This window comes from Hyla sarda, unplaced genomic scaffold (genome assembly GCF_029499605.1).
Source record: "Hyla sarda isolate aHylSar1 unplaced genomic scaffold, aHylSar1.hap1 scaffold_896, whole genome shotgun sequence".
Lineage (NCBI taxonomy): Eukaryota > Metazoa > Chordata > Amphibia > Anura > Hylidae > Hyla > Hyla sarda.
The window spans coordinates 51,445-123,533 of NW_026610925.1; the positions used below are offsets into that span (position 1 = coordinate 51,445).

The following is a 72,089-nucleotide window of genomic DNA, read 5'->3' on the forward strand; positions in this document are numbered from 1 at the left end:
TTTCTGCAGATGCCAAAATTAGAATTTCTGTGCCAGATATTTCCTGTGCGGAAATTCTGCTGTGTGCACAGTGCGCCAGAACCCCACTGAAATTAATGGGACTCTGCTGCAGCGGAATTTCCATACGGTATATTCCTGTGTAAATCTGCATGGAAAACCTAAAGTGTGAACATAGTCTAACAGTCATTAAAAAGGGGGGCAGTGCAAACAAGGGTGAGACCAAAGGGCAGGGGCAAAGGGCCATAGACAAAGGGGAGGGAAAATTAGGTTTTGCCTAAGGTGACAAAAATTCTTGCACCAGCCCTGGCAGCCATGGCCCGAGCTGCCAAACAGGCAGGGTCCCTGTGCCATTTCAATGCCCTGCATATGAATTGTATCTCTTCTATCACTTCCTGTGATGTCACGCATACATCAAATAATTATGCAAATTAGCATGGCCAATATTTTTTTTTTGCAAGAAAGGTGGCAACCCTAGCAGGCATCCCATTGCATTCTGTCAGTGAACGACACCTTCTGTAGGACACAGGTAAACAAAGTGCCCGTTGCTTTCAATGGACATGAGGGTTGTCACAGAAAGAATGCCAGGGCTCGAATCCTGCAGGAACTCATAGGAACGGCGTCCCTGCACTTTTATCACAGCAGGAATGGAGGGGCAAGCTGTGCATAACTAGCTTGCCCCCTGACTGGTGAGCAGTTAAGGGGTTAAGAAATATACAGGCAAGGTTTTTAGCCCCCTCCCCCGCCTGTAAAACTTGTCAGTGGTATAGTGGTATGTCCCATGGGTGGGGGGGAAGGAGTGCACCAATCAGGGGTTTAATAGTTTCCCGGGCTTTCAGGGGCCCTCCCCTGGGTATTTATAGCTGTGGTGCCTCCCTTCCCCCCTCAATCTGCCCAGGACCCGGAGTTTTCACTGCTGGTTGGTATGTGTCTTCCTTTTATTTGTGGCCTGGATGGAGCAGGAGGGTGAGGGCTGGCATGCTCCCTTGTGGCTGAGCTGGCCTCCCCTCCTGTTGCACCCGAAGCGGGTTCGGGAGGCTGGCGGACCTCTCACAGTCCCGCTCTCCTACCCACTATGGCCCCTGTGAGCCCTGTCCCGCCCGTTCCTTTTGCCCTCTTCCCTGCCCGTGGCCAAAGCCCTCTCCCCTGCCTGTGCCTGTATCCCTCCCTCAGGGCATGCTCCTTATGAGCATGCTCTGCTGTTTTCCTTGTCCCCCCCCCCCCCGTCTCCCTCCTTGTCCCCTCCCCCCCCATCTCCCTCCTTGTCCCCTCAGTCTCTTTTTCCTCTTTGCGGTCCCCTCCTTCCCCCCCCCCTGTTCCCCTCCGTCTCTTCCCCCCCCTGCCCCCCCCCCTGCCCCCCCCCCCCCCTGGCTTTGGAGGCAGCGGCCCCTGGGGGGCTGCTGCTGTTTTAACTCGCTATGCGCAAATGGACGCTTATTAACGTCCATTTGCGCTCCTTCAGATATAATTACCTTGTGAGCGCGCTTTATATCCGTGGGTCCCGGTGACCCATGCTACGCCGGACATCGCCGATCGGGCAGATACATCTTTAGACGCGGCGATCTAAGTTCATCATCGCGTCTGAAGGTGTACTTTCAAGCATCCCGACTGCTCAGTCGGGCTGACCGGGACAATCGCGATTTAATCGTGTTGTCCCGGTCAGCTGGGACGCAGCAGGAGGGTCACTTACCTGCCTCCTGCGCGTCCGCTCGTTGATTGATTGCTCCAAGCCTGAAATTCAGGCTTGAGCAATCAATCATTGATGGCACCGATCATTGCCATGTTAATACATGGCAAGTGATCGGTGTTAGGAGCAGTGTGTGCAAGGTTATGGCTCCTTTAACCCTTCAATATTAAAAGTTTGGTTTGCCCCCTTTTTTCCCCATCCAAAAAAAAAAAAAAATGAATAAATAAAAAATAAATTAATTAATTAATAAAAAAAAAAAAATATATATATATATATATATATATATATATATATGAATAAATGAATAAATAAAAAATAAATAAAGGTGTGTATATGGGTATGTATGTATCTATATGTATAACTAAAAAACGAAAAAAATTCTGTGTGTTGCAGACATGCACGTATGTGGCATCTCCGCATGCGTGCATGTCTGGGGTATAAGAATATGTCGTCGTTTGAAGTGTTCCGTCTATGGTGTGCACGCAAATATAAATAAATGAATAAATCTAATAAAATAATTTTTAATTAAAAGAAATAAATATTAAATTTCGCTATACACGTGAAATACATAATAAATAATATTGATAATTTAATACACATATGACATTTCTGTTTCGCATATTCGATCAATTTTTCTACCGTATGTATTAATAAACGGCGTTCATAAAAAAATAAAAATAAAAATAAAACAATCCGAGAAAATGGCAAGGGTACTGCGGGTTCTTTCGGATTACGGCGCAAACTATTTGAGCTCTCATATCGTCCCCTCTCATTTACCCAGCTTCTCACCCCGCCTACGCCGGCACCTCTCCCCTTACCCCACCCCCCCTGCCCACTGCGCCTGCCCCCCCCCATCACCTCTCCGCCCTGTGTTCCCAAACCCCCCCCCCCCTGCTGCCGCTGCTGTCCTTCTTCCTCCTGCCTCTCCAATGCCCCCCGTGGAGGGGTAGTGAGTGTGGTGGCGGAGTGCCCGCGACCCGGCGGTCTCCGGCGTGCCTTGTCCCACGCCTGTGGCGGTGGTGAAGTGATTCTTCCAGCTGTTGGCTTCTCCATCTTCTGGAATTGGTGAGTGTTCTGATGCGGGGCTTGGCCCCTTCCCCGGTTAGTGTGCTTATGGCTGCGTTCTGTGCAGTGTTCGTCCTTTTGTTTCTGTGTGTATGTTGAGTTTGGTCTCTGGTTGGGAGTTGGGTACGTCTCTTCTTGGCAGGGTGCTTTGGTAGGGTATCGTTTTCTGCGGTGCGCGCTTGGGTGAGTGCTCTTTTGGCCTTACGCTCTGGGTGGCCGGGGTTTGGCGGACTTGGCTCCTGAGGCTTGTTCCTTATCCTGATTCGGTGGGTGCCGCCCAGTTACGGTTTTGTTTCTTTTGGTTTTCTCCCCCTTTGTTTGGTTTATCTCTCCGTATTTTCCCAATCTCTGGTAGGCATGGGACTTCTGTATGTCGTTTTGGGTGCTTTAGCTGATGAATTCGGTGGGTAGGTTTCGCTTGAGTCTCCGGGGGTAGGTTCGCTTGAGTCTCTGTTTGCCTTGCCTTGTGAGTTCTTCTGTTCGTGGTGGTATTCCGAAGGGTGATTCTCCTGTGCTCTGCGCTTGTGGGGGTGTGGTTTGTTGTTGCAAGGCTGACACGCAAATTGTGAAGCGTTCCATATTTGGTGCTCGCTTCGGCAGCACATATGTTAAAATTGGAACAATACTGAGTAGATTAGCATGGGTTCCGTGTTGGCGTTGGTCTGCTGCTTTCCTGTGGTCAGGGTGTGATTGCGTTTTCTCTGTTTTGGTTTCTTCGGGGCCATGCGCATCGCAGGAAAGACAGCGGGAGCTTAGGGAGTTAAATGCATGGCTTAAGTCGTGGTGTGAGGGGGAAGGGTTTGGGTTTTTAGAGCACTGGGCTGACTTTTCATTGGGGTACAAACTCTATTCTACGGATAATTTGCACCTGAATGGAAGGGGGTCCGCTGTGCTGGGGGAGAGAATCCTGGAAGGGGTGGCTGAGTATTTAAACTAGGTGAGTGGGGGGAGGATAATAAAGCAAAGAAAGCAGACAGTGGGATGGATAGGTTAGAGAGGGGTCAGGACATAATGATGGGTGGAGAGGAGTCCTGTGGGGGGAGGTTAAGAGCAGTGGATAAGGAGATTCATGCGTTACAAACCAGCTGTAAAAATTTATGTAGCCCGAAAAATTGTAATTCTAATAATTCAAAAAATTCCATTAGCCCCAATAACTCAATAACTACAATAAGCCCCATTAACTCAAAAAATCCCATTAGCCCCAATAACTTAAATAATAACATTAGACCCAATAACTCAAAAAATCCCATTAGCCCCAATAACTTAAATAGTACAATTAGCCCTTATAACTCAAATAATAACATTAACCCAAATAACTCTGAAAATCCCATTAGTGAGACTATATGTGTTAAACTTAATGGAAATGTAAAGTGTATGTTCACAAATGCCAGAAGCCTAGCAAATAAAATGGGGGAGCTTGAGGCCTTGAAACTGGAGGAACATATTGATATTAGAGGTGCACCGAAATGGAAATTTCAGAACCGAAACGAAACCGAAATAAAAAAAAAATGTCCGGCCGAAACCGATACCGATACCGAAAATGACTTCTCCCCGTCTTCTGGTAAAATGCAGCGCTCCGCTCATTAGATTAGATTAGATTCCCCCACATTAGATTGCGTGCTCCCCCACATTAGGTCGGGAGTTCCCCCACATTAGTAGGCAGCTCCCCCACAATAGTAGGCAGCTCCCCCACAATAGTAGGCAGCTCCCCCACAATAGTAGGCAGCTCCCCCGCAATAGTAGGCAGCTCCCCCGCAATAGTAGGCAGCTCCCCCGCAATTGTAGGCAGCTCCCCCACAATAGTAGGCAGCTCACCCACAATAGTAGGCAGCTCCCCCACAATAGTAGGCAGCTCCCCCACAACAGTAGGCAGGTTCCCAAATTAGGTCAGCATTTCCCCCACAATAGTAGGCAGGTTCCCCACAATAGTAGGCAGCTCCCCCCAACAATAGTAGGCAGTTCCCACACAATATTAGGCAGCTCCCCCCAACAATATTAGGCAGCTCCCCCCACATTAGGTCAGCAGTTCCCCCACAATAGTAGGCAGGTTCCTCACATTAGGTCAGCATTTCCCCCACAATAGTAGGCAGCTCCCCCCAACAATAGTAGGCAGTTCCCACACAATATTAGGCAGCTCCCCCCAACAATATTAGGCAGCTCCCCCCACATTTGTAGGCAGCTCCCCCCCCCCCACAATATCAGGCAGCTCCCCCCCCCCCACAATATCAGGCAGCTCCCCCCCACAATATCAGGCAGCTCCCCCCACATTTGTAGGCAGCTCCCCCCCACAATATCAGGCAGCTCCCCCCAACAATATTAGGCAGCTCCCCCCAACAATATTAGGCAGCTCCCCCCAACAATATTAGACAGCTCCCCCCCCCCCACAATATCAGGCAGCTTTCCCCCCCCCCCACAATATCAGGCAGCTTCCCCCCCCCCCACAATATTAGGCAGCTCCCCCCCCCACACAATATTAGGCAGCTCCCCCCAACAATATTAGGCAGCTCCCCCCCCCACAATATTAGGCAGCTCCCTCTCCCCCCCCCCCCACAATATTAGGCAGCTCCCCCCCCCCCACACACACACACATTTGTAGGCAGCTCCCCCCACATTAGGTCAGCAGTTCCCCCACCCCACAGACATACAGCTTCCAGCCATATACAGTGTATGGCTGGAGGCTGTATGTCTGTACTGCTGCCCCCACAGTGATCCGGTCACCGCTCCTCCGGCCCGGGGTCACCATCTACTGCTATGGCCTATGGACCATAGCAGTAGGTGCCGGGACCGAAGGAGCGGTGACCGGAACACTGAAGAAGATGACGCGCCGCCGATCACTTACCAGGCTCCGGCCGGCGTGCGTTCTCCTGCGACGATCCTGCGGTCCTCCTGCGTCTCTATGGTTGTACGCACGGGACGTCAGTGACGTCCCGTGCGTACGACCATAGAGGCGGAGAAGCGAGGGACCGAAGGAGGATCGCGGGAGGATCGCAGGAGGACGCCGGGGAATGGTGAGTGACCGCCGGACATCCTTATGTCCCGAAAAGATTTTTCGGGACACAGGGATGTCCGGGATAGGATCAGGAATACTTCTTTTTATGTGCCTGGGCCGGCTCCTGTGTGTGGCTGCAGGCGGGGGCCGACCAGAGCATATAAAAACTAATACTGTATGCTAAAAACCAGGGGGCCTCCAGCTGTTGTGAAACTACAACTCCCAGCATGCCCGGACAGACTTATCGGTCCGGGCATGCTGGGAGTTGTAGTTTCACAACAGCTGGAGGCCCCCTGGTTTTTAGTATAAAAAGAAGTATTCCTAATCCTATCCCGGAGAGCGCAACCCCCCCCCAGATGTTGCGCCCGCCCCCCCCCCCCTGCACCGCCCACGAGTGCCTCTGCCACTGGCAGTGTTTGTAACTTGTGCTGTGGGCGGGCAGGGGAGGTGGTCATTATCGGCAGATTTTTAGTTGTTTCGGCATTTTGCCGAAATAGCTATCGGCCGCCGATATATCGGTGCATCCCTAATTGATATAGTTGGGGTCACTGAGACATGGCTGGACTCCTCGCATGACTGGGCTGTTAATCTGCAGGGGTTTACATAGTTTCGCAAGGATAGAATGAACAGAAAAGGTGGTGGAGTCTGTCTGTATGTAAGAAGTGTTATGAAAGTCAGTGTGAACGATGCCTTAGTGTGTGATGATTCTGAGGATGTGGAATCACTGTGGGTAGAATTACAAAAGGAGGGAAATACTGAAAAAATATTTGGTGTAATCTACAGACCCCCTATTATCACTGAAGAGATAGAAGGTCGACTGTATAAACAAATAGAGAGGGACGCACGGGCAGGTACAGTGGTAATAATGGGAGATTTTAACTATCCAGATATAGATTGGGGTCGGGGGCTGGCTAAAACTACAAAGGGGAGAAAATTCCTAAATTTATTGCAGGATAATTTTATGGGCCAGTTTGTGGAGGACCCAACAAGAAGTGATGCCTTGTTGGATCTGATCATTTCCAACAACGCAGAGCTGATTGGTAATGTAACTGTGCGGGAAAACCTTGGTAATAGCGACCACAATATAGTTACTTTTGACTTAAAATGTAGAAAACAAAGACAGACGGGGAAAGCAAAAACATATAACTTTAAAAATGCAAATTTCCCTGGGCTGAGAGATGCACTACAGGACATAGACTGGGGGAGGTGTTCTCAAATACGGATACAGAAGGTAAATGGGACATCTTTAAATCAACTCTAAATAACTATACAGCTAAATATATACCAAAGGGAGACAAATATAAACGATTAAAACTAAATCCTACATGGCTGAAAAATGAGGTTAAAAGAGCAATAAACAACAAAAAAATTGCCTTCAAAAAATTAAAATCTGATGGGTCAGCGATAACATTTAAACAGTACAAGAAGCTTAATAAAATCTGTAAAAATGTAATAAAAACAGCAAAAATTCAAAATGAGAGACAGGTGGCCAAAGAAAGCAAAACTAATCCTAAATATTTTTTTAGATATATAAATACAAAAAAAACAAGGACAGAGCATGTAGGACCCCTTAATAATGATAATGGGGAGGTTGTCACGGGCGATTAAGAGAAGGCGGAGTTACTGAATGGGTTCTTTAGTTCTGTATACACCATGGAAAAAGGAGCTGACATTGGCCAGGTCAGTGCTGGTAACACATCATGTAATGTACTGAACTGGCTTAATGTAGAGATGGTACAAGGTAAGTTAAGTAAAGTAAATGTAAGCAAATCTTCAGGGCCGGATGGACTACACCCAAGAGTTCTTAGAGAGGTAAGTTCAGTAATATCTGTACCCTTGTTCATGATATTTAGAGATTCTCTGGTGTCTGGTATTGTGCCAGGGGACTGGCGCAGGGCGAATGTGGTGCCAATCTTCAAAAAGGGCTCTAGGTCTTCGCCAGGCAATTATAGACCGGTAAGTCTAACGTGCATTGTGGGTAAATTGTTTGAAGGACTTATAAGGGATTACATACAGGAATACATAGGGGATAATAGTATTATAAGTGATAGCCAGCATGGGTTTACTAAGGATAGAAGTTGTCAAACCAATCTAATTTGCTTTTATGAAGAGGTGAGTAGAAGCCTTGACAGAGGAATGGCTGTGTATATAGTGTTTCTGGATTTTGCTAAAGCGTTTGATACTGTCCCTCATAGATGTCTGAAAGGTAAGTTAAGGTCCTTGGGCTTGGAAACTTTAGTTTGTAACTGGATTGAACACTGGCTCATGGATCGTACCCAGAGAGTGGTGGTCAATGATTCGTACTCTGATTGGTCCCCGATTATTAGTGGTGTACCCCAAGGTTCAGTACTGGGCCCGCTGCTGTTTAATTTATTTATCAATGATATAGAGGATGGTATTAACAGCTCTGTTTCTATCTTTGCAGATGACACCAAGCTTTGTAGCACGGTACAGTCTATAGAGGATGTGCATAAGTTACAAGATGACTTGGATAGACTAAGTGTCTGGGCATCCACTTGGCAAATGAGGTTCAATGTGGATAAATGTAAAGTTATGCATCTGGGTACTAAGAACATGCATGCATCGTATGTCTTAGGGGGGATTAAACTGGCAGAATCACTGGTAGAGAAGGATCTGGGTGTACTTGTAGATCACAGACTACAGAATAGCATGCAATGTCAGGCTGCTGCTTCCAAAGCCGGCAGGATATTGTCATGTATAAAAAGAGGCATGGACTCGAGGGACAGGGACATAATACTCCCCCTTTATAAAGCATTGGTACGGCCTCACCTGGAATATGCTGTTCAGTTTTGGTCGCCTGTTCATAAAAGGGACACTGCGGAGTTGGAAAGGGTGCAGAGACGCCCGACTAAACTAATATGGGGCATGGAACATCTTAGCTATGAGGAGCGATTAAAGGAGTTACAATTGTTTAGTCTTGAGAAGAGACGTTTAAGGGGGGATATGATAAACGTATATAAGTATATAAATGGCCCATACAAAAAATATGGAGAAAAACTGTTCCAGGTTAAACCCCCCCAAAGGACGAGGGGGCACTCCCTCCGTCTGGAGAAGAAAAGGTTTAGTCTAAAGGGGCGACACGCCTTCTTTACCGTGAGGACTGTGAATTTATGGAACGGTCTACCTCAGGAACTGGTCACAGCAGGAACAATTAACAGCTTTAAAACAGGGTTAGATACATTCCTGGAACAAAATAACATTAATGCTTATGCAGAATTATAAAACGACATCCCTTTCCCTTATCCCCTTACACCCTTCCCTTCAATTCTCTGGTTGGACTTGATGGACGTATGTCTTTTTTCAACCATACTAACTATGTAACTATGCATTACATATATGCACACATCAAACATACACACATCTATTAGGCCCCTTTCACACTACCGTTGTCACACGGTAGTGTGACGGCCATCGGGGCAGCCAGGGAAAATAGCGGGAGGAAAAATACATCAAGCAATGTTTTTTCCACCCGCTACTGCTGCTGAAAAACAGCGGAGCCCGACAGACCCCATTGGCTATAGAAAAAAAGGGCAGAAAATGGCGGCAGACTCACCCATTCGGGAGGGGGGGGCGGTCCTTCGGTTGAATTAGGCGGTACAGGTCCTGGCACTGCAAGGCACTCCCCTGTGAGGGGGGGAGGGTCCAGGTGCCGGATCTTATTGGTTCAGGGGGTGGTTCCCTAGGTTATGCGGTCGGTACTGGTTCTGGTGCTGCGGGGCACTCCCCTGTGAATGGGGAGGTTCCCTGCATGTTAGCTGCAGTAGGTGGGGCTGAAGTGCATCCGAAGGGACAGCTCTCGACAAGATCTTTGACATTGTATAAGGGGGTGGGGCCACCTATGCTGGAGGAGGAGCCTGTATTTGAGCCCCAAGAGACTAGGCAGAAGAACCGGCAACTCTTATACCTAGAGCAATAGACCCAGCCAGCCAGCCCAGCCTGTAACACATCAAGGGAGAGAGAGAGAGTGTAGACAAGAGTCAAGGTAAGAGCAAAAATGTGAATAAAAATGGTAATGTGCAGAATGTGAGTTATGGTAGTGTGAATGGGAGGAGTTGTAGTAGCTGGGTGGATGAGTGGGGTGCAAGCAGAGTGTATGAGATGGGTGCAAGTGGAGAAAAAGAGAGGGGAGCAAGTGGGGTGCATGAGAAAAGTGCAGGTGGAGTGCAAGAAAGGGGTTCAAGTGGAGTGAAAAAGAGGGGGTGCAAGTGCGGTGCATAAGAGGGGTGCAAGTGGAGTGCAAGAGAGGGGTGCAAGTGGAGTGAAAAAGAGAGGGGTGCAAGTGGGGTGCATGAGAAGAGTGCAAGTGGAGTGAAACAAAGGGGTGCAAGTGGAGTGAAAGAGAGGGGTGCAAGTGGGGTGCATGAGAGGGGTGCAAGAGGAGTAAAAGAAAGGGGTGCAAGTGGAGTGAAAGAGAAGGGAGCAAGTGGGCTGCATGAGAGGGGAGCAAGTGGGGTGCATGAGAGGGGAGCAAGTGGGGTGCATGAGAGGGGTGCTTGTGAAATGTAGGTGAGGAGTGGTAGTGGTATGCAAAAGAGAGGTGTCATGGCTGTTGCTTATGTTAGAAACAAGGGTCCTGGTTTGAGGTCTGGGTCAGGTTTTGGTCTAGTGCCCCCCTGGTTCTACTAGATCCCTAGTTGCGGGACCCCAGCATTTAGACATCTTATCCCCTATCCTTTGGCTAGGGGATAAGATGTTTTGGGGCGGAGTTCCCCTTTAAGGACCAGGCCAATATTATTTTAGCATTTTAGTTTTTTCCTCCTCGCCTTCCATCCACAGACCAATATGAGGGCTTGTTTTTTGCGCAACCACTACTAGAACCAATTGTAATTGTAATGATGTCACTCATTTCGCCATAAAATGTACACCAAACCCCAAAATATTATTATTTGTGTGAGGAAATTTAAACGAAAACTGCAGTTATGCAAATTTTGGAAGGTTTCGTTTTCACGCTGTACACTTTAAGGAAAAAAGGGCTATTCCAGGAAAAAACTTTTTTTTATATATCAACTGGCTCCAGAAAGTTAAACAGATTTGTAAATTACTTCTATTAAAAAAATCTTAATCATTTCAGTACTTATGAGCTGCTGAAGTTGAGTTGTTCTTTTCTGTCTAAGTGCTCTCTGATGACATCTGTCTCGGGAACTGTCCAGAGTAGAAGCAAATCCCCATAGCAAACGTCTTCCACTGCAGTTCCTGAGACAAGCAGAGATGTCAGCAGAGAGCACAGTTGCCAGATAGAAAAGAACAACTCAACTTCAGCAGCTGATAAATATTGAAAGGATTAAGATTTTTTAATAAAAGTTTTTTTTTACACTTTTTTATGTCCCCATAGGGGACTATTCATAGCAATCATTTGATTGCTAATACTGTTCAGTGCTATGCATAGGCATCTTCTTCTCTGGTATGCTTGATGTCAGACCAGAGAAGACCCCAAGAGAGTGGCAGAGGCAGGTGAGGGGACCTCTGTCCGCAATTTTGGATGATCACTGGATAACCGCATTGCCACAGATGTCGTGATCTATATTGATCATGGTATCTGAGGAGTTATTGACCGACATCAGTGCGATCGTTGATTTCCACCATTACTAGCGGGTCAATGGCTGCTGATAGCAGCCGGGACCTGCCGTGCATGATACGAGCATCAGTCCGGTGCTCACATCATGTACAGGATGTAAATATACATCCTGGTGCGTTAAGTCCAATGGCTTCAAGACACACATTTGTATCCATTGTCCTTAAGGGGTTAACAGGCAGTCGCAGACAGTCCTTCTCTCCCTAAGTCTCCCACAGGCTCCAATAGCAGCAATCTTTTATCTGAGCTGCTGCTTGCTGAGTCAGCCTGTCTGTAGGGTGTAACTACTTAGGGGGACATGTATCATTGCCTTTAGACTACTTTTTATGTCTAGAGATTTTGCGTAATTGTACTTTTTTTGCATTTGAGCTGTGTTTTATTTGGTGAATGATTTTCTAAAGTTGTCACTTGCTTGGTGTACCGTAGAGAACTTAATCCAGTGGACTGGAATGTATCATTTGCGCAAAAAAACTTAGATGCAACAGTTTTGCAACAGCTGGAGGCGCACGGGTTGGAAAACACTGAGTTAAATAACAAACTCTCAGTGTTTTGCAACGAGTGTACCTACAGCTGTTTCTTAACTACAACCCCCCATGATGAGAGTTTTAGTTTAGCAATAATTGGAGGCTCACTGTTTAGGGACACGCTGCATTATATACGCTTTTCCCAGGGGAGAGCACAAAAAATTTACTAACCCATATTTCTTGCTTTACTTTTCTTCTCATTTCAGATACGTGAATGCAGAGGACTACGTCAGATTCGGTGGACTGCGATGATGACCAGCATTTTTTTTTATTTCATTAAAATGGTTAACAAGGGCTGTGGGGAGTGTTTTTTTTTTAAATACAATTTTTTTTCAATGTGTCCGTCTTTTTATATAATTGAATTTTCAGGGTTAGTAGTGGAGGCCGTCTTATAGACAGAATCCATTACTATGACAGGGCTTAGCGTCAGCCCCAAAATCAGCTAGCGCCAACCTCCAATAATTACCCCGGTACCCACCGCCACAGGGGTGCCGGGAAGAGCCAGTACAAACAGACCCGGAGCGTCAAAAATGGCTCTCCTGGGCCTAGGCGGTAACAGGCTGGCATTATTTAGGCTGGGGAGGGCCAGTAACAATGGTCCTCGCCCACCCTGGTAACGTCAAGCTGTTGCTGCTTGGTTCTTATCTGGCTGATACTGAAAATAAGGGGAACCCTATGCGTTTTTTTTTTATTTTTTATTTTTATAAATAAAAAAAAGTGTGTGGTTCCCAAATTTTTTCAGTATCAGCCAGATACCAACCAAGCAGAAACAGCCTGATGTTACCAGGGTGGGCAAGGACCATTGTTACTGGCCCTGCCCAGCCTAAATAACGCCAACCTGTTACCGCCTAGGCCTAGGAGCACCATTTTTGACGCTCCGGGCCTGTTGGTACCGTCTCTTCCCGGCACCCCTGTGGCGGTGGGTACCAGGGTAATAATTGGAGGTTAGTGCTAGCTGTTTTGGGGGCTAACGCTAAGCCCCGGCCTAGTAATAGATTCTGTCTACAAGACGCCTTCTACTACTAAGCCTGAAAATTCAATTATAAAAAACACAAAACATTGAAAAAAAATATGTTATTAAAAAAAACACTCCCCCACAGCCCTCGTTAACCCTTTTATTGAGATTTAAAAAAAAAAAAAACGCTGTTCATCGTCGCAATCCACCAAATCTGACATAGTCCTCCGCATTCTAAATTTCGAAGAAAAAAACAACAAAAAGTTTTGTAAATTTTTTTGTTTCCACACAATAGCAAAAACACAAGAAAAAAAATGCAAAAAAAACTGACAAAACGCAGGAGAAAGCTGGGACAGTTTTTCTGGCGTTTTTGCTGTTGGACAAAAAAACATCAATGGAATCCGACCTCAAAGCAATAGAACAAAATCCCTGTGTCCACTTTTCCTGTGAGGTGTAGATCAAGTGTACAAATAGAACTGTGTGTAAACGTAGAACTTTGCACGAAATTTATCATGTGCCTTGCACAAGTATGGTAGATTTGGTGCAATTGCACCACATTTAGACCAACCAAAGTGATCTAAAAAAGACGTCTACCTACACCAACATTGATACATGTCCCCCTTGGTGATGATTGTAAGGCTATGTTCATACAGCCGAATGTCCACAAAGAAAATAAATGTGCGGATGTTCTGCAGGTAGTGAAGCAGTGGCAGAACATGCCATCAATAGGACTGCTCAAAAATTCACCATCTCATAGACGGCTATGTATTTCTGAGCAGAATGCACAGGAGAAACAGACATGTCTATTCTTTAGCCAGAAGGCTGGGATGCAAAGGGTGAGTGCCAAAGGTGAAGAGTGTGTGGTGCAGTGTTCACTCTTTTTTTTTTTTTTTTTTCTAAAGCCGAGGTACGCGCTCTCAAATCACCCAAGTGCAAGTAAAAAGTGCAAGTGTTCACACAAAAAAACGTGCATGAGGATGCGGTCTATCGCAAGCCCTTCTGCGAAAGGAGAGGCCCCCAAACAAACCAAACCCTTCGCCTCCAGGCCAAAAGGCACCTGCAAAGTTCCAGGTTCAATGTCCCCTTTCGCCGAAGCTACTCAGGGACCGAAAGTGTTTCCGGCAGACAACTAGGCGTTAACCAGGTTGTCTCCAAGGAACCAGTAAAACCGGTTTGGCATCCTGCCGAAACAGGGTTGCCACGGGGTATAGCAGGGAGGTGAGGAACCTCATGGCCACACACACCTCCACTAAACCGGCAGGAGGGACACCCAGAAGGGCTACCGCACCCTACCAAATCCTAGTGGACAAACAGAACACAAAAAGTGGACACAGTGACAAAAAGAATAAATAAATAAGTGGATGTGCGCAGTGTATAATACTGCCCGGACATCCGATCGGATCTATAAAAATTCCCCGATCCTAGCCGGAAAGCCGAGATACTAAGGGCGAGTGCCCAGAAGAGTGAGAGAAAAAGTGCATGCTACGTGCTTTCCTTCAAGTGGGGTTGCGAATCCCAAGTGAATTCCGGCACCCTGGGGTCACCACTCCTAGGGCACTTGTGCACCTCGGCCTTCACTCTACACGGACCTTAAGACCAGATCCAGCAGGAACAGTTCTCATCAGAGATGACTGATGCCCTCCACAGCCATTCCTGGTACACCTGTCTACTGTGTGGTTCCCCATCCTGCCTTGGTAGTCTTCAACACCACCAACTAACAGGAAATTTACTACACTTGATCTTAGCCAAAAACTCAGCGAGCTTTAACTACCAGTGAATTCCGTCACCTTAGGATTACCTCTCCCCGAGGCACAAAAGTACCTCGGCTCTAAACCCTCAATCAGCCTAGTCCCAGCCAGAGTGATTGTTGTGCAAAACTGAGCTACTTTTGCTAAAGTGTCATGTTATAAATCAGTGCATAAACTGTGCAGCTAGAAAACCACACCTAGTTTTTCAGTAGCCGCGGAACCTGCTTTCTAATACCTAAGCGCAAGAAAAAGTGCAAACGTGTCACAATCAAAAAAACGTGCACAAGGATGCGGTCCATCGCAAAGCCCTTCTCTGAAATGAGAGAGCCCCCCCCCCCCAATGAAACCGCCCTTCCCCTCTGGGCCAGAAGGCACCTGCAAGGGTCCAGGCTCATTGTCCCTTTAAATCAAAGGTACTAGGGGACAATAAGTGCTCCCGACATCAGCCGAAGAATCCACCCGCAAAGCTATATACTATGGCATCCTGCCTATGCAGGGATGCCCAAGGTTTGCCAGGAGGTGCGGAATCTGATGGCCACACACACCTCCCCTGGACCGCCAGGAGGGACACCCAGAAGGGCTTACTGCATCCTGACAAATCCTGTGACAAACAAAAACATGTTCAAGTAGCACAGTGAAAAACCAGACATAAATAAATAAATTAATATGCGCTGTGAAGTATGGCCCGGACATCAAGCAGGATCTATAAAAATGTCCCCGATCCTAGTCAGAAGGCCGGGAATCAAAGGGGTGATTGCCAAAGGTGAAGAGTACGTGGTGCAGAGCTTCCACCCAGTAAGTTATTACATCCAGTGAGTTTCAGCACCTCAGGGTCACCACTCCCCGAGGCGCAGAAGTACCTCGGCCTTCAACCTCCTCAGCCTCATGGTGAGACCTGGAGGGAACAGGTCACATCAGAGCAGCCGTCGAATGCCCCGAGGCACCTGCCCCCTCCATGCAGCATCCATCCTACATCAATGGCAGAGACTAGACCACTGATAAGAACAGATACTACACTTGATCTTAGCCAAAAGGCCAAGAGCCATATATTCCATCAGAACGCAGCCGCATAAATGTGGCACTTGCTGTATGCCGCAACTATGCAAATATATAGCACAGCCTGCAGCCTGTCCCAACTTATTGTGAAAACATTAATTTCGGCTGGGATTACACTTGGCGTGTTTGTCAGAAAAAAACACCATGCTCGCTGCGGGCACATGTTATGTTGGAATCAATAGGGTAATATGAAATGCCAGACACTAATGGGGTTTTCTTCATCCTTTTATGGCCTTTTTAGACTATCAAATCTGTGGGATGCCGAGAGCATGTTTTTTTTTTGTTTTTTTTATGAAGTTTTGGTGGTTTTTCTTCTTGAGTCACATGATGAAAGAATCTAGGAAAAGCCAGGGGGGAAATAATAATAATACACATTGGGGGAGATGTATGAAAACCTGTCCAGAGATAAAGTTGACCAGTTGCCCATAGCAACCAATCAGATCGCTTCTTTCACGTTTCAGAGGACTTTTTAAAAATGAAAGAAGCGATCTGAATGGTTGCTATGGGCAACTGGTCCACTTTTTATCTTCACATGTTTTAATAAACTCCCCCCCCCCAGTGTTTTTATTAAAAATTCCGCAAAAGATGGCAGAAAAAAGAAATGAGGGGGTAGTTTTTGTTGCTTTTTTTTTTTGGCAAAAAAATAAATCATCAAACAAGAATTGCATCTGCTCCTAGGCTTAGGCTGGGATTAAACATGATTTATGTGTGGTGTTTTTCAAAGCCCACATTGCTTTATTTTGTGTGATTCCCCCCTTCGACAGACGTCTGTGCTGCTGTTGCAAAGCTACAATTTCAAGCATGCCCAGGGCATGCTGGGAGTTGTAGTTTTGCAACAGATGGACAGCCACAGGGGATCAGTGGTGATGTATGTCAATCTAGGACCATGGTGTCTGATCTTGAACTGGCTAAATCAGTGGCTGCCGGGATGTCTGACGAGTGACATCCTTCGCTCCAGACCACAACGTCAGGGATGTCACTCGTCAGACGTCCCGGCAGCCAACGCTGCTCATTGAGCCTGCCAGAGCCGCACTGATCTGTGTAAGAAACCTATGGGCCCAGGCTGTTGGGGCCACCTAATTATATTACAAATACTGAGTGTATGGTTAGGAGAAACAAGTAGATTGCACCCACAGGGAGTAGCGCCATTTTAATAAAAAATTGCCCAAAATCCCTTAGATAACAGTCATACAGAATATATTAGAAAGCTTTTTTGTTTTTCAGCCAATCAGAGAGCAGCACCCCTGAAATAGAACTCTCAGGAGGTAACAGCGTGTCACACATGTGATGTCATAACCATTGTCCACCAGAGAGCAGCACTGAGCAGATATAACACTGCTCCTGCTCATTCTTCATCAGTGAGGGGCTGATGCTGGACACTGTAGGGACCGAGAATGCAAAGTCACATACACTACTGTGACTGGTAAGTGTCACATTGTTGTGTCCAAAAGGTCTTTAGTGCAGTTCAATGTGCTTTTCTATATTAAACATGTAGATAATCCATCTTTTGTTTTCCTATCTTAGATGCACTATTTCCAGGATGTGGAGTAGCATTTCCGGACCTACAGCAAGACGTTGGATGAAGACGGAGATTTCCAGACCTATTCCAGAAGAATTTGGATGAAGGCACAGCCCCTCGAATCACGCACATACACAGACACATTTGCCCAAATTCTAGAGGTAACCTCCTTTAGTATGCCCAGAGGAAGGGCAATACAGTAGCCATGGATTCCCTACAGGTTTCCTCCCCTCTGGAGGTTTTTCCTGTCCTGAGTATTAGTTACTGTACGCTCTTTGTGAGTGATGGAGGTTACAAAAAATCCCTACACAAACATTTTTATATATAATAAATAAAGTTCCCCTTTTTAAACCATTCTGTAACTTGTTTGACTCATTTATTTTATTTGTGTGAGAAAAATAGTGTTAGCAAAACGTGGATGACATGAGGTTTTATTTTAAGTGTCCAAAGCTGCTCTCCTGCACGATCTGCATAATGTGGTGCGGAGAGAGACAACTGATGCTGGGGGGTACAGTTACCAAGGCAACCATAGGACACCCAGCAATTTCCATGCATGAGCAATTTCCATGCATGAACGGGACCCTAGGAGAGCGGAGGAGGCAGGTGAGAAGACCTCCATCCACCATTTTAATGATCACCTGATCACCACAGGTGATTCCATTCTTGAATATAATGCCTACATTGCCATAACCTGCTTTGATCAAGGCATCTGAGGGGTTAATGACAAACATTAGAGCGATTGTTGATGATGGCCACTACTGGCAGGTCCCTGGCTGCCAGGACCTGTCATATATGATGCGAGCACTGGTCCATTGTTCGCATCATGTACAGGGTGTAAATATACATCCAATCACATCAGGACATACTTTTACAGGGTCCACCTACTCAATTTTCATTGTAAAGCTTGAATGTCCACACAGAAAATGTATGTGCGGATATTCTGAAGATAGTGGAGCGGTGTCAGAACATGCTGGCGCTAAGATTGCTCAGAAATTCGCTTTATCATAGACGGCAATGTATTTCTGAGCAGAATACACAGAAAGAACAGACATGTTTATTTTTTCTGCGGATGCCAGAATTTGAATTTCTGTGCCAGATATTTCCTGTGCGGAAATTCTGCTGTGTGCACAGTGCGCCAGAACCCCATTAAAATTAATGGGACTCTGCTGCAGCGGAATTTCCGTACGGTATATTCCTGTGCAAATCTGCATGGAAAACCTAACATGTGAACATAGTCTAACAGTCATTAAAAAGGGTGGGGTGGTGCAAATAAGGGTGAGACCAAAGGGCAGGGGCAAAGGGCCATAGACAAAGGGGAGGCAAAATGAGGTTTTGCCTAAGGTGACAAAAATCCTTGCACCAGCCCTGGCGGCCATGGCCCGAGCTGCCAAACAGGCAGGGTCCCTGTGCCATTTCAATCCCCTGCATATGAATTGTATCTCTTCTATCACTTCCTGTGATGTCACGCATACATCAAATAATTATGCAAATTAGCATGGCCGGTATTTTTTTTGCAAGACAGGTGGCAACTAGTGTTGCTCACGAATATTCGCAATGCGAATTTTATTCACGAATATCGCATATTCGCGAATTCGCGAATATTCGTGAATATAGCACTATATATTCGTAATTACGAATATTCGTATATTTTTTTTTTTTCTTAATTTTTCAATTTTTTCACAGTACACATCACAGTGATCATCCCTCTCTGCTTCCAGCTTGTGTGGTGTAAAGAAGGCTCTAATACTACTGTGCGAATTTTCGCATATGCGAAAATTAGTATTTGCAAATTGTCGCATATGCGAATTTTCGCTTATGTTAATTTTGTATATGCTAATTTTCTCATATGTTAATTTTCGCATTTGCAAATTTTTCGCTTATGCGAAAATAGAACGCGAATATTACGAATATGCGAATGTTCGCGAATATATGATGAATATTCGTCCATATATTCGCGAATATTCGCGAATTCGAATATGGCCTATGCCGCTCAACACTAGTGGCAACCCTAGCAGGCATCCCATTGCATTCTGTCAGTGAACGGCACCTTCTGTAGGACACAGGCAAACAAAGTGCCCGTTGCTTTCAATGGACATAACGGGTGTCACAGAAAGAAAGCCAGGGCTCGAATCCTGCAGGAACTCATAGGAACGGTGTCCCTGCACTTTTATCACTACAGGAATGCCGTTCCCTTTAGCAGTCCACCTCCAGGACCAACCCTGTGCCCTAATGTTTTGGCTGCTGGACTGGACTGTGGCCGCTCTTCCTTGTCTTCCCCTGCACAGCCGGGTAGTACAGCCAGTGCACTGTGCAGGGGAAGAGGCCGCAGTTATATGGAGCAGTTTAGGAGGAAGATCACTCACCACCATTAGGTCCGTAGCTCCTGGAATGGCATCATGATAGGGGCGGGGCCTTTATCGGGAAGGGGTGGGGCCTCCTGGCCTGCATTATTATATAGTATTACAGCATACAGGAAGCAAGTGGTAAGTGTGTTAGGGGGCAGTGATATTATTTACATGGGACTGTGTGTTAGAGAGGAGGTGGTGTTATTTACATGGGACTGTTTGTTAGAGAAAGGTGAGTAGTCTAATTTATATGAGACTGTATGTTGAAGAGAGGGAAGTGTTATTTACATGGGACTGCATGTTGGAGATAGAGGGGTGGTGTTATTTACATGGGACTGTATGTTGGAGAGGGGAAAGTAGTGTAATTTACATAAGACTGTATGTTGAATGGGACTGTATGTTGGAGAGGGGAAAGTAGTGTAATTTAGATAAGACTGTATGTTGAAGAGAAGGGGTTGGTGTTATTTACATGGGGCTGTATGTAGGAGAGTGGAGTAGTGGTATTTACATGGGACATTATAGTGGAGGGGGTTGTGTTATTTATATAGGACTGTATGTAGGAGAGGGGAGTAGTGGTATTTACATGGAGCTTTATAGTGGAGGGGGTTGTGTTATTTACATGGGACTGTATGTAGGAGAGTGGAGTAATTTTATTTACATAGGAATGTGTTAGGTTTAACCCCTTCCCGCTATTGGACCTATGCATACGTCCAGGCGAACTACACGTTCGCGCAAATGGACGTATGCATACGTCCAAGCGATCTCCTGCTCTGCTGTGGGCAGCGCAGGAGATCGCTGGCGGGACTCAGCTGTCAATCACAGCCGGAGTCCCACCGCAGCTGCCGGGGCCACGATCGCGCCGGTCCCGGCAGCATTAACCCCATAGATGCCGTGATCAGTTCTGATCACGGCATCTATAGTGTATGCAGGGGGAGCGCTCTCCCCCTGCCCACCAACGACGGCACCGCAATAAAATAAGGGGGATCGAGGGTGTCCCAGACACCCTCGATCCCCCTTGAAGAGATAGGAGTGAGGTGGCAGGGGTGCCACCCCTCCTATCCCTGCTATTGATCGGCGGAGCGACTGACCGATAGCAGACTGGGGGCGGGGGGGGGGGGGTTAAAGTTCGGTTCCCCCCGCTATGTCCACCCATCGGTGTCCGGGCACAGCGGGGGGAACCGTGTAGTAGCGGCGGCGGCGGTCACTTACCCGGCGGCGGAGCTCCAGATGACGGCGGTCATGATCACAGCGTGTCCGGGAGTCTGTTGCTTAGCAACATCTGCAGGGCAACAGTTTGGAGAGTGGTCTCTAAACTGTGGCCCTCCAGATGTTGCAAAATTACAACTCCCACCATGCCTTGACAGCTGTTTGCTGTGTTGGCATGCTGGGAGTTGTAGTTTTGCAAGATTTAGAGGGGTTCAGGCTAGAAATCACTGACAGTGGTCTCTAAACTGTAGCCCTCCAGATGTTACAAAACTACAACTCCCAGCATGCCCAGACAGCAGTTTGCTGTCTTAGCATGCTGAGATTTGTAGTTTTGCAACATCTGGAGGGCCACAGTTTAGAGACCACTGTCAGTGATCTCCAGCCTGAACCCCTCTAAATCTTGCAAAACTACAACTCCCAGCATTCAGGAACAGCAAAAGGCTTGCTCGGCATGCTGGGAGTTGTACTTGCGTGCCTCCAGCTTTTGCATAACTACATCTCCCAGCATTCCCTTTGGCAATCAGTACATGCTGAGAGTTGTAGTTCTGCTACAGCTGGAGGCACACTGGTTGGGAAATACCGAGTTAGGTAATAGGTTCTATTACCTAACTCAGTATTTTCCAGCCAGTGTGCCTCCAGCTGTTGCAAAACTACAACTCCCAGCATGCACGTTCTGTCAGTGCATGCTGGGAGTTGTAGTTTTGCCCCCCCCCCCCTCCCATGTGAATGAACAGGTTACATTCACACTGGCGGCGGATTACAGTGAGTTCCCCGCTTCAAGTTTGAGCTGCGGCAAATTTTCCGCCGCAGCTCAAACTACTAGCGAGAGACTCAGTGTAAACCGCCGTCAGTGTGAATGTAACCTAAAAAACACTACACTAACATAAAATAAAGAGTAAAATACTACATATACACACGTACACTGCCCCCCCTTCCCCCCCAATAAAAATGAAAAACATATCCTACAGCAGTGTTTCCAAAACGGAGCCTCCAGCTGTTGCAAAACAAAAACTCTCAGCATTTCCGGACAGCCATTGACTGTCCAAGCTGGGAGTTTTGCAACAGCTGGAGGCACCCTATTTGGGAATCACTGGCTTAGAATACCCCTATGTCCACCCCTATGCAAATCCCTAATTTAGGCCTCAAATTTGCCCAGCGCTCTCACTTTGGAGCCCTGTCGTATTTCAAGGCAACAGTTTAGGGCCACATATGGGGTATCGTCGTACTCGGGAGAAATTGCATAGCAAATTGTGAGGGGCTTTTTCTCCTTTTACCCCTTATGAAAAGGTAAAGTTGGGGGTCTACACCAGCATGTTAGTGTAAAAAAAACCATTTTTGTTCACTAACATACTGGTGTTGCCCCATACTTTTAAATTTCACAAGCGGTAAAAGAAAAAAAGCCTCCAAAATTTGTAACGCAATTTCTCCTGAGCACGGAGATACCCCATATGTGGGCACAAAGTGTTCTGTGGGCGCACTACAAGGCTCAGAAGGTAGAGTGCACCATGTAAATTTGAGGTCTAAATTGGTGATTTGCACAGGGGTGGCTGATTTTACAGCGGTTCTGACATAAGCGCAAAACAATAAATACCAACATGTGACCCCATTTTGGAAACTACACCCCTCACGGAATGTAATAAGGGGTACAGTGAGCATTTACACCCCACAGGTGTCTGACAGATCTTTGAAACAGGAGTCTGGGAAAATGAAAAATAAAATGTTTAATTTGCACAGCCCACTGTTCCAAAGATCCGTCAAATGCCAGTGGGGTGTAAATTCTCACTGCACCCCTTATTACATTCCGTGAGGGGTGTAGTTTTAAAAATGGGGTCACATGTGAGGGGGTCCACTGTTTTGGCACCACGGGGGGCTTTGTAAATGCACATGGCCAAATTCTTTCTCCAAAAGCTCAATGATGCTCCTTCTCTTCTGAGCATTGTAGTTCGCCCCCAGTGCACTTCACGTCCACTTATGGGGTATTTCCATACTCAGAAGAGATGGGTTTACAAATGTTGGGGGGTATTTTCTGCTATTATCCCTTGTAAAAATGTAAAATTTGGGGGAAAACAAGCATTTTAGTGTAAAAAAAAATTTTTTTTTTCCATATGCAAAAGTCGTGAAACACCTGTGGGGTATTAAGGTTCACTTTATCCCTTGTTACGTTCATCAAGGGGACTAGTTTCCAAAATGGTATGCCAAGTGTTTTTTTTTTGCTGTCCTTAACCATAGGGGCTTCCTAAATGCGACATGCCCCCCCGAGGAAAATTTGCTCTCAAAAAGCCAAATATGACTCCTTCTCTTCTGAGCATTGTAGTTTGCCCGTAGTGCACTTCAGGTCAACTTATGGGGTACCTCCATACTCAGAAGAGATGGGGTTACACATTTTGGGGGGTATTTTCTGCTATTACCCCTTGCAAAAATGTGAAATTTGGGGGGAAACACATTTTAGTCGGAAAAAAAATAATTTCTTTTTTACATATGCAAAAGTCGTGAAATAACTGTGGGGTATTACGGCTCACTTAATTCCTTGTTACGTTCCTCAAGGGGTCTAGTTTCCAAAATGGTATGCCATGTGTTTTTTTTTTTTTTTTTTGCTGTTTTGGCACCATAGGGGCTTCCTAAATGCAACATGCCCCCCCAAAAACCATTTCAGAAAAACACTCTCCAAAATCCCCTTGTCGCTCCTTCGCTTCTGAGCCCTCTACTGCGCTCGCCGAACAATGTACATAGACATATGAGGTATGTGCTTACTTGAGAGAAATTGGGCTACAAATTCAAGTATAAATTGTATCCTTTTACCCCTTGTAAAAATTAAAAAATTGGGTCTACAAGAACATGCAAGTGTAAAAAATGAAGATTTTGAATTTTCTCGTTTACTTTTACATGCTGCTTTTCCTGTGAAACACCTAAAGGGTTAAAACACTTACGGAATGTCATTTTGAATACTTTGGGTGGTGCAGTTTTTATAATGGAGTCATTTATGGGGTATTTCTAATATGAAGACCCTTCAAATCTACTTCAAACCTGAATTGGTCCATGAAAAATAGCGAGTTTGAAAATTTTGTGAAAAATTGTAAAATTGCTGCTGAACTTTGAAGCCCTCTGATGTCTTCCAATAGTAAAAAAAAGTCAATTTTATGATGAAAATGTAAAGTAGACATATTGTATATGTGAATCCAAAAAAAAAAATATTTGGAATATCCATTTTCCTTACAAGCAGAGAGCTTCAAAGTTAGAAAAATGCAAAATTTTCAATTTTTTCATCAAATTTGGGGATTTTTCACCAAGAAAGGATGCAAGTTACCATAAAAATTTACCACTATGTTAAAGTAGAATATGTCACGAAAAAACATTCTCGGAATCAGATTGATAAGTAAAAGCATTCCAGAGTTATTAATGTTTAAAGTGACAGTGGTCAGATGTGCAAAACAGGGCTGCGTCCTAGAGGTGAAAATGGGCTGTGTCCTTAAGGGGTTAAGGTAGGGAAGTGATATTTTCATGGGACCGTATATTGGAGGGGACTGTAGCTGGATTGTCCCCCTGTGCACTGCAGTCTGCTGGGGGCGCTATTTGAAGTATCATTACAATTATTGGTAGGGTGAGGGATGCAGGCCTTCCATGGGGTCTGCGGCTGATTTTCCGCAGTGGAAATTCAGCTGGCTGAAATCTGCAATAGAGAGCCCGCCCCCATTCAAACTCGCAGCAGGACACACTTTGCTAATAAAATCCGCCCATGTGAACAAGCCCTTAGAGTCTGTAAACACAAGCTGATTTCTCACAGATTTTGCTACTATTTCACAGCGGATTTTGCTACTATTGACTTAAAAAGATCAGCAGAAAACCTGCAATAGTGTCAGATTTGCAGATTTTCTGCAGTCAATGGTAGCAAAATCCCCTGCAGATTTTCTGCAGAAAATGTGGTGCCTGAAATATGCTCAAAATCCCCTTGTGTAAATGGACCCTTAGGGGTCCCTATTTTTGCTGCAGATTTGCTGCAGCAGATTTTGCTGGTCATTGACTTCGATATGTAGCAATATCTGTTACAGCAAATCTATAGCAGAAAACATGCACGTGTGAACTGACCCTTAGGCTAAGTTTCCACTTTTTTTTTCTGGCAGTTTTTGGATATCTGCCACTCCAGTTTTTTAGCCAAAGTCAGAAGTGGATCCATAAGGGAGAAGTATAAGACCTTCCTTTATATGTCCTATTCCTTTTGAATACACTTCTGGCTTTTGCAGTGGCAGCATTCCAAAAACTGCCAGAAAAAAACCAAGTGGAAACTTAGCCTAAGGGCTTGTTCACCCGGGCGGATTTTCTAGCAAACTTGCAGTGAGTTTCCCGCTACGAGTATGAATTAGGGCGGGCTGTCCACAGCAGACTTTTTGACAGCAGAATTTCTACTGATGAAAATCCGCTGCAGACCCTATTGAAGTCAATTGGGTCTGTGCCATATTTCCTCCAGTGGAAATTCTGCTTCCAGTGCAGATAAAGCCTGGAAAATCAAATGCCAGCCCTCCATCTGTGCCCACCTCAGTGGTGCTGGATATATATATATATATTCTGGGGGTGTGGCAGAGGGTGTGGTTAGGGGTAGGGGTGTGGCTGGAAATCATGGATAATTTCCCACTCTTTTTTCCAGGCCTTGGCCCCTAAAGAAAGCCATTCACTGCGGCGTCTTGGTCATTAGCTCGGTCAGTCTGGTCACGGCCGGAGGGGTTGTTGTGCAAAAATGTGCTACTTCTGCAAAAGTTGCAAATCATAAATCAGTGCGTAAACTGTGCACCTAGGAAACCACACCTAGTAAGTGCCCACTGCATTCACCAGCACAGAAAGCCATATATGCCAGCTGAAAGACGCCACATAAATGCAGCACGTGCTGTACGCCGCGACTCAAATATATAGCACAGCCTGCAGCCTGTTCCAACCTATTGTGGAAACATTCATTTAGGATGGGATTATACTTGACGCGTTTGTAAAAAAAAAAAAAACAATGCTCGCTGTGGGCACATATAAACCCCAGACACCAATGGTGTTTTCTTCATCCTTTTATGGGGTTATTAGGCTATCAAATTTGTGGGAGGCCGCGAGTATAGTTTTTTCCCAATTTTTCAATAGAAATCACATGACTTGTAACAAGAAAAAAAAAAACACCAAAGGAAAAAAAGCCTATTATAATAATAATGTTGGGTCAATAAATCGTATTCACCTTACTGGAGTGCTGCGGCTTCTTGTTTTTTTGGAGTGGATGTCTATGGGACCCTGGACCTGGGACCTTTGCTGCCTGCACCCGTCGCTCTCTTTGTAGGTTGTGCTGCTCTACCCCTTTTGCTCGTCTATTATAATAATAGTAATACATATTGGGGAGATGTGAAAACCTCTGCAGAGGAAAAGTGACCAGTTGTCCATAGCAACCAATCAGATCGCTTCTTTCACTTTACAGAGTCCTTTTTAAAGATTAAAGAAACTGGGGGCGTGGCCCAGCTGCCGAGATGGATAGACGTGCGCTAGCTGAGCTCCGTCCTTAAGCCTACACTATTATATAGAGACTATATTCAGCATCCCCGCCGGTTCATTCACCTGCCTGACTCACCGGGAAGCTGCACAGAACATCCCCGCCATGCCTAACAGGAGAAGGAAGCCAGTCCAGCACTCCACGCTGACAAAAGTCCCCTTCACCCCCCCCCCCCCCACGGCCTGCTCCCAAGATGGCGGCGGCAACATTGGGCGCATGCTTTCGGCGAAGGACCAGCGAGATGCAGCGATCTTCTCCATACTCCGCTGCACCGCTGCTCTACCTCAGACCCGGTGGTCCACCTGACCCAGGCATCTGAAAATGATCTTACCGCGCCAAAGGACATTCCACCTTCACACGGCCGTGATACAGTAAGCCCTAACGGCGCCCAAAACAGTTGCTCTTCCCCTGGTGCTGCGGCCCGTTCACCTGCAAGCTCTCCCTCCCTGCACTAGTTTATGTCTTGTTCATTATGTGTGGCCTAATTTGATATGCTATTGTGGTGTCCCGGTACCGTATGGTATACCGCATATCTTGTATGGTGGTCCCCAAAGTCAGAGTTACTTTGCTCCAGTAGCATCCTCCCTGTGGGATATCCCCTAGTCACCTCTTCCTTCTTTAACCTCCTGAGCGGTAATCCCGAGCGTGACTCGGGGTTAATTTTCCCTGTCAGGATCGGTAACCCCGAGTCACGCTCGGGGTAGAATTGCAGAGTTGCCGGCCGGGCTGCACGATATATCGCAAAAGCAATGCGATATAGCGATGCGGCCCCCAGGAAAACATGCGAGTATCTGCTCTGGTCGGCTCCTGTTGCGGGGGCCGGCCAGAGCAGGTAAAGAAAAATACTAAAAGTCAGTGTTTCCCTACCAGGGGGCCTCCAGCTGTTGCAAAACTACAACTCTCAGCATGCCCGAACAGCCAAAGGCTGTCCGGGCATGCTGGGAGTAGTAGTTTCACAACAGCTGGAGGCCCCCTGGTAGAAAAACACTGAGCTAAGTGTAAAAGGAAGAAGTAGTAAAATAAAAAAAAACTTTTGCTCACCTAGTCCCGGTCCCTGCAGATGCCGTTCCCCTCCGTGCAGCCCGGGGTGTCTTCTCTTCACTATTCATCTTCTAGGACCTTTCACTTTTCAGCCAATCACAGGCCACAGTGGTGTAAAGCCAGTGATTGGCTGAAGGGGAAAGGGCTTGTTCTGCAGCAAATACACTAGGTTTGAAATCTGCCGGTGCATTGCCGTGGAATGAGATTTGCCATAGAATGAGATGGTCCGCCTCCATCACATCCTATTGGCTCTCTCTTGTCACGTGACATATTTAAACGTCACGCATCGATGCGCACAGCAGTGTCAATTTGGCTATCACAGGGAGAGGATCTCCTCACCCTGTGATAGCTGAAGCTGTACGGAGCTCTCATGGCCTCTGTGGCCCGACAGAAGTTCACACATGTACGCAGCTCATACGGCTGCCTCATATACATTTACTGTTGATCCACAGCGCTATGGGGATCCCGATGCCCGATGGCGCTGTCATCAGTGTGCGTCCCCGCGAGCGCCCCATGCCCGCAGCTCTACTCCCCGTCCTCCGCCCCCCGCAGCTCTACTCCCCGTCCCTCCGTAGCTCTACTCCCCGTCCCGTTAACGCTCAGGGAGCGGGGAACAGAAAGTAGAGCATCGGGCGCAGGTTAAGTTATTCGCGTAGTGCTGCGCATGCGCAGCACTACTTTACCTGCGCCCAATGCTCTACTTTCTGTTCCCCGCTCCCTGAGCGTTAACGGGACGGGGAGTAGAGCTACGGAGGGACGGGGAGTAGAGCTGCGGGGGGCGGAGGACGGGGAGTAGAGCTGCGGGCATGGGGCGCTCGGGGGGAGGCACACTGATGACAGCGCCATCGGGCATAGGGATCCCCATAGCGCTGTGGGTCGCTCCCTGAGCGTTCACAGGGGACGGGGAGTACAGCTGCGTGGGACGGGGAGTACAGCTGCGTGGGACAGGGAGTAGAGCTGCGGGGGACGGGGAGTAGAGCTGCGGGGGACGGGGAGTAGAGATGCGGGGGACGGGGAGTAGAGATGCGGGGGACGGGGAGTAGAGCTGCGGGCGTGGGGATCCTGATGACAGCGCCATCGGGCATAGGGATCCCGATAGCGCTGTGGATCAACAGTAAATGTATATGAGGCAGCCGTATGAGCTGCGTACATGTGTGAACTTCTGTCAGGCCACAGAGGCCATGAGAGCTCCGTACAGCTTCAGCTATCACAGGGTGAGGAGATCCTCTCCCTGTGATAGCCAAACTGACACTGCTGTGCGCATCGATGCGTGACGTTTAAATATGTCACGTGACAAGAGAGAGCCAATAGGATGTGATGGAGGCGGACCATCTCATTCTATGGCAAATCTCATTCCACGGCAATGCACCGGCAAACCTAGTGTATTCTGGGGGGGGGGAGAATGTGACAAAGGGGGGAATGTGACAAAGGGGGGAATGTGACAAAGGGGGGAATGTGACAGGGGGGGAATGTGACAAGGGGGGAATGTGACAAGGGGGGAATGTGACAAGGAGGAATGTGACAAGGGGGGATATGTGACTGGGGGGGGGGAATGTGACGGGGGGAATGTGACAGGGGGAGGGGAATGTGACATGAAGGGGGGATGTGACAGGGGGGGAGGGGAATGTGACATGAAGGGGGGATGTGACAAGGGGGGGTATGTGACAGGAGGAGGGGAATGTAACATGAAGGGGGAGAATGTGACAAGGGGGGGAATGTGACAAGGGGGGAAGAATGTGACAAGGAGGGGGGAGAATGTGACAAGGAGGGGGGAGAATGTGACAAGGAGGGGGGAGAATGTGACAAGGGGGGGGGAATGTGACAAGGGGGGAAGAATGTGACAAGGAGGGGGGAGAATGTGACAAGGAGGGGGGAGAATGTGACAAGGAGGGGGGAGAATGTGACGGGGGATGTGACAAGGGAGGGGGGGAATGTGACGGGGGATGTGACAAGGGAGGGAGGTGGAATGTGACGGGGGAGATGTGAAATGGGCGGAGGGAGATGTGAAATTCAGTTAAAAAAAATTGTACCGCTTTTGGTACACATTTCCAGACAGAATCATACCGCCAGGGAGGTTAATTTTATGATGTTTACATGTATAAGTAATTAAATATTTAATGTTGAATATAGTGTCGCAGGACCTTAGGTCACATGACTAATGTTAATTCTATGAAGGTATGCTGAAGGACCTTCCTAGGTCACGTGGGTGGTCACATGTCTAAACCATAATTCCTTGTAAAGTGATTGACAGATGGTATGGACCAATGAGCTCAAGGCCAGCCCCTGCCCATATAAGGGAGCTGCCAGCCAATCCTCGCTCTCTTGGGTTCCGGACTAGCAGAGAGAGAAGAGATCCGTGCAACTTTCAAAGACAAAACCAGACCGAAGCCTGATAATACTAAATCGTGAGTTACAATACAACTCCCCGCTAAAGTCCGCGTGACTGCTGGACCTAAACTCAATCCCCTAAATCCAGCGGAACAGCGCATATAAATCTCCTGAGCATAAAACTCACAAGGTCCCAACCAACTGTCAGGATCCTCATAGACTCTGATTGTACAAAGACTGTTCCTGTGCATAAAACCTGCAGTAAAAGTTCAGACAGTTTTCTAAAAACCTCCGGTTGTGGACAATCAATTATTATACCTCCCTATCGCTCTTGGGACGGGTGGCAATAGGACAAGCATATACAGAGGAGCCCCCACCCTGGCATCACGACAGTTAAGGGTTAAACCAGCATCCTTTCATCACTGCACAGCTACACCCCATATACCCTACACCCCCACAAGCTTATCACACTATTCTGTGCTCTATACATATGAATTTATTTGTCCATCCCTTTTGGTATTCAAACCTGTTTGTCCATCCCTTCCAGCATTATATGTTTATTAGACGGGCAATAATTATTTATTTAATTAGTATTATATTTACATATGGATGCACTTTTTACAATGCGTTTCTTTTAAATTTTGCCTCATATTTTCCGTGCTTTTTGTGAACTATTTAGCACCTTGATACAGCTTATACTTACGTGATTTTTACTAATTTATCTCACATTAATCTATGAAATGTTGTCATATTTATTCTGTACAGCCGACAACGTCTTTAATAATATTGGGGTTGCTAAGTAGCTACTGGGCATCAATTATTTGGCCGAAGTATCACTCTAAGAACTTTATCTATAGGTGTGTAGCCTCTTGAATCTAATGTGGCAATATAGCTATATATCTCTTTATTGCTGTAATCCACACTAAGCACAGCTTGAGGACCATTATTGACTAGCATTTCTGTATGGTTGTGTAGATATGTCATTCTATTATATTTATTATCGCATTATACCTCCTTTCTTTTTTGTCTCTTAAGCCTAAATCAGGTCTAGTGACTAGAGCTGGGCGGAATGACAAATAATGCGTATCACGGTATTTTTGAAAGTTATGGCGGTTCCACGGTATTTAACAGTATATTCCACCCCTCCAATCATGTGACCCATGGGCACTGCTTCTCTCCCGACCCCCACCCCAAATAAATTATCAGACCAGCACTGAGCTGTCCCCCATATTGGGGAACTAATCATATTACCCGCAAGTGCTCTCCTCCTCATCCGCTGGCGCTGGAACGCTGTACTGTACTACATATTACTGTGCCGGGCTGCAAATATAAACAAAAAAACTTTAACTCACCTTCCTACGTTCCCCCCGTTGGCTCGGTATTTTATTTTTAACAGTTTGTGCAAAAACGAGTGAAGTCATTACAAAATACAATTGGCAGTGGGAAAAACAAGCCCCATATGGGTAGGTGGGAAATTCAAAACATTAAAAGGCTAGGAGGAAAAACCGAAAGTGCAAAAATGAACAATCTCTGCCTCTTTAAAGGGGTACTCTGACGCACACATCTTAATACCGCCACAATATGACCACTACCATTACCACCATATAATGTTGGGATATTACCATACTGATACTGAATAAAACCACTGTACACACACTAATATCCCCCATACAGTAGTGACCATATAGTAGTGACCTTGGCTCTACAGACCATATAAGTAATTACATACAGTTACAGCAGGTGACGTCGTCTGTGATCGGAGTCATTAACTTTTCCTTTTTCTTCTTCATCCAGCCCAGACCGTCATGCCGATTCTTCCATCCACAGTTCGTCTACACAGAACCTGCCAGACAAACATTTTAGGTTCCTTCTGTATAGCGCTCCATACAGTAATAATAAACCCTCGGATTCTCACACAGTAGAGTAAGTAGATATGGCAATTGGGGAAAGAGTATGTAGGTACCTCCATTAAGTACATCCTTTGACATGGTTTACCCCATTACCGTAGTGTGCCGAGTAGGTAAGTGCCTGTAGGTAGGTCCCCATGTAGATACCTGTTAGTATTTACTCCCTGTAGGCAGTAGCAGCCTCCTATAAGTAGGGGTTACTCCCTGTAGGTAGGTCCCATTGTAGATGGTTGCCCCCCTTTATTAAGTTGAAGTCTACAGTATATAGTTGTAGCCCCCCCACACACATCTATCATACATACTCACATCTATCATACAGACACACACACATACATCTAGCTTACACACATCACTCATACATGCATTACATATATGCACACATCAAACATACACACATCTATTAGGCCCCTTTCCCACTACCGTTGTCACACGGTAGTGTGACGGCCATCGGGGCAGCCAGAGAAAATAGCGGGAGGAAAAATACATCAAGCAATGTTTTTTCCACCCGCTACTGCTGCTGAAAAACAGCGGAGCCCGACAGACCCCATTGGCTATAGAAAAAAAGGGCACCCTCCTGTGAGGGAGGAGGGTGTCCAGGCACCAGAAAATGGCGGCAGACTCACCCATTTGGGGTGGGGGGGGGCGGTCCTTCGGTTGAATTAGGCGGTACAGGTCCTGGCACTGCAAGGCACTCCCCTGTGAGGTGGGGAGGGTCCAGGTGCCGGATCTTGTTGGTTCAGGGGGTGGTTCCCAAGGTGATGCGGTTGGTACTGGTTCTGGTGCTGCGGGGCACTCCCCTGTGAAGGGGGAGGTTCCCTGCGTGTTAGCTGCAGTAGGTGGGGCTGAAGTGCGTCCGAAGGGACAGCTCCCGCCAAGATCATTGACATTGTATAAGGGGGTGGGGCCACCTATGCTGGAGGCAGAGCCTGTATTTGTGCCCCAAGAGACTGGACAGAAGAGCAGTGCAGCTCCAATCCTTAAACCGGCAACTGTTATACCTGGAGCAATAGACCCAGCCAGCCAGCCCAGCCTGTAACACATCAAGGGAGAGAGAGAGTGTAGACAAGAGTCAAGGTGAGAGCAAAAATGTGAATAAAAATGGTAATGTGCAGAATGTGAGTTATGGTAGCGTGCATGGGAGAAGTTGTAGTAGCTGTGTGGATGAGGGGGGTGCAAGCAGAGTGCATGAGATGGGTGCAAGTGGAGAAAAAGAGAGGGGAGCAAGTGGGTTGCATGAGAAAAGTGCAGGTGGAGTGCAAAAAAGGGGTTCAAGTGGAGTGAAAAAGAGGGGGTTGCAAGTGTGGTGCATAAGAGGGGTGCAAGTGGAGTGCAAGAGAGGGGTGCAAGTGGAGTGAAAAAGAGAGGGGTGCAAGTGGGGTGCATGCGAAGAGTGCAAGTGGAGTGAAAGAGAGGGGTGCAAGTGGAGTGAAAGAGAGGGGTGCAAGTGGGGTGCATGAGAGAGGTGCAAGTGGAGTGAAAGAGAAGGGAGCAAGTGGGGTGCATGAGAGGGGAGCAAGTGGGGTGCATGAGAGGGGTGCTTGTGAAATGTAGGTGAGGAGTGGTAGTGGTATGCAAAAGAGAGGTGTCATGGCTGTTGCTTATGTGAGAAACAAGGGTCCTGGTTTGAGGTCTGGGTCAGGTCTTGGTCTAGTGCCCCCCTGGTTCTACTAGAAGTAGCTAGTGGCTACTTCTCCCAGAAGTTATGCCAGCGTCACTGCCGGGGGATCAGGGGGATCCAACCCCTGTATCGTGAGTCATCAGACATGGAGCGATGACAGCTCCAAGCTGATGACAAGTGGGTGCTGCAGGAGAGATTGCGGGGGTCTCCAGTGGCGGGACCCCAGCATTTAGACATCTTATCCCCTATCCTTTGGCTAGGGGATAAGATGTTTTGGGGCGGAGTTCCCCATTAAGGACCAGGCCAATATTATTTTAGCATTTTTGTTTATTCCTCCGCGCCTTCCATCCACAGACCAATATGAGGGCTTGTTTTTTGCGCAACCACTACTAGAACCAATTGTAATTGTAATGATGTCACTCATTTCGCCATAAAATGTACACCAAACCCCAAAATATTCTTATTTGTGTGAGGAAATTTAAACGAAAACTGCAGTTATGCAAATTTTGGAAGGTTTTGTTTTCACGCTGTACACTTTACGGAAAAAAATTGTATGTTTTATTTATTCTGTGGGTCAATACGATTAAAATGATACCCATCTTTACTTACTTTTCTATTATTGTACTGCTTTTGAAAAATCTCAAACTGCAAAATCAGTATATTTAAAATTGCCCTATTTTGACCACCTATAACTTTTCCATGTTTCCGTATACAGGGCTGTATGAGAGACCATTTTTTGCACCATGACCTGTCATTTTTTTAGCACCACTTTTGCGTATATGTGACTTTTTAGTCACATAAATTTTTATGGGAATGTGATGTGACCAAAACGCAGCAATTTTGGAATTTTTTTTTACGTTTACGTAACGTTTACACTGTTCACCGTAAAGGATCATTAACATTATACTTTGTTTGGACTTTTATGCACACAGTGATATTAAAAATGTTTAGAACATTTTTTTTTCACTTTTTGGGGGTAAAATGGAAAAAAAGAGCTATTTACATTTTTATTGGGAGAGGGAGATTTTACACCTTTTGTTAAAGGGGTTATCCAGGAAAAAACTTTTTTTTAATATATCAACTGGCTCCAGAAAGTTAAACAGATTTGTAAATTACTTCTATTAAAAAAATCTTAATCATTTCAGTACTTATGAGCTGCTGAAGTTGAGTTGTTCTTTTCTGTCTAAGTGCTCTCTGATGACATCTGTCTCGGGAACTGTCCAGAGTAGAAGCAAATCTACTGTCCAGAGTAGAAGCAAATCCCCATAGCAAACTTCTTCTACTGCAGTTCCTGAGACAAGCAGAGATGTCAACAGAGAGCACAGTTGCCAGACAGAAAAGAACAACTCAACTTCAGCAGCTGATAAATATTGAAAGGATTAAGATTTTTTAATAAAAGTTTTTTTTACACTTTTTTATGTCCCCATAGGGGACTATTCATAGCAATCATTTGATTGCTAATACTGTTCAGTGCTATGCATAGGCATCTTCTTCTCTGGTATGCTTGATGTCAGACCAAAGAAGACCCCAAGAGAGTGGCATAGACAGGTGAGGGGACCTCCGTCCGCAATTTTGGATGATCACTGGATAACCGCATTGCCACAGATGCCGTGATCTATATTGATCATGGTATCTGAGGAGTTATTCACCGACATCAGTGCGATCGTTGATTTCCACCATTACTAGCGGGTCAATGGCTGCTGATAGCAGCCGGGACCTGTCGTGCATGATACGAGCATCAGTCCGGTGCTCACATCTTGGGGGAGATGTATCAATGTTGTTGTTGGTAGACGTTTTTTGTAGATCATTTTGTTTGGTCTAAATTTGGAGCAATTTCTCCAAATTTATCAAACTTGTGCAAGCCCCATGATAAATTTCGTGCAATGGTCTAAATCTCCACAAAGTTCTATTTGTAGACCTGTTCTACACCTCACAGGAATAGTGGTGTATCCTGGACGCTGGGCTTTTGTTCTATTATTTTTCAGGATTCCACTGAGGTTTTTTTTTTGTCCACCAGCAAAAACGCCTGAAAAACGGTCCCAGCTTTTCCTGCATTTTGGTAATTTTTCTTGGGGGAGATTTATCAAAAACTGTACAGAGGAAGAGTAGTGCAGTTGCCCATGGCAACCAATCAGATTGCTTCTTTACAAAAATGAAAGGAGCAATCTGATAGGTTGCTATGGGCAACTGCACCGCTCTTCCTCTACATAGGTTTTGATTAATCTCCCCCCTTGTGTTTTTTCTTGCATTTTTGCTGGTGTGCGGAAACAAACATTTTTGTACCATGTGTGCATTTTTTTCACTGCAGGTACTACTCCAGGGGTCAGATGCAGAGCGCCCGCCCCACGGAGTGTAAGGAGTGATGTATAGCATATACATATACAGGGTGCAGAGCATCACTACTTACCTCCGCCCACTGTATAGTATACAGGGGGCATAGTGTATCCATGTATACTATACAGGAGCCCAGCAAGGAAAGAGTTAACCCACACTGCAGTTCTGAGTTAAATCTTTGTGCGCTCTCCTGTATATACCGCCATCTATAGATGACTGTATATACAGGATACAGTAGGCAGACAAGAACAATTGGAGGCTCCCTGTTACACACTGCAGTATGGGCGCACTCCCCAGGTGAGATCGCAAATGATGTCCTAACCTTTTTTTTTTCTCATTTCAGATATGTGAATGGGGAGGACTACGTCAGATTCAGTGTATTGCGATGATGACCAGCTTTTTTTTTATGTCAATAAAAGGTTTAATGAGGGCTGTGTGGGGAGTGTTTTTTTTTTTTTAAATACATTTTTTTTTCAATGCCGGGCTTAGCGTTAGCCACAAAAACAGCTAGCGCTAACCCCCAATTATTACCCCGTTACCCACCGCCACAGGGTTGCCGGGAAGAGCCAGTACCAACAGGCCTGGAGTGTCAAAAATAGCGCTCCTGGCTGGGGTTATTTAGGTTGGGGAGAGCCAGTAACAATGGTCCTCGCCCACCCTGGTAACGTCAGGCTGTTGCTGATTGGTTGGTATCTGACTGACACTGAAAATATGGGGAACCACACACTTTTTTTTATTACAAAAAAAAACAACACATAGGCTTCCCCATATTTTCAGTGTCAATCAGACACCAACCAATCAGCAACAGCCTGACATTACCAGGATGGGCGAGGACCATTGTTACTGGCCCTCCCCAGCCTAAATAACCCCAGCCTGTTACCGCCTAGGCCAAGGAGCGCTATTTTTGATGCTCCGGGCCTGTTGGTAACGGCTCTTCCCGGCACCCCTGTGGCGGTTAGTACCGGGGTAATAATTGGGGGTTAGCGCTAGCTGTTTTCGGGGCTAACGCTAAGCCCAGCTTAGTAATAGATTCCGTCTACAAGACGGCTTCCACTACTAAGCCTGAAATTTCAATTATAAAAAACACAACACATGAAATAAAAAATGGATTTAAAAAAACACTCCCCCACAGCCCTCGTTAACCCTTTTATTGACATTAAAAAAATGCTAGTCATCGTCACACTCCACCGAATCTCAGGTAGTCCTCTGCATTCACTTATCTGAAATGACATTTTTGGCGCTCTCCCCTGGGTAGAGCGCACATAATGCAGTGTGTTCCTAAAGAGGGAGCCTCCAATTGTTGCTAAACTACAACTCCCATCATGGGGGCTGTAGGTAAACAACAGCTGGAGTCTCCCTGTTTGGGAACACACTGCCAAAAAGGCTCTGTTCCCATTATGCAAAACGCATAATGAGAACAGAGCCATACTTACCACCCTGGCTTCAGGCCTGGACTGTGAAGCTCCGCCCCCTAATGATGTCATCACTAGGGGGCAGGGGCGGAGAAATTGCAAGGGGTCTCAAGAGTGAGACCCCTGAGATCCGTCAGTCTGCCCTTGGACTACTACTCCCATCATGGGAAATTTTGTGTCCCATGATGGGAGTAGTTGTAGTACCGCAGTGCTGAGGGATGGCTCTTACACATCCCCCAGCTGCGAAACTGTATTGTGACTGTTAGGACTACTACTCCCATCATGGACAGACTCTGTCCATGATGGGAGTTGTAGTCCTCGGGCTGAAGGACAGATCGCAGCAGGTCATTCTCCAGAGACCCGCTGCGATCTGCATTTATTAACTTAAAAAGCCAGCGGCAACACTGCACTCCCCTCCCCCCTCCTCCTGTATACAGATGTCACGATTCATAATCCCCGCCACCGGGAGAGGGGAGCTCTGATTGGTGGAAAGCTATTCACCACTATACACCAATTACAGCTCATGTCTTCTGGTGGGGATTATGAATTGTGACAGGTCTATACAGGGGAGCGAGTGGAGCCGCTTCTACAGTATATAATTGTTATGTGTACTGTACCCCCCCCAGACTAATACTGACCCCTTCTATAGTGAGCGCTGGGACCGCTGTGTGATTGACAGGTCCCCAGCGCAAGTGTCCGGCCCCACTGACCTTTACATGTTGTAAATCTTTATGATACACACTGCCCATCCTCCTCTTCATTCTTTTGATACCGGAGACGCGCGGCTTCTGTTTCATAGTCTATAGACAGAGCGCCCCCTCCCTGCCTCCACACTGCACAGGGCTGGGGCCAGATAACAACAGGGGGCGCTCTGACTATAGTGAAAGCAGAAGCCGCGCGTCTCCGGTATCAGAAGAATGAAGAGGAGGACGGGCAGTGTGTATCATAAAGATTTACAACATGTAACAAGGTCAGTGGGGCCGGACACTTGCGCTGGGGACCTGTCAATCACACAGTGGTCCCAGCGCTCACTATAGAAGGGGTCAGTATTAGTCTGGGGGGGGGGGGGGGGGTACAGTACACATAATTATATACAGTACTGTAGAAGCGGCTCCACTCGCTCCCCTGTATAGACCTGTCACAATTCATAATCCCCGCCAGAAGACAGGAGCTCTGATTGGCTAATAGTGGTGAATAGCTTTCCACCAATCAGAGCTCCCCTCTCCCGGAGGCGGGGATTATGAATCGTGACATCTGTATACGGGAGCCGGCGGCAGCGCAGTGGTGCCGCATGTACCGCCAGCTTTTTAAGTTAATAAATGCAGATCGCAGCGGGTCTCTGGAGAATGACCTGCTGCGATCTGTCCTTCAGTCCCAGGACTACAACTCCCATCATGGACAGAGTCTGTCCATGATGGGAGTAGTAGTCCTAACAGTCACAATAGAGTCCCGCAGACAGGGGATGTGCGTCTCTCAGCGCTCCGGTACTACAACTACTCCCATTATGGGACAGATTCTGTCCCATGATGGGAGTAGTTGTAGTACTGCAGTGCTGAGAGACGGCTCCTGCATCCCCCACCTGCATCTTCCACCGTCTGCCATTTTCTACGAGTTCTTGCTAGCACTCTTAGGTTTAGACTACTTTTCTTGCAAAAAAGCGCAATTGCGCAAAAAAAACCATCTACTTTTTTTTTGCGCAATTGATAAATGCCAGTCCACTGGATTAGTTGGTATACGGTAGACCAAACTGGTGACAACTTTAGAAAACTGTCCACCAAAAAAAACGCAGCTCTATGCAAAAAAAGCGCAATTGCGCAAAATTTGTAGACGTGAAAAATGGTCTAAATGCAATGATACATGTCCCCCCATGTACAGGATGTAAATATACATCCTGGTGCGTTAAGTCCAATGGCTTCAAGACACACATTTGTATCCATTGTCCTTAAGGGGTTAACAGGCAGTCGCAGACACTCCTTCTCTCCCTAAGTCTCCCACAGGCTCCAATAGCAGCAATCTTTTATCTGAGCTGCTGCTTGCTGAGTCAGCCTGTCTGTAGGGTGTAGCTACTTAGGGGGACATGTATCATTGCCTTTAGACTACTTTTTATGTCTACAGATTTTGCGTAATTGTACTTTTTTTGCATTTGAGCTGCGTTCTATTTGGTGAATGATTTTCTAAAGTTGTCACTTGCTTGGTGTAACGTAGACAACTTAATCCAGTGGACTGGAATGTATCATTTGCACAAAAAAAACTTAGATGCAACAGTTTTGCAACAGCTGGAGGCGCACGGGTTGGGAAACACCGAGTTAAGTAACAAACTCTCAGTGTTTTGCAACCAGTGTGCCTACAGCTGTTGCTTAACTACAACCCCCCATGATGAGAGTTTTATTTTAGCAATAATTGGAGGCTCACTGTTTAGGAACATGCTGCATTATATGCGCTTTTCCCAGGGGAGAGCACAAAAAATTTACTAACCCATATTTCTTGCTTTACTTTTCTTCTCATTTCAGATACGTGAATGCGGAGGACTACATCAGATTCGGTGGACTGCGATGATGACCAGCATTTTTTTTTTATTTCATTAAAATGGTTAACAAGGGCTGTGGGGGAGTGTTTTTTTTTTTTAAATACAATTTTTTTTCAATGTGTCCGTCTTTTTTTACAATTGAATTTTCAGGGTTAGTAGTGGAGGCCGTCTTATAGACAGAATCCATTACTATGACAGCGCTTAGCGTTAGCCCCAAAATCAGCTAGCGCCAACCTCCAATAATTACCCCGGTATCCACCGCCACAGGGGTGCCGGGAAGAGCCGGTACCAACAGACCCGGAGCGTCAAAAATGGCGCTCCTGGTCCTAGGCGGTAACAGGCTGGCATTATTTAGGCTGGGGAGGGCCAGTAACAATGGTCCTCGCCCACCCTGGTAACGTCAAGCTGTTGCTGCTTGGTTGGTATCTGGCTGATACTGAAAATAAGGGGAACCCTATGCGTTTTTTTTTTTTTAAATAAAAAAAACGTGTGTGGTTCCCAAATTTTTTCAGTATCAGCCAGATACCAACCAAGCAGAAACAGCCTGATGTTACCAGGGTGGGCGAGGACCATTGTTACTGCAGGGCGCCCAGCCTAAATAATGCCAACCTGTTACCGCCTAGGCCCAGGAGCACCATTTTTGACGCTCCGGGCCTGTTGGTACCGGCTCTTCCCGGAAACACTGTGGCGGTAGGTACCGGGGTAATAATTGGAGGTTAGTGCTAGCTTTTTTGGGGGCTAACGCTAAGCCCCGGCCTAGTAATAGATTCTGTCTACAAGACGCCTTCTACTACTAAGCCTGAAAATTCAATTATAAAAAACATTGAAAAAAAAATGTTATTTAAAAAAACACTCCCCCACAGCCCTCGTTAACCCTTTTATTGAGATTTGAAGAAAAAAAAATACGCTGTTCATCGTCGCAATCCACCAAATCTGACATAGTCCTCTACATTCTAAATTTCGAAGAAAAAAAACACAAAAAGTTTTGTAAATTTTGTTGTTTCCACACACCAGCAAAAGCACAAGAAAAAAAATGCAAAAAAAACTGACAAAACGCTGGAGAAAGCTGGGACAGTTTTTCTGGCGTTTTTGCTGTTGGACAAAAAACATCAATGGAATCCGACCTCAAAGCAATAGAACAAAATCCCTGTGTCCACTTTTCCTGTGAGGTGTAGATCAGGTGTACAAATAGAACTGTGTGTAAATGTAGAACTTTGCACAAAATTTATCATGTGCCTTGCACAAGTATGGTAGATTTGGTGCAATTGCACCACATTTAGACCAACCAAAGTGATCTAAAAAAGACGTCTACCTACACCAACATTGAAACATGTCCCCCTTAGTGATGATTGTAAGGCTATGTTCACACAGCCGAATGTCCACAAAGAAAATAAATGTGCGGATGTTCTGCAGGTAGTGAAGCAGTGGCAGAACATGCTATCAATAGGACTGCTCGGAAATTCACCATCTGATAGACGGCTATGTATTTCTGAGCAGAATGCACAGGAGAAACAGACATGTCCATTCTTTAGCCAGAAGGCCGGGATGCAAAGGGTGAGTGCCAAAGGTGAAGAGTGTGTGGTGCAGTGGTGTTCACTCTTTTTTTTTTTAAAGCCGAGGTACGTGCTCTCAAATCACCCAAGTGCAAGTAAAAAGTGCAAGTGTTCACACAAAAAAACGTGGATGCGGTCTATCGCAAGCCCTTCTCCGAAAGGAGAGGCCCCCCCAACAAACCAAACCCTTCGCCTCCGGGCCAAAAGGCACCTGCAAGGTTCCAGGTTCAATGTCCCCTTTCGCCGAAGCTACTCAGGGACCGAAAGTGTTCCCGGCAGACAACTAGGCGTTAACCAGGTTGTCACCAAGGAACCAGTAAAACCGGTTTGGCATCCTGCCGAAACAGGGTTGCCATGGGGTATAGCAGGGAGGTGAGAAACCTCATGGCCACACACACCTCCACTAAACCGGCAGGAGGGACACCCAGAAGGGCTACCGCACCCTACCAAATCCTAGTGGACAAACAGAACACAAAAAGTGGACACAGTGACAAAAAGAATAAATAAATAAATATGTGGATGTGCGCAGTGTATAATACTGCCCGGACATCTGACCGGATCTATAAAAATTCTCCGATCCTAGCCGGAAAGCCGGGATACTAAGGGCAAGTGCCCAGAAGAGTGAGAGAAAAAGTGCATGCTACGTGCTTTCCTTCAAGTGGGGTTGCGAATCCCAAGTGAATTCCGGCACCCTGGGGTCACCACTCCTAGGGCACTTGTGCACCTCGGCCTTCACTCTACCCGGACCTTAAGACCAGATCCAGCAGGAACAGGTCTCATCAGAGATGACTGCTGCCCTCCACAGCCATCCCTGGTACACCTGTCTACTGTGTGGCTCCCCATCCTGCCTTGGTAGTCTTCAACACCGCCAACTAACAGGAAATTTACTACACTTGATCTTAGCCAAAAACTCAGTGAGCTTTAACTACCAGTGAGTTCCGTCACCTTAGGATCACCTCTCCCCAGTGGCATTGCGACCCGGGGTCCGCACCGGGTGACACCAACCTAATGGGGTGACACCAAGACGCTCAGCAGCACCCCCTCCCCAGCTACACCGACACCCCCCATCTTTGCCGACCGGCCTCCCATCCGTCAGCACCCCCCCCCCCCCGCGCTGTGTGTGCGGTGCGCCCGTCTGTCATCACACCACCCCACCCCCCCCCTCACCTTCACCAGCACTGTGCCCAGCCTCCGCTCCCACGTCTGCGCCGGCCTGACGTCACACCGCATGGCCGCGCAGGAGGACGTCAGTTACGTCACTCGCAGGGCGCCCGGTGAGAAGTGTGTGTGTCTGTCTCTCTGTCTGTCTCTATCTATGTTTGTGTGTGTGACTCTGTGTGTGTGTGTGTGTGTGTGTGTGTGTGTGACTGTGTGTGTGTGTGACTGTGTGTGTTTGTGTGACTCTGTGTGTGACTGTCTGTGAGTGTGTTTCTCTCTGACTGTGTGTGTTTGTGTGTGTGTCTCTCTGTGTTGTATGTGTTTTTTGTGTGTGTGTGTGGGGGGGGTTTAACCAGCGATCTATTGTGGGCAGACTTTGACCCATTTTGGGGAACCTGCAAGGGAACCTGCGGCCTAATGTGGGGAAACTACTACCAAATGTGGGGAGTCTATGCTACCTAATGTGGGGAGTCTATGCTACCTAATGTGGGGAATCTGTGCTACCAAATGTGTGGAATCTGTGCTACCAAATGTGTGGAATCTGTGCTACCTAATGTGGGGAATCTGTGCTACCTAATGTGGGGAAATTGCTACCTAATGTGGTGAATCTGTGCTACCTAATGTGGTGAATCTGTGCTACCTAATGTGGGGAATCTGTGCTACCTAATGTGGGGAAATTGCTACCTAATGTGGGGAATCTGTGCTTCCTAATGTGGGAAAATTGCTACCTAATGTGGGGTAACTGGTACCTACCTAATGTGGGGGAACTGGTACCAAATGTGGGGAATCTATGCTGCCTAATGTGGGGAAAAGATGCTACCTAATGTGGGGAAACTGCTACCTACCTAATGTGGGGGAGCTGCTGCCTACCTAATGCTCCCCCCCTGGCAGTAGCACCCTCATCATCCACCAGCAACACCCCCCCACCCAGCAGCACCTCCATCAACAGATCCTGATGGTGGATGATGGCGGTGCTCCTGCCAGGAGGATGATCCTGCCGATGGATGATGGGGGTGATACTGCCAGGGGGGATGGCCAGTAGCACCCTCATCATCCTCCAGCAACACCCCCCCAGTAGTAGCACCCCCAACATCCATTAGCAACATCACCAATACCCCCCTCCCGTAGTAATAGCATCAGTTAACGGATGTTGAGGGGTGTTACTGCGGTTGTGGTATTATATTAAGAGGGTGCACTGTATGGCAACGTTATATTCAGAGGGCGCAGTTTGTGGTAGTATTATATTCAGAGGGTGCAGTGGGTGGTAGTATTATATTCAGAGGGCGCAGTTTGTGGTAGTATTATATTCAGAGGGCGCAGTTTGTGGTAGTATTATATTCAGAGGGCGCAGTGGGTGGTAGTTTTATTTTCAGAGGGCGAAGTGGGTGGTAGTATTATACTCAGAGGGCGCAGTTTGTGGTAGTATCATATTCAGAGGGCGCAGTTTGTGGTAGTATTATTAGAGATGAGCGAACTTACAGTAAATTCGATTCGTCACAAACTTCTCGGCTCGGCAGTTGATGACTTATCCTGCGTAAATTAGTTCAGCCTTCAGGTGCTCCGGTGGGCTGGAAAAGGTGGATACAGTCCTAGGAAAGAGTCTCCTAGGACTGTATCCACCTTTTCCAGCCCACGGGAGCATCTGAAACCTGAACTAATTTATGCAGGAAAAGTAATCAACTGCCGAGCCGAGAAGTTTGTGACGAGTTGAATTTACTATAGTTTGCTCATCTCTAAGTATTCAGAGGGCGCATTTGGGTGGTAGTATTATATTCAGCGGGTACAGTATGTGGCGGTATTATATTCAGGGGTACAGTATGTGGCAGATTTATATTCAGGGGTACAATATGTGGCAGATTTATATTCAGAGGGTACAGTATGTGGCAGATTTATATTCAGAGGGCGCAGTTTGTGGTAGTATTATATTCAGAGGGCACAGTTTGTGGTAGTATTATATTCAGAGGGTACAGTATGTGGTAGTATTATATTCAGTGGGTACAGTGTGTGGCGGTATTATATTCAGGGGTACAGTATGTGGCAGATTTATATTCAGAGTGTACAGTATGTGTTGGTATTATATTCAGAATGTACAGTGTGTGGTAGTATTATATTCAGTGGGTATGGTGTATGGAAGGTTTATAATCAAAGAGTGTAGTGTATAGTATTATTATATTTAGGGGATACAGTGTCTGGCAGGTTTATAATAATAATTGTTTTCATATAGAGGATGAGAATGTGCTGACATAGTGAGGAGACATCTGGGCATCACATTCTACAGACAGAAGTTTTAGCTGGAACAAGTCCTGGCGGTATGTACCATCTGAATTAGATAAGGGAAGACTATAGAGAAGACGTCACCTGTAGTCACTGATATCATTGTGTATTCTCCTCACTATAGAGAAGACGTCACCTGTAATCACTGATATCATTGTACATTCTCCTCTCTATGTCCTATCAGAGCTGTAGTAGCTTGTCAGTTCTACAGTTATAGTGAGTGAAACTACAACTCCCAGCATAACCTTACCACTGCTTAACCCCTTCCCGACCTATGACATACCTGTACGTCATGGGTGGCAAGGTGTTCCCGACCCATGACATACAGGTACGTCATGAACATTTTTGCCGCTACTCGCGGCATCCCGCAGCGCCCGGAAAGATGGTGGCTATCACTGATAGCCAGCCATCTTACCATGCGACCACGGGGGGTTTCGTCCCCCACCCCCCCCAGCGATCGCTGCTATCAGCTGGTCAAATCTGACTAGCTGATAGCAGCGTTTCGCTATCAGAATACTTAGCAGCGCGGTGTGTGAGTCCCGATCACGGGGATCGGGACACACACCGCTCTGCTAAGTGTCCCTGACCCGTCCCCCGGCGTCACTTACCCGGCCATGCGGTGTCCCGACGGTCCCGGCGTCCTCCAGGCGGTCCCGGCGGCGCTGTGTCCCGGAGGTGAGTTTCCGGCAGCAGTGCGGCATCTTCATTGGCAGCAGTGAGATCGCCGTAAAGCGATCTCACTGCTGCCTCTGGGAGTTTCAAAACTGCAACTCCCAGCATACCCAGACAGCCTTTGGCTTTCTGGGCATGCTGGGAGTTGTAGTTTTGCAACATCTGGAGGTCCTCAGTTTGGAGACCACTGTATAATGGTCTCCAATCTGTGCTCTTCCAGATGTTGCAAAACTACAACTCCCAGCATGCTCAGTCTGTCCAGGCATGCTGGGAGTTGTAGTTCTCTAACATCTGGAAGAGCACAGATTGGAGACCATTATACAGTGGTCTCCAAACTGTGAACCTCCAGATGTTGCAAAACTACAACTCCCAGCATGCCCAGACTGCCCAAGCATGCTGGAAGTTGTAGTTCGGCAACATCTGATCCTTCAGATATTGCCGAACTACAACTTCCAGCATGCCTGGGCAGTCTGGGCATGCTGGGAGTTGTAGTTTTGCAACAACTGGAGGCACACTAGTTGGGAAACATTGTCCGTTTCCTACCTCAGTGCCTCCAGCTGTTGCAATTGTTGCAAAACTATAACTCCCAGCATGCACTGACAGACCATGCATGCTGGGAGTTGTAGTTTTGCAACAGCTGGAGGCACACTGGTTTGGAAACACTAAGTTTGTTTGCAAAACACTTGAAAGTTTATTACTTAACTTAGTGTTTCCAAACCAGTGTGCCTCCAGCTGTTGCAAAACTACAACTCCCAGCATGCACGGACAGCCAAAGGGCATGCTCGGAGTTTGCAACAGCTGGATGTTTGCCCCTCCCCCCAATGTGAATGTACAGGGTACACTCACATGGGCGGAGGTTCACAGTGAGTGCTGCAAGTTTGAGATGGCGCAAATTTTGCCCTGCAACTCAAACTCTCAGCGGCAAACTTGCTGTGAACCTCTGCCCATGTGACTGTACCCTAAAAACACTACACTACACTAACACTAACCTAAAATAAAAAGTAAAAAACACTACATATACACATACCCCTACACAGCCCCCCCTCCCCCCCAAAAAATGAAAAGCAACTGGTACGCTACTGATTCCAAAATAATAACTTCCAGTATTGCCGGACAGCCATTGACTGTCCAGGCATGCTGGGAGTTTTGCAACAGCTAGAGGCACCCAGTTTGGGAATCATTGGCATAGAATACCCCTATGTCCACCCCTATGCAAATCCCTAATTCAGGCCTCAAATGCGCATGGCGCTCTCTCACTTTGGAGCCCTGTCGTATTTCATGGCAACAGTTTTGGGACACATATGGGGTATCGCCATACTCGGAAGAAATTGCCTTACAAATTTTGGGGGACTTTTTCTTCTTTAATCCCTTATGAAAAGGTGAAGTTGGGGTCTACACCAGCATGTTAGTGTAAAAAAATTATTTTTTTACACTGACATGCTGGTGTTGCCCTATACTTTTCATTTTCACAAGAGGTAAAAGGGAAAAAAGACCCTCTAAATTTGTAATGCAATTTCTCCCGAGTACGGAGATACCCCATATGTGGGCGCAACGTGCTCTGGGGGCGTACAACAAGGCCCAGAAGGGAGAGTGCACCATGTACATTTGAGGTGATTTGCACAGGGGTGGCTGATTGTTACAGCAGTTCTGACAAACGCAAAACAATAAATATCCATATGTGACCCCATTTTGGAAACTACACCCCTCACGGAATGTAATAAGGGGTGCAGTGAGCATTTACACCCCACTGGTGTATGACAGATTTTTGGAACAGTGGTCTGTGAAAATGAAAAATAAAATTTTTCATTTGCACAGTCCACCGTTTCAAATATCTGTCAAACGCCAGTGGGGTGTAAATGCTCACTGCACCCCTTATTAAATTCCATGAGGGGTGTAGTTTCCAAAATGGGGTCACATGTGGGGGGGTCTGGCACCATAGGGGCTTCCTAAATGGGACATGCCCCCAAAAACCCTTTCAGAAAAACTCACTCTCCAAAATCTCATTGTCGCTCCTTCCCTTCTGAGCCCTCTACTGCGCCCGCCGAACACTTTACATAGACATATGAGGTATTTCCTTACTCGAGAGAAATTGGGTTACAAATTTTAGGGTGATTTCTCTCCTTTTACCCCTTGTAAAAATTCAAAAATTGGGTCTACAAGAAAATGCGAGTGTAAAAAATTAAGATTTAGAATTTTCTCCTTCACTTTGCTGCTATTCCTGTGAAACACCTAAAGGGTTAAAACACTTACTGAATGTCATTTTGAATACTTTGGGGGGTGCAGTTTTTATAATGGGGTCATTTATGGGGTATTTCTAATATGAAGACCCTTAAAATCCACTTCCAACCTGAACTGGGCCCTGAAAAATTACGATTTTGAAAATCTTGAGAAAAATTGGAAAATTGCTGCGGAACTTTGAAGCCCTCTGGTGTCTTCCAAAAGTAAAAACTTGTCAATTTTTTTATGCAAACACAAAGTAGACATATTGTATATGTGAATCAATATGTAATTTATTTGGAATATCCATTTTCCTTTCAAGCAGAGACTTTCAAAGTTAGAAAAATGCTAAATTTTCCAAATTTTCATGACATTTTTAGATTTTTTACCAAGAAAGGATGCAAATATCAGTGAAATTTTCCCAATAACATAAAGTAGAATATGTCACGAAAAAACTATCTCAGAATCAGAATGATAAGTAAAAGCATTCCAGAGTTATTAATGTTTAAAGTGACAGTGGTCAGATTTTCAAAAAATGCCCAGGTCCTGACGGTGAAAATGGGCTGGGTCATGAAGGGGTTAAAGGGGTACTCTACTGGAAAACATTTTTTTTTAATCAACTGGTGCTACAAAGTTAAACAGATTTGTAAATTACTTCCATTTAAAAATCGTTATCCTTCCAGTACTTATTAGCTGCTGTATAAGCAATTCACAGGAAGTTATTTTCTTTTTTAATTTCTTTTCTGTCTGACCACAGTGCTCTGTGCTGACACTCTTTTTATTAGAAAAATACAAAACTTATCAAATACAAAACACAAAGCAAGCTTAACCAGCTATAACATAAATAAGAAATACTCTAGAACCAAAAACAAAACCTCATAAACAAAACCCTGCCTAACCAGCCAGCCCAGCTTTACTAAGATACTAAAATACTAAGATATTAAAATATGCCCAAAATATCTAATCAAACACTCACACGCTTACCGAAAATGAACATAAGAAAAATAAATAAATAAATAAAATAGCACAACTTGGCTTGTCAAAATATAAACATAAAAGTTATCATTACCCGACTATAACTCAAAACCATCCATACTTGGGAACATGCAACAAGAAAACTAAACAGAAACGTAGCAATCACACCTCAAAAACAAAAAAATTATAATTATATGTTTTTTTACATTTTATTTTTTATATTTTTTTTAATTAACTTTTTACATTTTTTATATTTTTTTAATCTTTATATACATACATATATATATATATATATATATATATATATTTTTTTTTTATAAAAAAAAAATTGTAATAATAATAACAATCAAAATAATCATATCACACATACTGTCACGATTCGGCTAGCTGGTTGTGAATCCTCTGTGTCAGCGAGGGATTGGCGTGGACCGTGCCGGTGGACCGGTTCTAAGATGCTACTGGTATTCACCAGAGCCCGCCGCAAAGCGGGATGGTCTTGCTGCGGCGGTAGCAACCAGGTCGTATCCACTAGCAACGGCTCAACCTCGCTGACTGCTGAGAAGGCGTGGGACAGAAGGACTAGGCAGAGACAAGGTCAGACGTAGCAGAAGGTCGGGGCGGGCGGCAAGGTTCGTAGTCAATATGGCAATAGCAGGAGGTCAGGAACACAGTATGGACAAACACAGTAATAGCTTTCTCAAGGCACTAAGGCAACAAGATCCGGCCAGGGAGTGCAGGGGAAGTGAGGTATAAGTAGGGAGTGCACAGGTGGAAACTAATCAAGGTGATTGGGCCAGGCACCATCATTGGTGCACTGGCCCTTTAAATTGCAGAGACCCGGCGCGCGCGCGCCCTAAGGAGCGGGGCCACGCGCACAGGGACAACACAGACGGGGAACGGGTCAGGTACGGGGACCGAGATGCGCATCGCGAGCGGGCGCGTCCCGCATCGCGAATCGCATCCCGGCTGGGAGCAATATCGCAGCGCACCTGGTCAGCAGGTCTGACCGGAGCGCTGCGAATTAAAGAACGCTGCGAGCGCTTCGGGGAGGAGCGGAGACCCGGAGCGCTCAGCGCAACAGTACCCCCCCCCCCCTTGGGTCTCCCCCTCTTCTTGGAGCCTGAGAACCTGAGGATAAGACTTTTGTCCAGGATGTTGTCCTCAGGTTCCCAAGATCTCTCCTCTGAGCACTCAACTACAAAGGGTCCAAGATAACGTGGTCCCAGATTAAAACTGGGGACACGGAAGCGGATATACTTGGTGGAGAGCCACACAAAAACAGGAGGAGTTCTTCTTTTTTCTTCGGCAAGCTTCTTCACCCGGGATGAGGCTAGTATGAGGGATTTTAGAGTCTTTTTCCAGATGGTGGCGAAGCCCCGGGAAACCACATCAACAGCGGGCACACAAGAAGGCGTGGGGGTGGGGAGGGAGGGAAGAGGGTCAAGCTTGGCACGGGGCAGAGTGTTAACAGGACGGGGGCTGTGAGGAGGAGACACAGCATAGTCCAGATAGGCCTTGGGGAGACCAGGTAAAGGGGGAGACACAGAGGTTTGACTGACGGGACTGGGAGCAGACGTGAGGCATTTTCTGTGGCAAGAAGCACCCCAGCTCATGATCTCCCCGGTGGTCCAGACAAGGGTAGAGGAGTGGCGTTGGAGCCATGGCAGACCGAGGAGGACTTCAGAGGAGCATTTGGGCAAAACAAAAAGTTCCATGCTCAAGAGCAGGGGTTCTGTGCGGTAACGCACAGTGCAGTATAGAAGTAAATCTTCTTTCTTTCTGCGGTGAGTCCTCTCTTCAGGGGTCAGGCAAGACCGATCCACTTGCATAGCCTCCTCGGCGGGAGGCACAGGGGTGGATTGCAAAGGATACTGTGAGAGAGGTGCTCCGAGCGGTGTGGCACATGGCAGGGCCTTCCCAGGCAGGAGACCACGGCAGAGTCTAGAGTCCCCATCAAATTTGTCCGGCAGGGACAAGCAGGGGTTAGGAGCGGCCGGTCGCTGCGGAGGAGTTGCAGGAGCCGGCGGAGGAGATGGTTGTTGCTGTTGCAGCTGCTGTGTCTGTGACTGAAGTTGCTGTATCTGCGGCAGCAGCTGCTGTATCTGTGACTGAAGTTGCTGTGTCACGGTGGTCAAGTATGCCAGCTGGTGATTTCGTTGGGTGATCATTAGGGATTGCTGGGCAATCACAGTGGAAATGTCGGCAAGACTTCACAGCGGCACCTCAGCGGAATCCATGGCCGGATCTACTGTCACGATTCGGCTAGCTGGTTGTGGATCCTCTGTGTCAGCAAGGGATTGGCGTGGACCGTGCCGGTGGACCGGTTCTAAGATGCTACTGGTATTCACCAGAGCCCGCCGCAAAGCGGGATGGTCTTGCTGCGGCGGTAGCAACCAGGTCGTATCCACTAGCTACGGCTCAACCTCGCTGACTGCTGAGAAGGCGTGGGACAGAAGGACTAGGCAGAGACAAGGTCAGACGTAGCAGAAGGTCGGGGCAGGCGGCAAGGTTCGTAGTCAATATGGCAATAGCAGGAGGTCAGGAACACAGTATGGACAAACACAGTAATAGCTTTCTCAAGGCACTAAGGCAACGAGATCCGGCCAGGGAGTGCAGGGGAAGTGAGGTATAAGTAGGGAGTGCACAGGTGGAAACTAATCAAGGTGATTGGGCCAGGCACCATCATTGGTGCACTGGCCCTTTAAATTGCAGAGACCCGGCGCGCGCGCGCCCTAAGGAGCGGGGCCACGCGCACAGGGACAACACAGACGGGGAACGGGTCAGGTACGGGGACCGAGATGCGCATCGCGAGCGGGCGCGTCCCGCATCGCGAATCGCATCCCGGCTGGGAGCAATATCGCAGCGCACCCGGTCAGCAGGTCTGACCGGAGCGCTGCGAATTAAAGAAGGCTGCGAGCGCTTCGGGGAGGAGCGGAGACCCGGAGCGCTCAGCGTAACACATACATTCACTTACAAAACGTCCAAATTAACTGGATCCTCTATCCGGGACTAAGGAAAATACCAAAGAAAACATAAAACAGACCAAATAACTGAAATAAACGAAATAAACCACATATCAACACAACAACTGGTTCGGCTACCATAACGCTATAACATGAAACAATATGAAACAATATAGATATAACACAATATAGGTACAAAATTACTAAGTATACTATATAAATAAAATATAATATAAACAAAATATATGCACTACAGAAAACACCTACAAAATCAATAGAAAACCCTAGGAAAAACCCTACACTAAAACTGTACCCTCACCCACACCACCCCTCCTGTACATGGGTCAGAGTCCATACCGTTCTTACAGTTCACAAAGTCCAGTCCTTAACTGACCCATGTCAGGTACCCCAAAGATGAACACCACTAGTGTTGAGCGGCATAGGCCATATTCGAATTCGCGAATATTCGCGAATATATGGACGAATATTCGTCATATATTCGCGAATATTCGCATATTCGTGATATTCCCGTTTTATTTTCGCATATGCGAAAATACTCGTATGCGAAAATAAACATATGCGAACATTCGCATATGCGAATATTAACATATGCTAATTTTCGCATATGCGAATTTTCGCACGCCAGTCTCATACAGTGGTATTACAGCCTTCTTTACACCACACAAGCTGGAAGCAGAGAGGGATGATCACTGTGATGAGTACTGTGAAAAAAAAACAAAAAAAAAAACGAATATTCGTAATTACGAATTTATAGCGCTATATTCGCGAAATTCGCGAATTCGCGAATATGCGATATTCGCGAATAATATTCGCATTGCGAATATTCGCGAGCAACACTAAACACCACCACCCACAAGCACACCCTCCCCACCTAGCACTCCTCCCAACCAACTTATACACAAACTTATACACACTGAACCACAACCCACTTTAGGCCCAAGTTTGGTCGCCTGTAAGCCCTTCATACCATATCAGCTTAAAAACAAAACAAAAAGCTAGCGTGCACATGCATTAGCCCACCACCAGGGAGAAGGATGGCAGACTTGATACATTCAAAAAAAATGTACACTCTTTCCCTAACTCCCCCTACAATTCTCCCTAATCCTATCCCTCCATTCAAACTAACCCTGTTCTCATCCTATCTCTATCCCTATAACACTGTCCCTAACCAAAATAAAGGTACTCTACCTAAAAGGTCTAGTACCTAGGGCACATCAAAAGAAAACCCTCTCCATAGGAGAGAAGCCCTACTGTTACCAAGACTGCCATACTCCAAAGACCTGATCTTCCCGAGGTCACCGGTGATGTTCCTACATACCTCCACCTCAGAGAGGATTTTCTGCTGGGTCGACACTAAACACCGCGCATTCCACGTGTAGTACCTAACCACTAAACTAACTAAGAATAAAGTGCCCCAATCTCGGCCACCCAGGTTCCTGAATGCCCCATAAGCCCACTCCTGATAGGTACGGCCGGCAAGATGACTCCAGCCGAAGGAAGCACCCACCCTGTTGTAAACCCCTATATTAAAGGGACAATGAAGCAGGAAATGGTCCATGCTTTCCAGCGTGTCCCCGCACTCTTCTCGGGGACATCCCCGGTCATCAGAGTTCCTACACTTCAAATTGTCCCTCACATATAGCTTCCCCTGAAAGCAGTGCCAGGCCAAGTCCCAAAACTTCTGGGGGATCCTTTTCATGTTTAAAAGTTACAACCCCACCCTCAGATCCCGACCTGGGCAGTCCCTGAGCGCCAGAGGCTTCTGGAAGTGGGTCAACAGAACCAGTTTGTCAAGAACTGCCTTGACTGGGTCCTGATCTCCCAGACCCCACCGACGTATTGCCTTCAGAGTCGGGGTAGCGTAAGCCGGAAGATATCCATGGGGCATACGGAGGTCCTTCACTTGCCCTCCTGTCTCCCATTCCTGGAAGAAAGGCCGAAACCATTCCCTGCAGGAGAGTACCCACGGAGAAGCCCTCTCTGACCAGAGGTTTGAGATGTTAGCTTTCAAGAAGGTGTTGGTTAAGAACACCACAGGGTTTACCATAGATAAACCCCCTAGTCTCCTCGTGCGGTACGTAACCTCCCTCTTGACTAGGTTCATCCTGTTTCCCCATAACAGTTGGAAAAACAGGCTGTAGACCCTAGTATAGTAAGCTTCTGGCAAGATACATGCACTGCCCAGATAGATAAACAAGGGGAGCAGGTACGATTTGATCAGGTGTACCCTTTCCCTGAGGGTCATAGACCAACCCTTCCATTGGTCCACCTTCTGAGCGGCATCCTGGAGCTTACCATCCCAGTTTTTGGTGGGATAATCATCCTGGCCGAATATGATGCCCAAAACTTTTGCTGACTCTTGGGGCCCTGGAAGGGTGTTCGGGAGATCAAACGTGGGATCTCCCCCTCCCAGCCAGAGACTCTCACACTTATCCCGGTTGATCTTAGACCCGGATGCCTCCGAGTAGCAGTCCACTTCCGACATCACCACATCGACCTCCTCTCGCGAGGACACGAAAATGGTGACATCGTCAGCGTACGCCACCACTCTCTGGGTGACATCCAGCTCCGCCAGACTCATCCCGACTCCCGCCAACGGCCCACAATCTACCCTCCGGATGAAGGGATCGATTGCGAACACGTATAAAAGCGGGCTCAAAGGACAACCCTGACGGACTCCGGACCCCACCTCAAAAGAGCGGCCAGACCAACCGTTCACCAGTGGGAAACTCTCTGCCCCTGCACACAAGATCTTAAGCCAATTAACAAAAGTACTCGGTAAGCCATATCTCATGAGGACGGACCAGAGGTACACGTGGTTCACCCGATCAAACGCTTTGGCCTGATCCAGGGACAGCAAGTACCCCTTCCAGAAACCCGCACTACTCCGCTCCACTGCCTCCCTGACACTAAGGACCGCACTTAAGGTGCTTCGGCCTGGAACAGAGCAGTGCTGAGCTCCCGAAAGGAGCCGGGCTGCCAACTTTACCAGCCGATTAAACAGTATCTTGGCCAGAAGCTTCCTGTCCGTATTGAGAAGAGCTATGGGCCTCCAATTCTCAATACGGCTGGGATCTTTACCCTTTGACAGAAGAATCAGGGCTGACCTCCTCATTGAATTCGTCAGAGTGCCCGAGGAGAGACACTCCTTGAATACCTCAGTCAAGAGGGGAGCTAAAGACTCTTTAAAGGTCCTGTACCACTCGGATGTTAAGCCATCCGGACCTGGCGACTTCTTAGGGGCGAGCCCCTCGATCGCCAGTCTCACTTCCTCTTCCCTGATTTCTTCTGCCAAAACATCAAGAGAGGGGTCTACCCCTGGCTCAGGAATGGTTTCAGCCAGGAAAGCCGACATCTTGTCTCGATCTAGATCCTTCCTCCCCAAGAGGTGCAAGTAGAAGGATCTGACGACCTCCAAGATCCCTGATCTGGACCGATTCAGAGATCCTGTACTATCAATCAGTCCTGAAATGACTTTACTACTCACTGACATCTTACAGTTTCTGTAAGGGTCGGGCGAGCGGTACTTCCCGAAATCCCTCTCAAAAACCAAACATGCGTGCCTATCGTACTGACACCCCATCAGCAAGGATTTCACTCTGGAGATATCCTCTTGGCTACCTCCAGTCGAGACAAGAAGCTCGAGTTTCCTCCTCAGACCCTGATACAGGCGATACCTGTTCAGAGACCTGAGGCTCGAGAGCTGGCGGAAGAACCCCGCAACCCACTTCTTGAATATCTACCACCACTCTGACTTACTACTACATAGGCCCAGTAAAGGTACCTGACTCTGAAGAAAATCCTCAAAGGACTGTCTTATCTCCGCTTCCTCCAGGAGGGACGAATTCAGCTTCCAATAACCTTTTCCCATCTGGGGGGTGTCTGAAACATTCAGGGAAAACAAAATCATACAGTGGTCAGAGAACTCCACCTCAACCACAGACACTGCGGAAGAGACGGATTCCTCCTTTAAATAAAACCTATCTATCCTAGACCTGTGACTACCTTGATGATAGGTGAAACCCGTGTGGCCTGAGGGGCTCCGGATGTGGGCGTCCTCTAGGCGAGCTTCTCTAGCTATGTTAATCAGTGCCACACTATCGCAAGTCAGCGGACCATTGGAGCCTCTCCTATCTTGGGACCTCGTGACATTATTGAAGTCCCCTCCAAAGATCACTTGCCGACTCGTAAAAAGAAAGGGCTTAATCCTCATAAAGAGCTCATTACGGCCCCGCTTAGTTTGCGGGGCGTAGATGTTAATGAGCCGGAGCTCTTGTTCCTTCATGAAGACATCTAAGATCAGGCACCTCCCCATTTCTAACTCAATAACCGGTCTGCATTCAACAGGAGCTGTAAAAAGGACCGCCACCCCACTATACGGCTCAGCCGCAAGAGACCAGTGGGAGGGACCGCGCCTCCACTCTCTTCTGGCTTTTACCAGGGAGGCTAGATCTGACAACCTGGTCTCTTGTAAAAAGAAAATGTTGGCTTCAACACAGCCGAGAAAATCAAAGGCATGAGAATCTAGCCGTATCTGATTTTATGCTGGCACAGTTAATGGATGCCAACGTCAGTGGGGTGAGTGCCGCCATCCTGGGTGATTGAGTTAGATGGCCTCACCCCTTAAACCTTCTTCCTCTCCTTCCCTCCACCCCCATCTGAATCGGAGGAAGACCCTTTGCCTCTTTTTAAACTCAGGGATATATCCATCCCAGGATCTTTACCTCCAGCATCTGGTGTTACCTCAGCCCCTGAGGAAACTGCCCCAGAGGAAGGAGGCTCGGCACCTCCAAGGGCCTCATATCGATTTGAAAGGACGATCAGAGGGTCAGAGACTGAGTTGTTCCTTCTATGGTCTGAGGCTACAACTGAAGAGGAGGACGGCGCTGCCTTACTCTTACTCTTCTTCCTCCTCTTCTCCTTCTTTTCCTGGCCACCATTTACTGTCTGCCCCTCCTTCTCCTCCTCATCCACAGTTTCGGATTCAGAGGCATGACTGGAGGAAGGAGCATCTTTACCTTCTTCCCTACGCAGTCTCCCTATCTCCTCATCCAGTTCAGCCCCACCCAAAGCCTCAGAGTTATTCTGACCTCCTTCTGAGCCAGTGTCTGGAGTGGGACCCCGAGCCACCCCTGGCACCTGGGCATTCTCAAGGTCCCTCTCCAACCTGCGCTTCTCCTCTCGCCTCCGCATAGAGGGGGTCTTATGTTTTTCCTTCACTGGCTTTGGTGCCCCCTCTCCTCCGCTAGTCCCCTCCCCCGCTGGGGCAACCATTAGGCTCTCCCCAGCCGGGGCGGTCACAGTGTTAGAGAACGAGCGTGGACACCGGCTGAACGGGGGACCTAAGTCACCACACAAGTTACACCGAATCTGCCCACAGGTGGCCCCCAGATGACCCACCCCACAGCAGAGGGTGCATATCTGCTGAGTGCAGTTGGTACTAAAGTGGTTTGGGTCACCACACCTGTGACACAGCTTCGGCTGCCCCTGGTAGAAGATCTGAATCCTGTCGCGTCCCAGAAAGGCGGCCGAAGGGATGTGGGTGACCGTGTTCCCTGAACGCCTGAGACGAACGGAAAACGTCCAGGCCCCAGACCATATATTGTGCTCGTCAAAGTTCTTCCGGGGGACGTCCGTCACCTCCCCGTACCTGCCCAGCCAGGTCATAATGTCATAACAAGAAAGTGACTCGTTACGGGTAAAAACGGTCACTTTCTTTAACATACTCTGGCGAGATACCGCTTTTACAGTGAAATCTCGCCATCCGGGCTCGTTTTTCATCAGCTCATAATTAGACCAAAAGAGATCTAGCCCTTCCGGCCTAACAAAGCTGACGTCAAACTCGGAGGAGCCGAAGGGGTGAATCAGGGAAAAGATGTCCCCAGCCCTGAAACCCATCTGGAAAAGAAGCTCCACCACCTTGCCCCTTTAGGGGTACGCATCTTCGCCTACCAAACGGGCCACATTCCTGCGACCTACCTCCTGCCTGGGTGTCTGGAGGGACCATACGGTCTCCCCATTCCTCTCTCGGAACGCTCCCAGACCATGTCTCTCCACCCAAAAAGACAGGTCCATCTCCTTTCCCTCTACCTGGAGCGTCCTTTCTCCTCTCTTTAGTGCCTCCAGGAGGCGCCGTTGCAACTGACCTTCACCAGATGCAGGAGGTAAAGATCCTACTGAACCCCCAGCCGCCCCACTTGCATAACTCCTGACGACCGGGGGGGCAGCCGGACCAGACACCGTCCCTACATCCCCGCCTAGGCCACCTGTACTGCCACAAAAGCCACTCTTATTCCTACCATCCACACCACTACTCCTCCCATCTACACCACTAACACCCCTCCTATTCCCTCCACTATCGCCACTCTTATTCACTTCACTGACACTCCTCCCGATCACTCCACTACCACTCCTCCCATCTGCACCACTACCACTCCTCTCATTCACTCCACTATTACCACTCTCATTCGCACCACTACCACTCCTCTCATCCACAGCACTACCACTCCCATCTTTCACACACCTTGTATTAACATTGCTTTTATTGACAGTATTTTTGGGATCAGCAGCTGCTTCACCCACTACCTCTGGGCTGGCCTGGACATGCTTTAGCTTGGCCTTTTTGTACATTCTCAGGTCACCGGCGGCTGCCATTGTCGGCGATGCTGACTCCTCCTCCATTCGAGATGTCACTGCCGACATCACCTCCCGAAGCTGAGGCTGCCCCTCCGGGCGCACCTCCACCACTCCTCCTGCCACTGATGTGCAGGGACTCCCCTCTCTCACATGGGAGATCCCTGCAGTGCCTGCGCCACACACTGCGCCCAACCGCACGGGCTCAGCAGCAGGTTCTGACACCTGAATGCTCCCCCCCTCTCAGGGGAGTGGACGCTCCCCCCCCCGCAGCACCGACACTACTAGCAGTGCCCAGGGGACCGCCCCCCGAGCAGAAGATCTCACCACACACCTCAGGCGCCTGGACACTCCCCCCCAACTCAGGGAAGTGCCCCGCAGGGCTAGTAACATTGCCCACAATACTCGGGGAACCGCTCCCCTTGCAAACTGCCGCATAACTATTGCCCACTATTAGCCAGTCCTGCTCTTCCCTACCAGCAGGACGCGTGGCTGTAGCACCCGCGGCCATGTTGGATGCAGCACTGTACCCCCTGTGCTGGTCCCATTCCACAGCAGAAGCGGGATGTGGCAGGGTGGGGGGCCCAGCAGCCTGAACCAACTTTTCAGGTGGCCCAGACTGCTGGATAGGAGAGAAAACAAACTTTATCTGCTCCTCAGCCTTTTTTTTCTTCTTCTTTTTCTTCCTCTTCCTCTCCTCAGGGCCCAGGTCCTGGCCAAAACTGAAATTTTCCAGACGGGTGGGTGACTCCTGCATCACTATGGCCCGCAGGAGCCCCGCACAGACCAGTCCACTGTCACCGCCATCATTACTGTCACTTTCCTCAGAGGTGGCTGGTAAGGCGACTTGGGCAGGGTTGATGTAATCCGCACTCTGGGTGACAGAGGTCTTAGGGGTACACGGGGTATCGCACACATCCCCCTCACTCTCATCACCCTCACTGCCGCCATCTCCCTCACCACCTTCCTCCATCTTCTCCTCTGTGACACACAAGCACTCTTCCTCCCCCTGACTATCCTCTTCCTCCTTCACAGGGGTCCGCATGGTTTTATGGCGGTCTTCATTCTTTAATTTTTCTTTAAACATGCCTGCTCCCTCTACAATCAGCATTCGGGCTCTCACCACCTCCTGGTCCTCTGCCTTCAGCTCACACACCCTGGCAGCAAACTTAGCCCTCATAGCCTTGGCAGAGTTATCTGTTTGGTAGCGAGCAAACTTCAGGTCTTCCCTTATGATTTTCAGCTTTTTTCCCAGCTGCTCATATTCTACAAGATTTGCCTGCATGCGGGAACCGAAAGTAGCTAGCGACTCCCTGGAACCCTTCACCCCCCATTGCTGGGGTTCCATAATATCAGACACAGTCCCCGAAGACATAATCATAAGCTTCTTACCGGACGCCTTGCGGTTTCCAGCGACGAACAGGGGAGTGGGCTCCACATTACTGCGGAGCCTGCTGGATCTTCTCACCCTGTCCTGGGAATCGTCCGTAGCTCTCTCACTCCCACCCCCCGCCGGCCTAGTTCGAGGGGTGGAAGTCTGGTGCTCCATAGCAGGAGGCTCTCCCAAGGAAGCTGCCACCCTCCTGGGGAAAAGGCAGTAGGAAACACTGCTTCAATCCTCTCTCTCTGGAAAACTCTGAAAGTCAGACACACACAACAGCTGCTGTGTTCCACAGGAAGTGCTCTCTGCTGACACCTCTGTCCATGTCAAGAACTGTCCATAGTAGGAGCAAATCCCCATAACAAACCTATCCTGCTCTGGACAGTTCCTGACATGGACAGAGGTGTCAGAAATAGCACTGTGGTCAGACTGGAAAGAACTACCCAACTTCCTGTGGAGCATACTCCAGCTTATAAGTACTGTAAGTATTAAGATTTTAAATAGAAGTAATTTGAAAATCTGTTTAACTTTCTGGCACCAGTTGATTTAAAAGTAAATGCTTTCCATTGGAGTATCCCTTTAAGTAATTCTGGGAGCTGTATATTTCAATGGTGAAAACTTCTTTAACACTTTCCTATTCTGTGGCAACTGGTATATCTGATTATTATACTGGAATTTCTCACAATGCGCTACAACAGTGGTGTCTGTCACAACAGGCTAAAAACTTACTGAGGGAGGTATGGGGGTGACACCATTTTCTACTGCACCGGGTGACACCAACCCTAGCAACGCCACTGCCTCTCCCCGAGGCACAAAAGTACCTCGGCTCTAAACCCTTATCAGCCTAGTCCCAGCCAGAGTGATTGTTGTGCAAAACTGAGCTACTTTTGCTAAAGTGTCATGTTATAAATCAGTGCATAAACTGTGCACCTAGAAAACCACACCTAGTTTTTCAATAGCCACGGAACCTGCTTTCTATCACCTAAGCGCAAGAAAAAGTGCAAACGTGTCACAATCAAAAAAACGTGCACAAGGATGCGGTCCATCGCAAAGCCCTTCTCTGAAATGAGAGAGGCCCCCCCCCAATGAAACCGCCCTTCCCCTCTGGGCCAGAAGGCACCTGCAAGGGTCCAGGCTCATTGTCCCTTTTCATCAAAGGTACTAGGGGACAACAAGTACTCCCGGCATCAGCCGAAGAATCCACCCACAAAGCTATATACTATATACATCCTGCCTATGCAGGGATGCCCGAGGTTTGCCAGGAGGTGCGGAATCTGATGGCCACACACACCTCCCCTGGACCACCAGGAGGGACACCCAGAAGGGCTTACTGCATCCTGACAAATCCTGTGACAAACAAAAACATGTTCAAGTAGCACAGTGAAAAACCAGACATAAATAATTAAATTAATATGCGCTGTGAAGTACGGCCCGGACATCAAGCAGGATCTATAAAAATGTCCCCGATCCTAGCCAGAAGGCCGGGAATCAAAGGGGTGATTGCCAAAGGTGAAGAGTACATGGTGCAGAGCTTCCACCCAGTGAGCTATTACACCCAGTGAGTTTCAGCACCTCAGGGTCACCACTCCCCGAGGCGCAGAAGTACCTCGGCCTTCAACCCCCTCAGCCTCATGGTGAGACCTGGAGGGAACAGGTCACATCAGAGCAGCCGTCGAGCTGATTCCTCAGAACCCGGAATGCCCCGAGGCACCTGCCCCCTCCATGCAGCATCCATCCTACATCAATGGCAGAGACTAGACCACTGATAAGAACAGATACTACACTTGATCTTAGCCAAAAGGCCAAGAGCCATATATTCCATCAGAACGCAGCCGCATAAATGTGGCACTTGCTGTACGCCGCAACTATGCAAATATATAGCACAGTCTGCAGCCTGTTCCAACCTATTGTGAAAACATTAATTTCGTCTGGAATTACACTTGGCGTGTTTGTCAGAAAAAAACACCATGCTCGCTGCAGGCACATGTTATGTTGGAATCAATAGGGTAATATGAAATGCCAGACACTAATGGGGTTTTCTTCATCCTTTTATGGCTTTTTTAGACTATCAAATCTGTGGGATGTCGAGAGCATGTTTTTTTTATGAAGTTTTGGTGTTTTTCTTCTTGAGTCACATGATGAAAGAATCTAGGAAAAGCCAGGGGGGAAATAATAATAATAATAATAATACACATTGGGGGAGATGTATGAAAACCTGTCCAGAGATAAAGTTGACCAGTTGCCCATAGCAACCAATCAGATCACTTCTTTCATGTTTCAGAGGACTTTTTAAAAATGAAAGAAACAATCTGAATGGTTGCTATGGGCAACTGGTCCACTTTTTATCTTCACAGGTTTTAATAAACTGCCCCCCCCCCCCCAGTGGTTTTTATCAAAAATTACACAAAAGATGGCAGAAAAAAGAAATGAGGGGGTAGTTTTTGTTGTTTTTTTTTTGGCAAAAAAAAAAAACATCAAACAAGAATTGCATCTGCTCCTAGGCTTAGGCTGGGATTAAACATGATTTATGTGTGGTGTTTTTCAAAGCTCACATTGCTTTATTTTTTGTGGTTCCCTCCCTTCAACAGACGTCTGTGCTGCTGTTGCAAAGCTACAATTTCAAGCATGCCCATGCTGGGAGTTGTAGTTTTGCAACAGATAGACAGCCACAGGGGATCAGTGGTGATGTATGTCAATCTAGGACCATGGTGTCTGATCTTGAACTGGCTAAATCAGTGGCTGCCAGGATGTCTGACGAGTGACATCCTTTGCTCCAGACCACAACGTCAGGGATGTCACTCGCCAGACATCCCGGAAGCCAACGCTGCTCAATGAGCCTGCCAGAGCCGCACTGATCTGTGTAAGAAACCTATGGGCCCCCGCTGTTGGGGGCCACCAAATTATATTACAAATACTGAGTGTCTGGTCAGGAGAAACAAGTATAACGCACCCACAGGGAGTAGCGCCATTTTAATAAAAAATTGCCCAAAATCCCTTAGATAACAGTCATACAGAATATATTAGAAAGCTTGTTTGTTTTTCAGCCAATCAGAGAGCAGCACTACTGAAATAGAACTCTCAGGAGGTAACAGCGTGTCACACATGTGATGTCATAACCATTGTCCACCAGAGAGCAGCACTGAGCAGATATAACACTGCTCCTGCCCATTCTTCATCAGTGAGGGGCTGATGCTGGACACTGTAGGGACCGAGAATGCAAAGTCACATACACTACTGTGACTGGTAAGTATCACATTGTTGTGACCAAAAGGTCTTTAGTGCAGTTCAATGTGCTTTTCTATAATAAACATGTAGATAATCTATCTTTTGTTTTCCTATCTTAGATGCACTATTTCCAGGATGTGGAGTAGCATTTCCGGACCTACAGCAAGACGTTGGATGAAGACGTAGATTTCCAGACCTATTCCAGAAGAATTTGGATGAAGGCACAGCCCCTCGAATCACGCACATACACAGACACATTTGCCCAAATTCTAGAGGTAACCTCCTTTAGTATGCCCAGAGGAAGGGCAATACAGTAGCCATGGATTCCCTACAGGTTTCCTCCCCTCTGGAGGTTTTTCCTGTCCTGAGTATTAGTTACTGTACGCTCTTTGTGAGTGATGGAGGTTACAAAAAATCCCCTACACAAACATTTTTATATATAATAAATAAAGTTCCCCTTTTTAAACCATTCTGTAACTTGTTTGACTCATTTATTTTATTTGTGTGTGAAAAATAGTGTTAGCAAAACATGGATTATATGAGGTTTTTTTTTTAAGTGTCCAAAGCTGCTCTCCTGCACAATCTGCATAATGCGGAGAGAGGCAACTGATGCTGGGTGATACAGTTGCCAAGGCAACCATAGGACACCCAGCAATTTCCATGCATGAGCCTTTTTCTGATGAATGGGACCCTAGGAGAGCGGAGGAGGCAGGTGAGAGGACCTCCATCCACCATTTTGAATGATCACCAGATCGTCACAGGTGATTCCATCCTTGAATATAATGCCCGCATTGCCATAACCTGCTTTGATCAAGGCATCTGAGGGGTTAATGACAAACATTAGAGCGATTGTTGATGATTGCCACTAATGGCAGGTCCCTGGCTGCCAGGACCTGTCATACATGATGTGAGCACCCGTCCATTGTTCACATCATGTACAGGGTGTAAATATACATCCAATCACATCAGGACATACTTTTACAGCGTCCACCTACTCAATTTTGATTGTAAAGCTTGAATGTCCACACAGAAAATGTATGTGCGGATATTCTGAAGATAGTGGAGCGGTGTCAGAACATGCTGGCGCTAAGATTGCTCAGAAATTCGCTTTATCATAGACGGCAATGTATCTCTGAAGAAAGAATAGTGGAAGGGGTCCAGCTCCTATGTGGAAGTATCCAATAAAACTTAACCTTTAATGGCAACTATTAAAACATGGAAAATCGCCACTAGGTGGCAAGTGACATGTCACTTAAAAGCGAAACAAAAGGAGGGTGAAACGCTGACGCGTTTCGAGCAGTTGCTCTTAGTCATGGCGTTGGTCCCCTGTCACACGGGGGTTTAAATACCCACTGGCATATGGTCGGGTCCCACCGTGGAAAAAACTCCCCGCCTCCGTCAAACAGGATGTGACGTGGCATATGGAAGGTAGCCAGAAAAGAAAAGCGGGTGCGGCCAGGTAAGATCTAATTAAGTCAAAAAAGATGGCCGATTAACCCATGAATAACCTGTTTGTCATGTGAATATACGTGTAATAACGCCTAATATATACAAACAGTACAGCATTACTTCGCAAAGACCTCTCGTGGGGCATACCAGGGAGGTTGTGCATATTTAAATTGGTACGGACTGTTATAACATAGTCAACAAGGGGAAAACCCCGAGCACAATAAGAAAAGATATAGTAGTAGATAAAACGCATGTTGTGAACCCCAACCTATATGTGCAAAAACCGTATATGAGTATAATGATATACATGAAAATCTATCCCATAGCAGAATGTGACAGTTGATACTTAGAAAGATATATATTTAGATTAGGCGGGTTAAATGCTCGAATATCTGATTTGCAACCAATATGGACCGTATAACAGTCCAGACACAAGAATAAAGAAATGAAAGATTTTTTATGTAAAAATGTAGATAAGCAATAAATACAGTATAAATGAATTTGTAAAAATGTAAATAAGCAATAAATACAGTATAAATGAATATAGTTATAATTATAAATAGAGACGCACAAAACGCACAATGTGTATGAGACCACAGATAAAGAAAATACATATGTACATATACTAAGGCTATCATGAAAGCGTGTTCTCGGAGACAAAATATTTTAGTATACAGGCACACGGAAACCAACAGGTAAGCATGTATCTCACAGACATAAAATACTAGCATAGAAAACCCCAATTTGAACTTCCAGTGGTCTCCATTAGGGATACCAAGTCTCTTTTAAAGGAGTAGTCCAGTGGTGATCCAAAAGGTCCCCCTCCCTCGCTAATCTTTATATGGCTTTCTGGGAGGAGCATCGTCTGTATGCTGCCTGCAACCCGTACCAGAGTAACATCTACTGGTACGGCAGGTATATAGACGATCTCCTCCTAATATGCCAAGGGTTGGGGGAGCAAGAGTTTGATGTTTTTCTATCCTGCCTTAATGATAATGATCTGAATTTACGCTTCACTATGGTCAGAGAAAAATAAGCAATAAGTTTTCTGGATGTTAGTTACCCTGATGGGTAACAAACATACTCTAAAAATTGACACAAGTATGTTCCGCAAAACCACAGCAGGTAACAGCATTTTGCATGCCCGAAGTGGACATCCTGTACATACTACTAAAAATCTCCCCATAGGGGAATACATAAGGGCAAAAAGGGCGTCCTCGAGTGACACATTTTACCAATCAGCAAGTGCTGGCATCACTGGATGCCTGAAACGCAGGGGATACAGTGGTGCCATGCTTGCTAGGGCAAAATCCATTGCTGATGCTAAACCAAGGGATGAGTACTTACTTCCGTCATGCAAAGACAATAAGGAATGGTGTTTCACTCCTACTTTTACCACCCCTTACAGCCAGAATTTTGATCAAATTAAAAATATAATCACTAAACATATTCCGGTACTGTTACAGAATGAAGATATGGCGAAGTTGCTGTCTGGAGGGGTTAGATGTGTAGCCAAAAAAGCTAGATCTCTGGGGTCCATTTTGTCACCCAGTGATCTACCGGTTGACAAATCCAATAATACATGGCTCCATACTAATGGAAGCCACAAATGTGGCAGGTCCCGATGCAATATGTGCACTCTAATGCCCTCCTCCCACCAGGTTGTGTCAATGGCAACAGGCACCAGTTATACCATAAAAAGCTTTATTAACTGTGACAGTGAATATGTTGTATACGGTGTGACATGTGTTACATGTAGAATGCAGTACATAGGGTGCACGGGGCGGAAATTAAAAAGAAGGATTTATGAACATATTGCCATTCGCCCTAATTTCTCCTCCCGATCCATGTCTGGTTTGACCAGGCATTTAGTGGAGCATCATGAAGGAAAAAGCAACAACATTTGCATCCAGGGAATTGAAAAAGTCCCCCCCCCCCCAAACGGGGAGGTGATTGGTTACATGCTCTCCATACAAGAGAGGCTTTTTGGATCCTAAGGATGGAAACACGTGCTCCTTTGGGTCTTAACTATAGGAATGACCTCATGTATTTTTACTAAATTAGCATTTTTTCTCCAGTTATTATTATTATATATATTTTTTTGGTAATTTTTTGATGCTTTCTGGGTATTCTTAGCCTTGGTTATAGTAGGACCTATTCTCAGTCTGCGGTCTGTGCTGCGATCCTTGTCTCAACTGCTTTAGGTGCTATCATGGTTATACATTTAAGAAATTTAAGTTATTTGTTAGATTTGTATATATACCTCTTCTTTTTTGACCACCAAGGGTGTTTTGAGTTATAGGGTTTCTCTTTATATCTACATGCGATATGTTTGAGACCACTGGAAGTTCAAAATGGGGTTTTCTATGCTAGTATTTTATGTCTGCGAGATACATGCTTACCTGTTGGTTTCCGTGTGCCTGTATACTAAAATATTTTGTCTCCGAAAACACGCTTTCATGATAGCCTTAGTATATGTACATATGTATTTTCTTTATCTGTGGTCTCATACACATTGTGCGTTTTGTGCGTCTCTGTTTATAATTATAACTATATTCATTTATACTGTATTTATTGCTTATTTACATTTTTACATATTCATTTATACTGTATTTATTGCTTATCTACATTTTTACATAAAAAATCTTTCATTTCTTTATTCTTGTGTCTGGACTGTTATACGGTCCATATTGGTTGCAAATCAGATATTCGAGCATTTAACCCGCCTAATCTAAATATATATCTTTCTAAGTATCAACTGTCACATTCTGCTATGGGATAGATTTTCATGTATATCATTATACTCATATGCGGTTTTTGCACATATAGGTTGGGGTTCACAACATGCGTTTTATCTACTACTATATCTTTTCTTATTGTGCTCTGGGTTTTCCCCTTGTTGACTATGTTATAACAGTCAGTACCAATTTAAATATGCACAACCTCCCTGGTATGCCCCACGAGAGGTCTTTGGGAAGTAATGCTGTACTGTTTGTATATATTAGGCGTTATTACACGTATATTCACATGACAAACAGGTTATTCATGGGTTAATCGGCCATCTTTTTTGACTTAATTAGATCTTACCTGGCCGCACCCGCTTTTCTTTTCTGGCTACCTTCCATATGCCACGTCACATCCTGTTTGACGGAGGCGGGGAGTTTTTTCCACGGTGGGACCCGACCATATGCCAGTGGGTATTTAAACCCCCGTGTGACAAGGGACCAACGCCATGACTAATAGCAACTGCTCGAAACGCGTCGGCGTTTCACCCTCCTTTTGTTTTGCTTTTAAGTGACATGTCACTTGCCACCTAGTGGCGATTTTCCATATTTTAATAGTTGTCATTAAAGGTTAAGTTTTATTGGATACTTCCACCCAGGAGCTGGACCCCTTCCACTATTCTTTCTTCAGTTTCACGGGGAGTGGCGGCTCCCTGCCTCCGTGCTCCAGGACTATTGCCTGATGCTTGACACATATGGACTTTGGTGAGCTGATCTATCTCTTTGTTGTTTCTCCGAATGTATTTCTGAGCAGAATACACAGAAAGAACAGACATGTCAATTCTTTCTGCGGATGCCAGAATTTGAATTTCTGTGCCAGATATTTCCTGTGCGGAAATTCTGCTGTGTGCACAGTGCGCCAGAACCCCATTGAAATTAATGGGACTCTGCTGCAGCGGAATTTCCGTGCGGTATATTCCTGTGCAATTCTGCATGGAAAACCTAACGTGTGAACATAGTCTAACAGTCATTAAAAAGGGTGGGGTGGTGCAAATAAGGGTGAGACCAAAGGGCAGGGGCAAAGAGCCAGAGACAAAGGGGAGGCAAAATGAGGTTTTGCCTAAGGTGACAAAAATCCTTGCACCAGCCCTGGCGGCCATGGCCCGAGCTGCCAAACAGGCAGGGTCCCTGTGCCATTTCAATCCCCTGCATATGAATTGTATCTCTTCTATCATTTCCTGTGATGTCACGCATACATCAAATAATTATGCAAATTAGCATGGCCGGTATTTTTTTTGCAAGAAAGGTGGCAACCCTAGCAGGCATCCCATTGCATTCTGTCAGTGACCGACACCTTCTGTAGGACACAGGCAAACAAAGTGCCCGTTGCTTTCAATGGACATAACGGGTGTCACAGAAAGAAAGTCAGGGCTCAAGTCCTGCAGGAACTCATAGGAACGGCGTCCCTGCACTTTTATCACAGCAGGAATGCCGTTCCCTTTAGCAGTCCACCTGCAGGACCAACCCTGTGCCCTAATGTTTCGGCTGCTGGACTGGACTGTGGCCGCTCTTCCTTGTCTTCCCCTGCACAGCCGGGTAGTACAGCCAGTGCAGGGGAAGAGGCCTCAGTTATATGGAGCAGTTTAGGAGGAAGATCACTCACCACCATTAGGTCCGTAGCTCCTGGAATGGCATCATGATAGGGGTGGGGCCTTTATCAGGAAGGGGTGGGGCCTCCTGGGCTGCACTATTATATAGTATTACAGCATACAGGAAGCAAGTGGTGAGTGTGTTAGGGGGCAGTGATATCATTTACATGGGACTGTGTGTTAGAGAGGAGGTGGTGTTATTTACATGGGACTGTTTGTTAGAGAAAGGTGAGTAGTCTAATTTATATGAGACTGTATGTTGAAGAGAGGGAAGTGTTATTTACATGGGACTGCATGTTGGAGATAGAGGGGTGGTGTTATTTACATGGGACTGTATGTTGGAGAGGGGAAAGTAGTGTAATTTAAATAAGACGGTATGTTGAAGAGAAGGGGGTGGTATAATTTCCATGGGACTGTATGTAGGAGAGTGGAGTAGTGGTATTAACATGGAGCTTTATAGTGGAGGGGGTTGTGTTATTTACATGGGACTGTATGTAGGAGTAATTTTATTTACATAGGAATGTGTTAGGTTTAACCCCTTCCCGCTATTGGACCTATGCATACGTCCAGGCGAACTACACGTTCGCGCAAATGGACGTATGCATACGTCCAAGCGATCTCCTGCTCTGCCGCGGGCAGCGCAGGAGATCGCTGGCGGGACTCAGCTGTCAATCACAGCCGGAGTCCCACCGCAGCTGCCGGGGCCACGATCGCGCCGGTCCCGGCAGCATTAACCCCATAGATGCCGTGATCAGTTCTGATCACGGCATCTATAGTGTATGCAGGGGGAGCGCTCTCCCCCTGCCCACCAACGGCGGCGCCGCGATAAAATAAGGGGGATCGAGGGTGTCCAAGACACCCTCGATCCCCCTTGAAGAGATAGGAGTGAGGTGGCAGGGGTGCCACCCCTCCTATCCCTGCTATTGATCGGCGGAGCGACCAACCGATAGCAGACTGGGGGCGTGGGGGTTAAAGTTCGGTTCCCCCCGCTATGCCCACCCATCGGTGTCCGGGCACAGCGGGGGGAACCATGTAGTTGCGGCGGCGGCGGTCACTTACCCGGCGGCGGAGCTCCAGATGACGGTGGCGGCTGTGATCATGGCGGCGGTGGAGGCGAGTATGGCGCCGCGTGTCCGGGATTCTGTTGCTTAGCAACATCTGCAGGGCGACAGTTTGGAGAATGGTCTCTAAACTGTGGCCCTCCAGATGTTGCAAAACTACAACTCCCACCATGCCTTGACAGCTGTTTGCTGTGTTGGCATGCTGGGAGTTGTAGTTTTGCAAGATTTAGAGGGGTTCAGGCTAGAGATCACTGACCGTGGTCTCTAAACTGTAGCCCTCCAGATGTTACAAAACTACAACTCCCAGCATGCCTAGACAGCAGTTTGCTGTCTTAGCATGCTGAGATTTGTAGTTTTGCAACATCTGGAGGGCCACAGTTTAGAGACCACTGTCAGTGATCTCCAGCCTAAACCCCTCTAAATCTTGCAAAACTACAACTCCCAGCATTCAGGAACAGCAAAAGGCTTGCTCGGCATGCTGGGAGTTGTACTTGCGTGCCTCCAGCTGTTGCATAACTACATCTCTCAGCATTCCCTTTGGCAATCAGTACATGCTGAGAGTTGTAGTTCTGCAACAGCTGGAGGCACACTGATTGGGAAACACCGAGTTAGGTAATAGGTTCTATTACCTAACTCAGTATTTTCCAAACAGTGTGCCTCCAGCTGTTGCAAAACTACAACTCCCAGCATGCACGTTCTGTCAGTGGTCAAGCGGTAAAAGAAAAAAAGCCTCCAAAATTTGTAACGCAATTTCTCCTGAGTACGGAGATACCCCATTTGTGGGCGCAAAGTGTTCTGCGGGCACACAACAAGGCTCAGAAGGGAGAGTGCACCATGTAAATTTGAGGTCTAAATTGGCAATTTGCACAGGGGTGGCTGATTTTACAGCGGTTCTGACATAAGCGCAAAACAATAAATACCCACATGTGACCCCATTTTGGAAACTACACCCCTCACGGAATGTAATAAGGGGTACAGTGAGCATTTACACCCCACAGGTGTCTGACAGATCTTTGAAACAGGGGTCTGTGAAAATGAAAAATAAAATTTTTAATTTGCACAGCCCACTGTTCCAAAGATCTGTCAAATGCCAGTGGGATGTAAATTCTCACTGCACCCCTTATTACATTCCGTGAGGGGTGTAGTTTTAAAAATGGGGTCACATGTGGGGGGGTCCACTGTTCTGGCACCACGGGGGGCTTTGTAAATGCACATGGCCAAATTCTCTCTCCAAAAGCTCAATGATGCTCCTTCTCTTCTGAGCATTGTAGTTCGCCCCCAGTGCACTTCACGTCCACTTAGGGGGTATTTCCATACTCAGAAGAGATGGGTTTACAAATTTTGGGGGGTATTTTCTGCTATTATCCCTTGTAAAAATGTAAAATTTGGGGGAAAACAAGCATTTTAGTGTAAAAAAAAAATTTTTTTTTTACATATGCAAAAGTCGTGAAACACCTGTGGGGTATTAAGGTTCACTTTACCCCTTGTTTCGTTTCCCAGGGGTTCTAGTTTCCAAAATTGTATGCCATGTGTTGTTTTTTTTTGCTGTCCTGGCACCATAGGGGCTTCCTAAATGCGGCATGCCCCCAGAGCAAAATTTGCTTCCAAAAAGCCAAATGTGACTCCTTCTCTTCTGAGACCTGTAGTGCACCAGCCAAGATCTTTGACAATGTATAAGGGTGTGTGGCCACCTATGCTGGAGGCGGAGCCTGTATCTGTGCCCCAAGAGACTGGACAGAAGAGCAGTGCAGCTCCAATCCTTAAACCGGCATCTCTTATACCTGGAGCAATAGACCCAGCCAGCCAGCCCAGCCTGTAACACACCAAGGGAGAGAGAGAGAGAGAGTGTAGACAAGAGTCAAGGTGAGAGCAAAAATGTGAATAAAAATGGTAATGTGCAGAATGTGCGTTATGGTAGTGTGCATGACTGGATGGGATTTTAGATACATCCCTTCCTCTCTAACCCACTCTTAACCACGTAACAACCCCTTCTCCCAATAGAAAAGACACTGACACCTGCTGTGGGAAAATTGGGCCGTGTGGCCCATTTATTTAACAAACCAATAAATAACATTTGAATATTTACATATAAACATAACCAAACTGGAGGGCACTCCCCTCCCCCAACCGGATTTGTGCAACTCGCTTCTTACCCCTGGCCGCGAGCCCCTGGCCCGGGGGCACCCCGGTAACCTTCTGCACAATCCCTCGAACTCCTGAGGCCCAGAACCACCACCAGGAGGCCCAATTGAACCATCTCAAACATTTATCTTTCAAACTACTAACTCCCCCGGGACCCTTTCACATGCCTCCCCCTTATCAGAATCCCACCCACCAAGCGTTTAAAAGAGGGCGGGCGGGACCTTCTTCTCGCTTCTACACGGCGACTGGTGAGTACCCTCCCCCCCTGGGGCACCCCCCTATATACACTCCTCCCCCTCCCCTCCAGATGACCTCCCTTTCACCCCACACTCGAGCCACCTGCTACTGTCCCTTAAAGGAGCAGGAGCCATTTAACCCTTTAACCCCCATTCCCTTGAAATATACCTCTAACCACATTAACCCTTACTAACATCTGGGAGGGCCACTAAAACCCCCGTCAAGGCGCCACTACGCCAGGGGTTCCCCCGCTCCGTTTGCTCCCATGACTGGATGGGATTTTAGATACATCCCTTCCTCTCTAACCCACTCTTAACCACGTAACAACCCCTTCTCCCAATAGAAAAGACACTGACACCTGCTGTGGGAAAATTGGGCCGTGTGGCCCATTTA

The 72,089-nt window shown here is 47.0% G+C and overlaps 2 long non-coding RNA genes and 2 pseudogenes across 3 annotated transcripts; 2 read left to right on the forward strand and 2 right to left on the reverse strand.

Annotated features, from left to right (window-relative positions):
- Nucleotides 1-15,450: 15,450 nt before the first annotated feature.
- LOC130348974 (U2 spliceosomal RNA) lies at nt 15,451-15,599 on the reverse strand (annotated as a pseudogene).
- Nucleotides 15,600-16,936: 1,337 nt separating this feature from the next.
- Nucleotides 16,937-17,487, forward strand: LOC130348973 (uncharacterized). 2 transcript variants are annotated; one of them, XR_008886429.1, is made up of 2 exons: nt 16,937-17,037; nt 17,139-17,487. It is a non-coding gene; the product is annotated as an uncharacterized LOC130348973 (long non-coding RNA). The 2 variants fall into 2 exon arrangements; XR_008886430.1 differs by having other exon boundaries at nt 16,951-17,037; nt 17,110-17,487.
- A 43,361-nt stretch (nt 17,488-60,848) lies between these two features.
- Nucleotides 60,849-61,018, reverse strand: LOC130348975 (U2 spliceosomal RNA; annotated as a pseudogene).
- Nucleotides 61,019-62,364: 1,346 nt separating this feature from the next.
- Nucleotides 62,365-62,906, forward strand: LOC130348972 (uncharacterized). Its single transcript, XR_008886428.1, has 2 exons — nt 62,365-62,453; nt 62,555-62,906. It is a non-coding gene; the product is annotated as an uncharacterized LOC130348972 (long non-coding RNA).
- Nucleotides 62,907-72,089: the final 9,183 nt, after the last annotated feature.